Source organism: Carex rostrata, chromosome 3 (genome assembly GCF_964058835.1).
Source record: "Carex rostrata chromosome 3, lpCarRost1.2, whole genome shotgun sequence".
NCBI lineage: Eukaryota > Viridiplantae > Streptophyta > Magnoliopsida > Poales > Cyperaceae > Carex > Carex rostrata.
The window spans coordinates 12798261-12870349 of record NC_135920.1 but is presented as its reverse complement, the minus strand read 5'-3'; the positions used below and the strand labels follow the sequence as shown (position 1 = coordinate 12870349).

At 33.3% G+C, this 72089-nt stretch overlaps 3 protein-coding genes and 2 pseudogenes across 5 annotated transcripts; all 5 read left to right on the top strand.

Annotated features, from left to right (window-relative positions):
• The first annotated feature begins 16676 nt into the window (after positions 1-16676).
• LOC144551586 (14 kDa proline-rich protein DC2.15-like) lies at positions 16677-17420 on the top strand. The gene has a single exon (XM_078299612.1). It carries the CDS (start codon positions 16718-16720, stop codon positions 17141-17143), a length of 426 nt encoding a protein of 141 aa, XP_078155738.1. The 5' UTR covers positions 16677-16717; the 3' UTR covers positions 17144-17420.
• A 14616-nt stretch (positions 17421-32036) lies between these two features.
• Positions 32037-32771, top strand: LOC144551585 (14 kDa proline-rich protein DC2.15-like). Its single transcript, XM_078299611.1, has one exon. It carries the CDS (start codon positions 32126-32128, stop codon positions 32546-32548), a length of 423 nt encoding a protein of 140 aa, XP_078155737.1. The 5' UTR covers positions 32037-32125; the 3' UTR covers positions 32549-32771.
• A 1571-nt stretch (positions 32772-34342) lies between these two features.
• On the top strand, positions 34343-35121 carry LOC144551584 (14 kDa proline-rich protein DC2.15 pseudogene; annotated as a pseudogene). Its single transcript, XR_013510835.1, has one exon. The product of XR_013510835.1 is annotated as a 14 kDa proline-rich protein DC2.15 pseudogene (transcript).
• Positions 35122-51801: 16680 nt separating this feature from the next.
• On the top strand, positions 51802-52564 carry LOC144551583 (lipid transfer protein EARLI 1 pseudogene; annotated as a pseudogene). The gene has a single exon (XR_013510834.1). The product of XR_013510834.1 is annotated as a lipid transfer protein EARLI 1 pseudogene (transcript).
• A 15216-nt stretch (positions 52565-67780) lies between these two features.
• Positions 67781-68574, top strand: LOC144551582 (14 kDa proline-rich protein DC2.15-like). Its single transcript, XM_078299610.1, has one exon. The coding sequence runs from the start codon at positions 67807-67809 to the stop codon at positions 68326-68328; it is 522 nt and encodes a 173-aa protein (XP_078155736.1). The 5' UTR covers positions 67781-67806; the 3' UTR covers positions 68329-68574.
• Positions 68575-72089: the final 3515 nt, after the last annotated feature.

Here is a 72089-nt window from a genome sequence, read left to right as displayed (position 1 = left end):
TACTTCTACCGCCAAATTCTTATATTTGTAGGTTTTTGATAGATTCGGATAAACCAATGCAAACAAATTTGAATTGTCGATTTCATAACCACCGATAGTTTTGTCATGACCCATGCCTTCGATCAAAGACCAATCTTATCATGACATGCATCAAGCAGTGGCACAACGAAGGGGTGCCTGATCAGGAATCCATATCCTCTCAGATATATGAAGAGGTAGAATATTCTCAGTCGATTCACAATTAATTCAGTGTCTAAAATATAAGAGAGAGGGTCAACAATTTAAAATTCATATTCTTTAGGCCGTGCTTCAAACGGGTAGAAATCTCTTCATTAAAGGAAAGGAACGGGAACAAAGGAGAAGAGGAGAAGATAGGGGGCTGCCCACGTTGCGACCCCGCTCCAGAGGAAGGTAATTGGAGAGGGAAGGAGAGGAACGTGCTACTGTAGCAAGGGTAAGTCGCTATACAAAGTTCTGAAATTTGTAACCCCGAATCAGGGTGTAGGATTTACTGTAGCGAGAGAAACGACGCTCGAGCTCTTCCTTCCTCTTCATTCCCCTTCCTCTGAGCGTTGCGTTTGTGGAGCATAGTCTTAGATAACAAAATATCTCTGTTTGGATCAAGGCCGTCCAATCAGAATCTAGATTAATTTAACTCGACATGGAACACATAGAAACACTTTAATAATCATATGAATTCTGATTGGACGGTCCAAATCCAATCGATCTTTATATTTTAAAATTACACACATGAACCCCATGTATGCAGGGGTGGACTCAAGTAGAGTCAAGAGGAGGCAACTGTTTTTTCTGGATTTTGAAATTTTATGGAGATCTATAGGTTCAGATCAACTTTGCTCTTCTTTGGAAATTTATTTGCTCCCTCTAAAATTTTGATATATAATTTAAGTTAAATTTAGAGTTTAAATTAGTTTAAATTCTTTGAATTCAGATTGATAATTATAATTAGAAGTCAAAAACATTAAAAATTAGAAATCAAAGTATTGAAAATATAAGTTAGAGCATTGTTTTTTAGCTAGTTATTGATTAACTAATGAATTTGAACCAATTAACAGTTTAAATTCGATTCACTAATTTTTTATTCTTCCGATGAAAATTCTGAATCTGTCTCTGCCAACCATCACTGTGCGTTTTAGTTGATAGAAGAATGACAACTGATAGCACATCGCAATCAACAAAGGTGAGACATTTTTACGAAATATTTCATGAGACAACAGCTACTTCCAAAATAGCAAAAAGGTAATATATATGTGCTTGGTGGTGAAAATTTCCCTAATTTTGTTCTTTCATGCATGGAAGTATCACTAATTCTTCGAAAACAACTAAATGAATTAAGCGAATATATTTCTTGTCTCTTGTGCACAAAGGTATGCGGCCACCTAAGTTTGTGAAAAGATCATATTTTTTTTTTTTGTTCTCCCTTTTTTTCTTTTCTTTTTCTGTTTCATTAAATCTGGTGGTTTCAAGCCTTGTTATTTTTCTTTGTGAATTTTCTTAATTATGACGTTGCCAACTATTATAGATGTTGATTTATATTTGAAATATGAAAATTGATTTCATAAAAAGTACTCATTTATGTACTATAGCATTATTGTGAATCTATTTTGCTTTTTATCCATTTTTTCTCGGAACCGAACAAATCAAAGTAAACATATTGTTGCCATTATTAATGAAAATTAAACATGTTCATACATAAGTTGTTCAATTCTATACAAAATATGTAGATATTCTAAAACATTTAAACTAAAATGAAAGAAAAGAAGCAATGATTGAACCAAACAAAATATAAACCATACTTGAACCAATATAATTTGGTCGGTTTGGTTTAGTCGGTTTTGAAAAATCTAAACCAAACCAAACCTTTTAAACCGAAATAATTCAAAAATTCAACAGAATTAATCCATTTAAACCGAAAAACCGAACCATTTAAACTGAAATTTTTCAATTTGGTTGAAAACCGAACAAACCGAACCGTTTGAACACCCCTAGCTAGTATCGAGAACTTGGTACTAATTTTGTAACTTAACAAGTTATTTGGTGAGCTTAATTCTAAAATCTATCTAATTAACTTCAAATGACGAATTCAAACCGTTGAAACTGATCTATTTAATGAGTGATAACATGTAACATTTACAAATTCTCGAATTTATTTAGTATAAAGTCAAGCAGTCATAAAAAGACGAAAAATGAATGCATTAAAATTAATTTATAAATTTTTTTTGTTGACAGATTAATTTTACACGAAATTAATTCCAAAATTTATAAATTTTGCATGTAAACACATCACTCGTAAAATAGATCAGTTTCAACAGTTGAATTTATTATTTGAAATTAATATGATACGTTTTAGGTTAAGCTTACAAAAATTTTGTAGAGCTTAAGAACACCTAGTTCTACCCATAGTTACAAGATTCGTAAATTATTCATTTTTTTGGTGATGATGAACCGAACGCCGAATTATTTGGTTGACCGAAGTTTGACTGAATTAAACCCGAATATGCGAATTTTACAAATTTTTCCTGAATTTTACAAATTATTCACGAATTTTTCCCAAATTTTTCTCGGAACATTTTTTCTGCTCTCTTGCAGAACTGAGATATCTGATTCGGATAATTCCGAATCATTCCCGAATTATACCCAAATTATTCCCTAATCACAAAATTTTTGACTTCGCCGAACCGAAACCGAATAATTTATTTGTCATGAACCTATACAAAATCTGTACGTCCGGTTTTAATAAATCCAGTGAGTAGACCCCACTTTTATGAAAAAATAAATAAATTTACTAAGAGCAATAAGCCAATAAGTCAATAAGTTCGTCGAAAAGAGGTTACCTCTCTTGCTGAAAAGTTAAAGAGTACGACCGCTGTTTAGATTAAAAAGTAAAGCTTTTTTAGATGAATTTATTCTCAAGCGAAAGAGATTTTGTGGATTCAAAAATATTCAACGAAGCAGTTGTTGTCGCAAGATGCATGTATGCATTAGTTGTATCGTGAGGATTCTGCATATTCCTATCTAATTCTGCTGTAGAAAGCAAACAATGAATAGATCCAGGAATTTCGATCTCAGCATATTTAGTCTTACATTTAACTGTGCTTTGAAAGTGAAGCATGCCTCATTTTTCTTTGGTTCGGTCAAATTAGAGAAATCAAGTAAAGCACTGCCTCACTGTCAGAGAAAAAACCTCCTTTATAGTCTGTTCATAGTAAAGAAAAGACATAATGTGATGCGACGAAATGTGATTGTTAATTACATTGTGATTTGATCATGTTACGTTATTAATAAAATAGATATTTTCACAAAGCAAAATAAAAACTAATTTATGTGTACTTTTTGACTTATCCTGTGAGCTTTATGGAAACCTACTAGTCTAGCTATTAGCTTTTTATTATCTCTCATTTAATGCATGGGAAGATCATGGAAAACTGAATCAATTCAAATTTCAAAAGCTGCTTATTTTCTCAAACCAGTTACTGGTTTTTTTTTTACTAAAATCGGTGCATTAACACGGGTTTTTTTTCGGTTCAATAGCATACACGGTGTACTAAATGAACCAAACTGGAGATTTAGTTGGTTCCGGTCGGACCGCCCGGTCCAATCCGATTTTAATAACAGTGGTACTAGATAAATGGGTTCTGCTCAGCTCCAATTGCCTGTACTCTACCTCTGCCTCTTCCCCATTCTCCTCTACCTCCATAGTCACTAGATCCTGACAAGACAGATTCACAATATCCAAAGGCATTAATAAAGATAATTTAACAAATTGACTATCTCCCAGGATCTTACACCAAAACGAGGCTAATGAGATAATCCGAGCACCTACTGACTAAACAGAGAGGACATGACTATTTTGAAAACAAAATTTGTTTCTCTCCAATCAAATAGTCCAAAGAATAGTGCCTCTAACTAATTCTACCATTTCCCTATCTTTTAGAGGATTAATGTATCAATCCATCAAAGATCATCAATATTGTCACAATCAAAAACAAAATTATTATGAGTATCTATTCAACTCCACAACTTACTAGCAAAAGAACACTGAACAAACAAATGTGTGGCTGTTTCAAAATTTCCACATAAAGGACAACTAGTGTCTCCCTACCACCCTTTTGTACTAAGTATCTCTTTAGTTAATAATTTATTCTTTTTCAGCAGCCCTAATTTTTTTTTTAACCTTTAAAGGTAGTTTGGAACCACAAATGGAGTCACATGATGAACTATGCCATCAAACTCTAACCAATTGTAATAGGAGTGAATAGTAAATGATCATGTATTGGACCATCACCATTGGATAGAATCAGGGGAAGTAGGATTAGGGGAAATGTCTCTAAGTTTAGCATGTAAAAAGCTAAGCTAAGGAGTAAAATTGCGCTAATCGAGCTATTTTTGGACTTAAAAAGCTAAATTACAGAGTAAAACTGCGCTAATTGAGTTACGGCCGCTATAGCGGCAATAGTAGTCCGCTATGCTACATGGACTTATTATTATTACTTTGCAATTTAAATGGGCTTTAAAGTCCAATTTGAAATTAAATTACATGAGCTTTTTTTTTTAAATTAAGAAGCTATATCAATAAATTTGAAAATTGTGAGGTGGACTATATCAATTAAATTATTTGTATCATGCATTATGCGTTGGGCTCTTCAGAAATTAAAACAAAACCTAGTCAAAAGAATGACTGATTTGAATATTTAGTAAAATGATACTTAATATATGATAGTAGGATATTTTGAATATAAAATATATCGATAGTTTTTGAATTAGGGATATTTTGAATGACAATTTGAATTTTGTATTGGTTCAAAATGAATATTAGAACTTCTTAATAAATTTGGTATTTTTTGAATGACAATTTGAATTTTGTATTGGTTCAAAATGAATATTAGAACTTCTTAATAAATTTGGTATTTTTTTCTCTATGAGACTTTAGATAGTATTTATTATTAATAGAAATATAAAATATAATTATTTAAAAGAAAAAAACGTTATGTATGATAGCTTTTGCTATTACTGTGCTATTTATAGAGAGGAGAGAAAATGAAAAAAAGAGATGAAAAGAGGAGTAGAGCGGAGAGAGCAGTTTTCACAGCTTTTCCAATTTTTTGGTAAAGAAATCTATTGTTATTAATTAAAAAACAGAAACTTTTTTTTTCCTCATCCAACCAACCATTGATCTACATCAAAATTTGTGCATGAAAAAAATGAACGGTTGGATGAGGAAAAACAGAAATCTACTTTTACAAAAAAAAAAAAATAACAGCTAATTCATACTCAATTTTTCTTTTGTCATGACACGGTACAATTTCGTGTATATCTGTTTTTAACCAAATTATTGATTCGGTTTCAAAATAATTTCCGATGGTCCCATCTATGAGATAAAAAAGAAATAAATCATTTTTATTTCCGATACTTAGATTTTTTTCTTTTTAATAAAAAATTGTAATTCTCACCTCATTGATTAAACGTTCTCTATTTTAGTCACAATAATTGGTGATTCGGTGAAAACTACATATTCCATCTTCCCAATAAGACAGGGATCCATCAACTGGAAGTAGTAGATTAGACAAGATGTCAAAGAAGATAGACAAAATTGAACTAAAAAAATATAATAATTAAGAAAATACATTGTAAAACAGTCCTCCAATGCTATTAATTTTGTATTTCCTAGTTTAAAATAAAGAACATATTACACAAGAGGAGGGATCCAATTACATCTATTTTGGTGACACCGAATTAGACTTTCCATTTATAAAGTTTTCAAAGTTCAAATAGTCGATCCAAACCGGTCAACATAATAGATATATTAAAATGTGCTTGCAGATCAAATTTTACATTTTTTTTGATTTTTTTTACTATTTATTAATTATTTAACAAAATCACTATATTCAGACCATTGAATTTTTGTACTCATTTTAATAAATAGTAAAAAAAAAGATAAAAAATGTAAAATTTGATCTACAATCACATTTTAATATATTTATCATGTTAAACGGTTTGAATTGACTATTTAAATTTTAAAAATATAGAATGTAATCCGATGTCACCAAAAAAGAGTATAATTAGATCTCTTCATTAAACAAATAGTCTTAAAGTGTCATGTTCCACATTAATGTTTCGAAAGTACCATTTTTGTTCTGAAAGTTTTTAATTCATTATAAATTAGTCCTACTTATTTTACCGATAACAAATAGATGATTATCACGTTAGTTTCTAGATTATTATTTTTAATAATATAATGCTAAAATAAACTAATGTACAGTTTCTACATTATTTTTATGTTTGTGTGGCTACATTCACATTCGTTGCAAATGCTAAAAGATGATGCCACCGTAGACGAAAGCATTATTTTTCAATGGACTTTAAAGATAGGAACAATTTAGTACATATTAAACTTTTTTAAGGAACAAATATTAAATGAGTGGTAGTTTAACAAAATAAATTAATTATAATAATTTACCACATAATTTACTTCTCACGCTTATAACTTCTGAAATTTTTAACTGTAATATTATCGTCGAGATAAAAAGAAGTCACGAGATAACATGTTAGGCTGTGCTCCACAACAACGAGGAGAACTGTCATTAATGAAAGGAAAGGGAAGAGAACGACGCCATTTCACCTCGTCTCCACCCTGATTTGGGAGTGAAGAATTTCGTCAAAACTCCACAGAATGTTCCCCTCCGCAGTGTAGCATTTTCCTCCGCTCCTTCTCAATTTCATCTTTCTGGAGCAAGATGAATCCATGGATCCAACGAAATCTCCCCTCTGCCTGTGTATGTCCCTTCCCCTCCCCTTGGTTCCACTCTTTTGGAGCACATCCTTAGGCCCTGTTTGGCTGTGTTACTGTTCTCATGGGAATAAAAAAAAATAGTTGAACTAAATTTTTTTTTCCTCCGAAAACAACACTTTTCAGTTCAATTTTTGTGCCCATGCCTATTCTCAATTGAATGCCGAACAGGCTCTTAGTAAATAAAACTACCTAGTTAGCAATAAAGATGGAAATAACTTTATTTCTAGGACGATTTTGAATGATTCACTCAAATAATTAGTGTGATGGTACCTTAGCAGCTATCCTATATATCCTAATATCCTATAGACATTGACTGAAGAACTCCATGGCCTTAATTTTCTTATTTCAGCCTTTGAAAGGCCCAGGAGCCAGGGACCTTAATTTCCAAATAAAGTATTTGGACTACAGAGAGAGAAATCCTTTGACTTGCCAATTCTTTCTGACATTTCGACAACCTGTACAATAACTGTACAACAATACAAGCGCACGTGAAATGATGAGTCATCTCCCCTCCAGTTTAAACGTAAAGGGATGCTGACAGTTTTTTTTTTTTTTTTTTTTTGTATAAAGTTGGAGGTCAAGCTACGCAATTATTTAATAATCTTGTTTTTACAATAAATCATTTCTTTCATATAAGTTTCAAATCCATGACCTCTCACATAGAGACTATGTGCCTTTGCTACTAACCAAATGCTAGTTCTTAACCCGTAGACATATTATAGTTAAAAAAAAAAAGTATGATCAGACGGACTGTAAAGATAGTTTAAAATAAAATTTATCAAAGAACGAAAGAATATGTTATATGATAATAATGTTTATTTCTTAACATGAATATATAAGTTATATAGGTCAGATATTGATAGCTAAAATAAATGACCAAATTGACTCTAAAAATACCTTAAAAATAAAATTTAACAAAGAATTAAGTAATATGTTATATGTCATTATATAGTGCAATAATATTATTTACTTCTTAACATGAATATAATAAGTTTATATATGATGGGATACAATCTTTATCTAAAAAATGATCATACAAACTCTAAAGATGGTTTAAAATAAATTTATCAAAAAACTACATGATATGTTATTTTATGGTGCTGATAAAATTATTTATTGCATAACATTTAATATGAATATAGTAAGTTAAGGAGATGGGCTAGGGTACATTGTAATGTATATGCATATTTGTACATTAGACTATAAATCACTGGATTCAAAGTTTAAATAGCCGATCTAAACCGTTCAACTTGTTCTCCATATCCATATGTGTTTGGAGACCAAATTTTACATTTTTTTGGAATTTTTTTACTATTTTTTTAGATTTATTGAAAATCACTATTTTTCAGACAAATCTGGACCATAAAAAAACAGCGATTTTCAATCAATCTAAAAAAATAGTAAAGAGTTTTCAAAAATTGTAAAATTTGGTCTCCAAACACATATTAATATGGAGAACAAGTTGAACAGTTTGTATAGACTATTTGAACTTTGAATCCGATAATTTATAGTCCAATGTACAAAGATGCATATACATTGTAATATACTTAGCTCATCTCGTAAGTTATATATGTGGCATATGATCCAGACTAATGCATCTCATGAAAATAGTTCTTTCTTGATACCAAAAATATATGGATTTTATATTAGCCCCTGCATCTATATACTGATAATTCCATATCATAGAGATAATTGTGTTCTATATATACTGATAATTCCATATCATAGAGATAATTGTGTTCTATATATACTGATAATTCCATATCATAGAGATAATTGTGTCTCCTGTCTGTGTAATCTGAGTGTAGACTGGAGGGGATTAGCAGGTACAGTAGGCCAGATGTTGTCTGCCCAGATATAGCTGACTTCATCTTATTAATAAATGCAATATAATTGGGGGGAGAGAGAGTTAACTACAATATATATATACACTGTAATCAAACCCAAAATCAATTGCCGTCTATCATTCCATAAAGATGTTGTACACGAATCTACTTGCTAATTGCGGTGATGCATACATTTCCGTTGATTAGTTGTTCCATAATTATTTAGACATAGCCATGTATGAACTTATCCAGTTCCATTATTGGCTGGGTTATGTATTTACTATGATGTTATGATAACAATCTCCAGAATTTTAATTTACCCCAACAGCTTATCAAGCTATAATGTAATAATTATATATCCATCTTTACAAAACTAATTATAACTTAACATACATCCTTTTTTCTTATAATATTATATAAAATAAAAGGGTGAATATACATTCCTCTATTTAGATCAGTGTTTTAATAATCGGTTCTTATTCGGTATTCGGAAAGTCACCGCATACTGCACATACGGTATGTGGCCGCATATTCGGATTTATATATTCGAATTTTCAAATGAAAAATCATAGGCATTAACTCTAATAAACATAGATAAACATTACAAATAAACATAAATAAAACATAATATAAGTTAGAATAAGTTAACAACCCACATTACAAATTACAAACCTATAAATAAGCATAAATAAAATATAAGTTCAAACTTAAATAAATTAAATTATAACTTATTCGGTTCTTATTCAGATTCTTATTCTCTATTTGGAAAAATTCGGCCGAATAGATAATATGCGGAAAAAAAATATGCTGCCGAATATTCGAAACTGAATATTGGGCTGAATATTCATTTTCTATTCGGATTCCAACGAATACGAATATTCAGCCGACTAAACCAACTTTTAAAACACTGATTTAGATAGAGCATTTGTCAAATTTGAATATCCATCAAAGATTTGCAAATTTCAACGATTTTGTTTCAGCAACTTTATATATTTGTACAAATAAAATTTTAACAATAAAAATGGATGTATGCAAGAGTTACATTTTTCTGTGATTATATATCAATTTATAGTTTATATATAAACCGAAATATAAATATTTGTACAATAACATAAATTTTATTTGTCATATAATTGAATGAGGCTATGGTGCTTTGCAATGCAAGTATGTTTGCCATATATTTGTCATATGTATTCTTTTTAAAGGTTTGGATCGATTAACTAATAAAATAGTAAAAATAATTTTTAAAATATATAAAATCTAGTCTATAAATATGTTTTCATATGCAGATTATGTTGAACAGTTTGAATTAATTATTTGAACTTTAAAAATCAAAATATAAATTCATAGCGCCCACAAACTTATTTGTGCAGATCTTTATTTTCAATTGATGTACTATTTTTTTGAAAATCTTCGCAGAAGCTGCGAAGTTGTAAGAGGGAATCGAATTCTCGACCTTTGGATACAACAACTTTAAAACTTATTCTTAGCCAATTGTGCTACCTTGCCTTTCTCTCAATTGATGTACTGTGTGTACTGTGTAGCATTATGCTCTAGATTATAGTTTCTGTAGTTGAATGACGAGCGAAATTGGGTTAAAATTTGATTGGCCGGTCGAAGAAAAACATCCCCAAATAATTGAAAAAGGCATTGGACTGAATCAATTTCTTGCGTGGTGGGATTGATAAGCAAAGAGCAATTAATCTCTAATTATACAGTGATAACTAAACATATCAAATTTGGTATACATTGATTGATTCGTCAGATCATTCAAATAATTGAGGCCGTCAAAGCACCGGTGGCCGCATATGGAATTTCCACTGTATAGTGACAGATATGATTTTTTTTTTTTTTTTTTTATGGTTTTCAAAATTTTGGCCACTTGGACGAGCACTTTTTATATTTGACAATTTGAAATTTCAAAATAAGAGGAGAGGACTACGAAAGTGGAAGTTCTTTTACAATAAAAAAAAAAGGTTCATAAATATTATGTGTGAATCATAATTTTTGTTTGTGAATTAATCAGTGAAGTTAGGTTTTCAGAAATTGTGTGAAAGTTTCATGAAAGTTACACGATGGTGAGAACTTTTATTTAAAAAAAAGTTGCATTTTTTCTGATTGTTTTGTTCTCGCTTCGTGATGTTTCCATCACCAAAAAACAAAATTGTTGGACAAGTTCATATTTTTTTTCATATGCAACGATATGACGCTCGACAAAACTTGGCCATTAATTATTTGAAACTTTGAAACAAAATTCATGAGATGAATGAAAACAATATGATTTGCTTGGTAAATGATCAGAGCATGTGAATCCTTCTTTCAACAATACGACATGTCATCGAACATAAGTTCTTATCACCTCAATGTTGGAACACACATGTAACAAGTGTTTTCAAAACAATTGTGATACGGTATGCGGAATGTCACTACATATCGCATATATATTGCATATATGGATTTTAATGTGGTTTTATATATGCAATTTTTAATGATTAAATATTAAATATGACACCTTTAATTAAAATTTAGAATGCAATATCATTAGGTGTATTGTTAATTGATAGTCCAAGTATTGATCAAATTCAATGAGTTTCGATTATGTACGATACATACAAGTTATAACCCAAGTAGGAATGAAAAAGTATGAAAATACACAGTGTAAGTAGGATTGAAAATGGGGATCAGAAATCATTGGTCCAATGGTTGAATTGCATTGAAGAAGGAAAAGAAACAGCGAAGAAGCCGCGTAATGTGTCCGGTACAAGCAATGTATTTTAGTCCCACATTGTCAAATTAGAAAAGAAAAAAAAAAATTTCTCATGAGTAAAAGCAACGTTGGGGGTCTCTCCAGGGTTCCTCAGGTGAAAAGCAAAAATCACTTAACTGGACTAAGATAATGGATTCGAATATTTTCGAATCTGGACTCAGATAATGGGTTGTGACTCAGATGAGTTTTAATTTAAAATTGTTTAGATCTGAATCCAGATATTTTTTTTGTTAATAAATAAAATATTTTAAGCGAGTTCTATTTGATTTTGGTTAATACTAAGATCAAATCTGCATGTTAAATCTGAATAGTTAGATTTTATGCGATTGAGGACCACAAACGTATATACGGTCATATAGACCGTATTTTAAAACACTGTATGCAACACAATTCACAACCGCTGATGATTATTAAATTAAAGAGTGGTAGATTCATATCATATATCTAATTATTTATGTCCAAAATTAACTAAATACATAACATATTTTTATTAAAATTATATTATCTTCCAAATTCAATTTTTTATGATATCTTTTAAATTCCACTTTTTTTCTGGATCGGATTTGGTACGCGGATCATAGATCCATGTATCTCTGATTCTGTTGGATTTCTCGAATACAGTCATGAGTCATGTCGTGAGTTCCCGGGCCGTAACTAGGCCGAAAACGTAAGATTTTATAATTTGGGCCGTAACTAGGCTTCAATAATTTGGGCTTTCAATCGGACATGGGCTGATTGTTGACCAATGAAATTGATCTACTGAAACATCTTATATTAATTTTTATTTCGTAATCTTTTATTTTCTCTTTGTGAGATACCTGAACCGTAAATTATTTACATAACAAGATTAAATTAGTTGAAAATTTAAAGTATGTCATAATTATTATGATGGTATAACTTTAAATGAGGCTCAAATTTTGCACAAGTACCAACAAAATCATATACAGCGTCCTGTAAATGTATTTTAAATATATTCATAGAACTTGATACATATATGTAGAGAATATAATATTTGGAGAAAGGAGAGAATAGATACTGGTCGGGAGAGGGGGGCGTCCGACGCCCATCGCATCACTTTTGTGTTCGATGGATTCTCTTCACCGTCGGATCTACTTTAGGATTCTCATCCGCAATTTCGTGTCTGTTTTAAAATCCGTACACACAAATCCTAAAGCAGATCTGACGGTGAGAGTACCCATCGAACACAAAAGTGATTCGATGGCCATCGGACAGCCCCCTCTTCCGATACTAGTCTTGTTGCAGAAAATAGTACCCGTTGGTTAAGCCCAAAAGCTCTGTGTATGAGCTTCCTCTTATTCGGATTCCCCAGTTTCTTAGTGGGTAAAAAGCCCAGTACATATAAAAGGCCTATTTGATCGATGCATCTCTGTAGTTGTGTTGATATATCATAATAAAGGGAAATCACCTTGTTGGGAGTCGGAAGCGTATCCTCTGCGAAGCCAATCCCTGCGGAGCTTTTAATCTGGTCCGTTTATTTCAGATCGGACGGACCAGATCAGATCTTGAAAATTTTGAGAATATTTTCTTTCTTTTTTTCAATTCGGGCAAGATCTAATCTGATCTGTCCGATCTGAAACGAACAGACCAAATTAATTAAAAACTCCGCAGGAATTGGCTCCGCAGAGGATACACTTCCATTGGGAGTCTGGGGCCATTCAGTAAAGTAACCTAATTTTTTAGTTTTAGGTTGGGACCGTCCATTTTTGTTTTCGAGATATTTATTCTGAAGTGGAGCACATACATTCAGAGCGACAGATTCAAATTCCGAGGTGATTCCGAACGACGGATTCGAATCGGATGGTTCTGATCCAACTGCTTGTGCCAAACTAAAAAGGACGATGCAAATCTTATTTTACAATGTAAGTTACGGCACTGAATCTAAACTCTGGCCTACTCAGTTCCTATGGAGCAAATATCGTCAACTAGTTGTAGCACATGCATTATGAGCTATTGGAAAAATAAAACAGTAGATTCTTACATTTTTCTTTAGAAAATTAAGTTTAAAGATGTAATTTATGTTTCTGAGATAAATATATATTTTTTTTTTGAAAAAGAAATGTAGAAGTCTAACCTCTAGATTCCATATATGGGACACCAGAGGTGTCAAGAAGAATTACAAGCCGTAGGAAATAAGAAAGTCCAGAAATAAACATGAAATAAAACAAAAGAAAGTTAAGAAAATGGGTAAAGAAAGAAAGGAATGAAACAAAAGAAATGCTAAAAGGACCCATGCCCAAATTATTGCTAGGGTTTAGTACAAGAGAAAATGGGCATTGGGTCCCATTTTTTCTAAAATAAAAATTGTGGGTAACTTTTCAACATTAAATATTCAAAAAATTATTTATTCGGATTTAAATCTACAACTTCTCATGTAAAGTATATTATTTTTAGCCACTGATTATTTAAATAAATACACTAGGAATACGCAAACCAAGGCAAACCAAGGGGCCATGTGAAGTACTAGTCACGGGTCATATATGGACTTATGGGATGCTTGTCTTGGATATATATTTTATTGCTTTCTTATTATTTTTCTGGCCAATTGACAATGATCGATCATCATCAATTCATCATCCCATTAAAAAAGAAAAGAAAAAGAGAAACACATTGTTAAACCCTGATCCAGATAGACAGCTAGCTTTCGTCCATTCGTACACCAAAGCATTAAGAGAGAGAGAGAGAGCAATGACCAGTATACAATTATAGAAAGAAATTAGAAAAAGGTGTATTGGGGACAAATTTGTTATTTCATGTTTATCTAGTTTTTCTCTCTCTTTTTTTTAAAGAAGAAGAAGAAGAAGAAATCTGTTTAAGTAATAATCGTTGTAGAAGTTCACAATAAGATCTACATATATTATATTTAGTTGTATTCGGTCTTGTTATGAATTTATGATAAATTTTTCAGAGGCAAATTAAGCTCACATGCCAAAAGAAAATTCCAAACAAATTAAGGGCTTGATCGGTTGTCACTGTGTCGGTGGAAAAAAACAAAAGTCACTCAGGCAACTGTCTCATCATTCAAAAATAAAATTGTTTTTCTCACACGCACAGTGTTTCAACCATTCAAATTGGATCCGAACCCAAGCTCATTCCCGTTCCCGCCTAGCAGCCAAATATATCCGGATAAAACTATATATATCATCAACAGTAGCAATTTAACGACGAAACAAAAGCGACATCCTTATTCAAAAATTTTCCTTCTGAAATTACCGTTTGTTGATTATTTAGTTCAGTAATGAATGACGTAAGTCTTTAATACATCAGCAAAGCCTAATTTTCAGGCAACTGTCTCGATCATCATTTTTTTTTTTTTTTGGCAAAAGGGCTTTTCATGATATTTTTGCCTAATTATAGTCGCAAAATTCTCTAGTATATACTAGACCAAACTAAATTCAGTATACACTGTACGCAGACAGTCTTAATTGCATGATTAATTGAACCTAAATCTCTCTATTTGGACAACTTCTACAGTCAGGCAAAGTTTCATTTCATACTCCATTGCTTACACAAACAAACTTAATTTGGAGTTGTGCCTAACACCTACTGCCTACATCGAAATTTTATTGTAAAATAATAGAATTGGTTATTTAGGAGAGCACTGACTTTGCTCTTGTTTTCAGCATGTTTACCAGAAACTATTTTGTAAAATAGCTGCTGATCGATGTACAGAAGTAGAGAACATTACAACTTCAACATCAGATATTATGATAATCTGTACGGATACATGACTAGTGACCCCAGTAAGTAATATTCCTCAATTGGTGGTACCGTTCGCAAAACTTGCTTTTCTCGGTATACATATTCGAAACTCAGTGCTCGCACTGAGGATATATAAGTTGATACACTTTGACTCTTCATCCCATTTTGAACAATACTTCAATTTTTAGTAACTGTATTAATTAAATTTTGCTAATTTACTAATTTGCTTTTGTAATTGTGATGTGTTTTCTTGTATTTTAAAAAAAAAAATACAGTAGGAACAAAAGAAAACTGCACGTCACTGTTGGTTCAAAAATCCGCATAGGTTTTTAGTTGAAACATTGCAATTATATTGTTTATCAGCATTAATCTGGAGTAAAAGATAATAGAAGCTGATTTGATTACTCTCTGACCTTTAAAATTAACATGTTTCAGATAAATACAACAAGCAGGTGTTACGTACGTATCTCATACCTGGAAATTCTTTTGTAAAATTATGTTATAATCTAATTTTCTGATTTCCACCCAGAGGACCACTTACGAAAATCTTTGCTCGTGAATAACCTTCTTTTAGAATTGGTAGGCCAGATGTGTACCAATGGTCAATATATGTTTTTTCCGAAGATAAATTCTTTTTTTTTAAACCTTGACAGATCCGCAGAGAAATTCATTTTGTAATATATGTACAGTGCATTAAGACCCTTCACCATTATTTTTTCTAAATTTCTGGAAATTAAAATAAATATGAAAAGGCTCAAGTTCAAGCAATTAAGAAGCAGCTTCATTTCATTCACTTACAGTGACACATTTAGAAAGAAAGAAAGAAAGAAAAAGAGAAGTTCATATATATGAAAACAATCTGATCCAAACTTTGGTACAGTGTCACAGTAACATGCAAACGCCCAGAGATTCTCCTGCCTCATCAGAAAATAATGTCTATTAACTCATTACAATGGTCATGATTTAAATCATTTTAAACTAAGATATGGTTAAAATGGTACCTCAAATTAGGGATTATCATTTGGCAAACCTCCAAAACCGCCCCATCTATCTCCAGATGGGCAGTCCCTGATTTGCCAGCTAGGTTGGAGCATGCCCCTTGTAATATGAGCTGCTTCACAGTCACAGATACACCTAGCCAGTCACACTTTTTTGTCTTCATCACAAAATAATTTATCTTAAAATAATATTCTATATTTACACTGTGCAGTCCACCATTTAAACCGTACAACGTTTGTATATATATGATTGTTAATAAGTTAATTTGAAATTATATATAATGATTGTTAATAAGTTAATTGACTCTACATATAGCTAGTTTTCGTAATGTTATATATATAATTTTGTTATAATATATATACTTAATTTCTCACAAAAAGTATTTGAAATGAAATAAATGCGAGAATTAACGGAACTATATATATAGTCCTGGTTAAGTACGTAATAGGTCCATGATTTTTTTCTAGACCGGATCCACTTAACATCACCTGTACTTTTGGTTATAAATACTCATTAACTTTACAGTTTCACTTAACCTCACCAATATATAGTACAACAATTACTGCAGTAAAAACTTGCCTTCCTTAGAGAACCATGGCAATGAAAACTACTGCAGCAACCTCTCTTTTCCTTGCCTTGAACATTCTCTTCTTCTCCCTCTCCAGTGCATGCAGCTACTGCCCTGGTCCGGTTACCCCCAGCCCAAAACCGTACGTACCGACCCCAGTTACACCAGTAACCCCACCTTCCAGTTCTTCCAGTAAATGCCCAGTTGATGCACTAAAATTGGGTGTTTGTGCAAATGTGCTAAACCTGATTAAAGGTGTGAAGGTTGGATTACCTCCCAAAGAACCCTGCTGTCCGCTGCTCGATGGACTGATCGACTTAGAGGCGGCTGTCTGCCTCTGCACTGCGATTAAAGCGAACATTCTCGGGATTAACCTTAATATACCTATTAACCTCAGCCTTGTGCTTAATTTTTGTGGCAAGGGTACCCCTGAGGGGTTCAAGTGTGCTTGATTAAACACAAAACTGTTATTTTTTTTACTTGGCGCAATCAAGTTCTTACAAGCGCAAATGCATCTGTCTGTCCCTTTTGTTTTCCTTTTTATTTAGCTTTTAAGTTGTTATTTTATGTTTTCTATTAGAGGGTCTAGCAAGAGGAAAAATTAAGGTATTATATGTAAGAAATCTTCATGAGGTCATTGAATTGGATAATGACTTATTGTCCCGTATATTGTACCTTCATCTATGCATGAAGCATTTTTCATATAATGACGCTCTTGTGTTATAATAATTGTCTATATATGTATTTGTACTTTGCCTTTGTAATACTACAGGGCCAACAAATAGAATTCAATTAAGGCACAAGCATTTATAATAAACATTTGTAGGCCATGCACTGGTACTATATTGTACCTTCATCTATGCATGAAACATTTTTCATATAATGATGCTCATGTTATATTGTCTATGTTTTTGTACTTTCCCTTTGTAATACTACAGTGCCAACAAATTCAATTAGGTGGTGTTTGGTTGTGGACTAAAGCTAAAGAGATCTAAATTGATTATTTCAACTTAAGCCAGTCTAAAATATTATTTATATTTGGTTGAGGTCTAAAGTTAAATTGATTATTCCAACTTAGGCTGACCATTGGTACTATATTAATTAAGGATTAATTATAACAACATGTTTATTTAACAATCATGGTACGTAGCTGATGTAATACTAAATAAATAAAAAATAAATTTTAAAAATGAGTTCACGGTAATTAAAAATATATCACCTACGTATCATAATTAGGGACAGTTAATTAATTATGAGACAAATTGAAAATATGGGATGTTGAAAACTTATAATTACTCAATGTATCAGGCTAAATTGGAATTTTAACGTCTTATTAGTATCATATCACTTGATATATATGTGACCCAAACCTTAAATCTACATTAATAATTTAATGCACATTCTATTTATTAATAAACACAACATATTTGGTTTTATTTTTGGGCCCGAACAAATTTTAATGTCCATTATGAGGGTTAATTAAAATAATTAATTGTTTATGTATCCATTCTCTTTATTAATTAATTACCAATTACAACTTTACAAGTTCAAATTAATCATATATTATGAAATTCTTTACTCCTATCCTGAGATTATTCTCAGTATTGCTAGTAAATTTTAATTATCTGTGAAATAATATATCTTGTCCAATTCAAACTGACTATTTTTCTTAATGGTAATATATAAGTTATGCATATGTACTGTGTACATATATTTCTTTGCTGATGCATGTTTGGCTTTTTGAAAGTCCGAATTTCTGAAATTTTATTTTAAATTTATCTATATATTAATATGAGTGAAGCTAAGTATGTACTTAATCGTATCAAGGCAATTGGTGAATATTTAACTCAAAAATTAAACTACTAGTTTGGCTTCAATTGATGAATTCAAACTGTTGAAACTGGTCCATTTAATGAGGGAAACAAATCTTCTGCAATTCTCATTCGTGAACAGTGTTCCTGAAATTTCTGCTTTTCCAAATCCAGTCGCTGAGGTGCTTCGAGATGCGTGCACAAAAATATAGATGTTTCGAGATGCGTATATAAAAAGTTGAATAGCTAATTAAATTCAAGATCTGAGAGATTTTAAAAATATTGTTCACGAATAATGAGGGATTGCAGCTGAGTTCAATTCATTTGATGAGTGTTGTGTTTGTATATTACATTTAATGTTAATTTTAAATTTATTTAGTGTAAAATCAAACTGTAAAAAATAGTAAAAGATGAATACATAAATAAACTTATAAACCTTCATTTCTATGATTTTATTTTATAAATAAATTCAAAATTTATAACTTTAAAATGTAAATATATTTCTCATAAAATAAATCGATTCCAACAATTCAAACTAATCGTTTAAAGCCTATCTAAAATTTTAGATTAAATTCACCAACTATTTGACAAAGGAATAATATGAATAATAACTATTTCCAAGTTGGTGAATTTTCGATTAAATTCACCAACTATAAATCTGTACCAAATTTCTCGAATTCACCAACTATTTGAATTATATGAATAATATGAATAATATGAATTCACCAACTATTTGACAACTATCAATCTGAAATACGTGTGGTGAATAATAACTTTGTCAACTTTTTCCAAATATATTTCATATTGATGGTGAATTTTAGATTAAATTCACCAGCTATTTGACAAACTTTAACATTTAATTGGTGTCAATAATTTGACCATTGACAAGTTATGTCAGTAGAACTGGTAGCAACTACCAGCATTTTTCAAAAAAAATGACAAGTTATGTCAGTATTGACAATTTGATACATAGTGATAAATCGGAGAACTGGAATTTTTAAACTATATTACATTTTTCAAAAAAAAAAGACAAGTTATGTCAGTATTGACAGATTGCGTGGATAATAACTTTTTCTAAGATCAAATGAGAGCTTCACTCTCGTTAAAAAAAAAAAAAAAAATTCCAAGAGCAATTGTATTTGCATGCAATCAGAGTGCATCACAATTAGTGGATTAACAATACCCGGGTCGGGTATACCCGACCATACCCGCCCGTGCCCGAGCCAGGGTATGGGTCGGGTACTCGGGTACGCGGGTACGGGCATAAACCGGACCGGACCCGTTTTTTTGGACCAATACCCGATCATACCCTACCCGAATTTACCCGTACCCGACTATACCCGTACCCTAGTACCCGATACCCGAGTACTGTTCATCCGAATTCAAAATTCAAAAATTCTATTTTTCCCTCCCAGAAAAAAAACAGAAAAAACCAACAAAAAACCAGAAAAAAACCAACAAAAAACCAGAAAAAAAAACCAGAAAAAAAAACAGCAAAAAAAAAAAAAAAACCCGTACCCGCCCTACCCGTCAAGGGTACACGGGTACGGGTATAGAACGGGTAGGGTATGATTTTTGAGAAATATACCCGACCATACCCGTACCCGTATACCCTTGTACCCCTACCCATACCCGAGACGTACCCGTACCCGTCCCGGGTATACCCAGGGTACCCGTACCGGCCCGCCCATTAAACCTCTAATCACAATTCACAAGATCTTCCAGGTTATCATTATTTGTACGCACGCAACTACAAAGCTGGCGAAACATCCAAATCATGCAATTAATAAAGTTCGTCTCCTGTATCAGTTCTTTTGTTGCATGCATGGTGTTGTGTACCGATGCAGCGACGCCAACAATTTAGTCTTGAATGTAATGCGTGCTTGCGTTTCTCAGTAAAATGAAAAGAAAAGTGTGTTAATTTTTATAGACATTCAACCTAATATAAATATTTTTAGTAGCATTGTTATAATTTTGTTTTGCCTGTTGTGTTGATAATTAAGTGAATGTATTGTCCATTGTGTCAATTAAGGTTAATACAGTTCTACTTCGCTGCTTATCAATATAAACTATATTACATTTAAAGATGAAACTAGTTTTCAAAACTACCTTAAATTAATAAAAGTATACATACGTGAGTTTATATTATTGACTAAAAAAAGAAGTTTGATCATCTATCTCTAAAAAAAAAAAAAACACAGAAATGTAATAACATGACTAAGAATTTTAATAGTATTGTTATATATAATTAGAACAAATGTGGTCACTATCCTCCTTATGTTATACATATATTATTTTTGACAAAGTTCATATTATATATATCCTCTATATAGATATCCTCTTAACTTTGTGTATGTTAATTAAGATCCATTATGTGAATTTTCAGAGATTCAACTGAAGAATGCATTATAGTTTATATATGTTAAAGTTCATAAAACTTTGTCTTATTTTTGTTTTGAAATTGTAAGGACTTGTATGTTGCTTTTATGCTATTTGATGCAAAAAGAAATTGAACTTCTTTACTTTTTATTGACGAAATCATCGCTAAATTTCTTAATTTTTTTTCAACCAATGCAAGTCATATTTATCCTTAATTACTTGGAATATTTTCTGAGCAATTTTAAATTACACTATATTTTTTCCGTACTCCTTTTTAATTTATAACATTATTAAATTACATATATATTAAAAACAAAAATCAACTATCATTAGAGTTAAAATGTCCATACATTTACAAGAAATTTTTTTCACTTATATTTTATTCAAAGCTTTGCATCTTTTCTTTTTGCCATTATGTATACATTTAAAAAAATATATACCTACATATACGCAAAATCTAAAATTTTAGAATTCCCATTTTACAGGGGAGGAACAAATTAATATCTTTCCTTGTTTGCCACATAAAATCCTTTTGCAGAATATTGCATCCCGTGAGTCCGTGACTCCGTGACCTAATTACTGTGCTTACAGTGCTTCTCTATATCCACCATTCCTTTGGTACCTATAATTCCACGCTTATAAAGGAGTAGATATTTCCGTATAACATGTGGTGTGTACAACTTCCTGTAGCGGGTCGTTGCAACAGCAATGAGGCACTCAATCCACAGCTTTACACTGCAATTCTCAAATCGAAATTGCAACTGGACATCCGTATTCATTATTCAATTGACTTGCAGCCGTTGCAGGTGTTAAGAAGAACCAAAACATTACAGCTGGCATTTGCAAAAAGCTTTGGACATTCTGTGTAAATTAATTTTTACCTTGAATTTACCAACTGGAATCCACAGTATGATGAATTGATGATGTGTAGTTAATTGCATGCATAATAACTTCTTAAAAAATAATATGAATAATAAATAATTTAACGTGATGTTTAAATGTATGGATTAAAAGATCCATAGGAATGCATGAACAAAAAATGTATATAGTTTCATGTTCTTTCAATAGTAAAACAGCACTGTAATGTTTAAAAATATACATATATAATTATTTAATTTTTTTAATTCTACATTAGTTCAATTGGAGTTGTTTACAGATTTAATTGCCTAGCTTTTTCCCAAAAAGAGAATAAAGTAATAGTTAGAAAAGTGTAAATCTACGTTTTTTATATACATCTTAAATGTGTTTAGGTTGTTTTTTTGAAAATATATTTATACTTAATTCATTACAGCAGAACGGTTTTATTGCGATCGGTGCTGACGCCGGTTGCAGATAGTTGATTTTTCCAAAAAGAAATCAAAATAAGCGGCGACCATGACTTTCAGCGACTATATCTGCGGCCGGCGCTTTCGCCGGTCACTGAAAGTTTTTTTTTGCGCCGAATTAATTTTTTCGCGAAAGTTTTCGCCCCAAAACCCCACATTCGCGCATCAGAGACCCAAAAACCCGTCTCCGCCCTTTCTTTTTGACAAATTAATTTTTTCGCGAAAGTTTTTTTTGAAGGCTCTGATTAGGTAAATTGATTGCTCAAATTTTTTTTTTTTGGTTATCACGGCATGATTTTCGATCTGTACAAGGAAGGGGTGAAACTGAGACATCTAGCTGTGGATTGTGTACTGGTACAGTATAGGTGTTTTTAAGAGATTCTAACCAATTTTTTTTTTTTTTTTATAATGATGAACTGTTCTTTTTGAAAAAGATGGGTCAGAGATTTGTCAAGCTCCAATCTAGCTTAATGATGGAGGTACTAGGTTAGTTTGGTTAATAATGGAGGTACTAGGTTAGTTTGGTTAATGATGGAGGTACTAGGTTAATTTGGTTATGAAGGTGAAAACATAAGTGTAAACTACCAACCATATAGCTATGTTTTATTATGATGATAGTAAGAACTTTCATATACTTGATACGTACATGCATTTTTAATATTTTCATTATGCCATGAAACTTGAAACCATGTCTGCATTTGAAAGGCTAGTAGAAATAGTTATTTTCTAAAATTATTTATTTTATAGAAATTTGCTAAAGTAAATAATGAGGAGATTCATTTTATAATATTTATTATTCACTAAAAATAAGAGAGAATTGTATGTAATTATACTAGAAACAATCATTTTAGAGAGAAAATGAAACACAAGCCTTATTAAAATAAAATGTCTCAAACAAAGACAATCTGAATCGCTCATTTGAAATTAATTAGATGAGCGGTTCAGATTTTTAGAATTAGAGCATAAATTGTTGGAGCACTTGAGCCCTTCTCATGGCTTAATTAGCTTGATTTTGGGTTTCTCCAAAAACAAGTAATATTGTTCCTTTCTTTTACAAATGAGGTAAAGATTTGAACAGAGCAGCTTTAGTTGCATACAACGCATGAACCATATACAATTTGGTTTTAGTTCTATAGTATGTGCACTGCTAGTTTCTTTCTTTTGTTCCAGAATTTCTTTATTAATTATGCAATGATGAAATATTTTGTAATTATTTTAATTCTATTATATTCTTAGTTGTCAATGTGAACTAAACCAACCCATTAACTCAACAAAATAATGAACATCTTTTCTTTTGATAATAATTGATTGGCTTAAAACATGTCGCAAAAATAGACGTTTTTTTTAGTCTTTTGCGATTTTTAAAATCTTTAACAATAATTAATGTCGTTGCTTTAATAAGTTTGACAGTTGTATGTTTGTTTTTGAAATGTAGCATGTGTTTGATGAGTGCTAAACAAACATAATAATAATATAACAGGAGGGTTGAAATGCTTCCGTTGTTTTCATCATGTGTCTCTATTTATGATTCATTTTTAGTAGTTAGGATTAAAATTGCAGCAGCATAAGTACCAATACAAATTGAGCTATATTTTATTGGTTTATGCTTTACCTTCTAAGCTGATTTCGTTGTACTTAAGCAGATTTTTAGGTGAAATCAGGTCTGATTTTTAGGAGACATAGCCAGATTTTGGGGCAAATTATTTTGGGTCAGATTTTCATAGTACAAATTTTTTTACACATATTCCAATTTTTGTGGTCTATTTGCATTGTTTATCTTGTGACTAAATTCGGCATATTGCAGGCAATTTGACGCTGAAATTAGAGAAAAAAGGCCAACAATAAGTGCATCAGGTCTTGATAGAATTCGTTCGAAAGAGTTTGGTATGTGGATGCATAAATTGATACTTAGTTGTAAGATTGCAGATTCAAGGATTGCTGAAATTGTCCATGGGCCAATCACACGACGAGTTCAACGTTACAACATGTACGATGTGAATGGTTTCCGGTTTCACACTGAGTCATATGGGATAAACAGGAAAACAACAAATTACGGGAAGAATTAGGAAGGCACATCAAGAGACTATTTCGACATACTTGAAGAAATTATTCGGTTGGAATATAGTGGCGTGAACAACAAAGTGTTCTTGTTCAAGTGTCATTGGTTCGATACACATAGGGGGTTGCGGGTAGATAAGGAGTATGGATTAGTGGAGATAAATCATACAAGGCTTCTTCAAAAGGACAAGCATTTCGTGTTTCCTTGTCAAACAATGCAAGTGTATTACTTGCCTTATGCATCATCGAAGCGAGAGAGACAAGAATGGTGGGATACTATCAAGACAAAAGGGAAAATAAAATCAGTTATTTTGTTCGATGGAGATGCGTCTGTGGAAAACACTCCACATTTGACCAAGTTCTTTCAGGAAGATGGTCCGCCAACCGAATTTGTAGTACGTGTTGTAGATGAACTGAATGACCCAAGTCTCTTCGTTGATAGGGCTATTCCTGAGATTGTATCAGAACAATAATTACAAGGAAATAATAAAAAAATAATAGCAAAAATAGGAAAAAGAAAAAAAAAACAACGTAAATTGGAACATTAGGTTAATATCTTTCATTTTACTTGTTTTTTATCATCCTTCTTACAGCAATCTTCATATTTACTTGATTTTTTTCAATTCGCTTGAGTGAAACTAATTGATTTTTATAATCTCAACTCTAGATATGGTACCAAGTAGAAAGGGAAAGGCACCGGTGGAAGACGAATGAGAGTCTAGTGTAGGGCTGGGCAAAAAAGCTCGAACTCGTAACTCGCTCATTTACAGCTCAGCTCATTTACAACTCGAGTTGGCCAACTCGTTTAATAAATGAGCCGAGTTCGAGTTGGCCCCAACTCGCTCATTTATAACTCGAGTTGCAAATTATTGGTCACAATAAATTCCAAAATAATCAAATCCGAATCTCTAGACTGTTATTTGTGCTTCCAGATTCGTGCAAAATATGTTTGAACTTGTGTTGTAATACTATCACTGGTTAAACGAGTTGTGAGCCAACTCGAGTTGATAACGAGCTGAGTTTGAACTTGTGTTGTAATACTATCACTGGTTAAACGAGTTATAAACGAGTTGTGAGCCAACTCGAGTTGATAACGAGCCGAGTTCGAGTTGACTCTACAACTCGTTATTACCATCTTAACTCGAGTTGGCTCGCTCGTTTATTAAACGAGCCGAGTTCGAGTTGGGGGTAATTCGCTCAAACTCGGCTCATTTACAGCCCTAGTCTAGTGAGAGAAATGTTCGTGGTCCAAATGCATATAAAATGCCCCTTGCAGATCCGAGTTTGCGACTAGTGATTTGGTTGGGGGGTTTCAGGTAATATTCATTTTTTTATGTTGTAATTATGCTTCAATTGTAGTGATTGTAATAATTATTTCTATTTGCAGGACTTTTGATGCAGGGCACCCAGACAAGACGAAGCAGGTCGTCAGAATTATATCGCAGGTAGTACGTCAAAATTATCCTGGCCCGTACTCCAGATACATAGATTTCCCTGATCTAACCAAGGGAGTTATCCAGGCAGAGGTTTTGGTAAGTAAAATTTTCTGAAATAAAATTCGACATAATTACTTGTTTCCTTTTTTTTAAGCTAACCAACGATATTAATTTTTAACTATGCATTGTAGAAACACTACCAGTTTGCACCGAATGTAAATTTGACTGAGGAATAGAATGCAGTTAGAAGGGTAGCTGATGGACGGTTGCAGGATATGCTTAACAAATGCTTAAAGGCAGTAAGAAAGGTGTACGAAGATCCCATGCTTTAGTGGAAGGAGTGTGGGGCTGCTCCTCGCCCCTACCACTCCTGGATCATGCCAGCGTACTGGCCCAGACTCGTCGATCATTGGTGCAGCGATGCTTTTGCCAGTCGGAGCCAACATAATGTTTTAAATAGGACCAATGCTAAAGGTTTAAGGGCCACAACGGGTTCTTTGAATATGCTTGTTCACAAACAGCGCTTTGTAAGTTGTTTTTCATTAATTAATCTATTTTCATTCCAATTGAAACTAATCGAACTAACCTTGATAATCTTTTTTTAAATAAAATTGTCTTTCAAATTCTTAACAGGAGCTAGAATAAGGGCGCGAACCCCGATGGTCCGATGAGTTGTTCCAACCTACTCATATGAAAAAGAAGATAGAAGAATACATTAATGTTAAGGCTAAAAACTCACAGGTAATAATACTTTAGAATTTTTTTTATAAAATATCATCATTCCTGTTGTACCTAATTTACAAAATTTGCAGCTAAAATATGAGAGAGCTATGACGTAGAAGTATGGAGCAGATAGAGACACATGACCCACATACGACAACGATCTCTTGTACTCTACGGGCATTCATAATCAGAATGTCCATGGAGATAACTATGGTCTCGGTGCTCTAGGTAAAATAAATATTCTTTGAAATTTATTTTTAGTTTTGTCAGATAATATTAATTGTCTTACTTTTATTGTTTCAGGCAGCACGAGACGCATGGTTTGCTCCAGTGGGTTTAGCAGTGCTCAGTCACATTCTTCACAGTTATATTTTTCTAGGTCGCCAACTCCGCAACTCACAAAAGAAGATATTGACAAGATATCTTCTCAGGTTCTTGATCAGTTGGAGGCTTTGTGGGAGGCTCAGTTCAGAGTTTCTTCAGTATGAAACTTGATATTTTATTTATGTTTTAATTGTGAACCCTAAACACTAAATCATAATTATCTAAAATATTTTCTTACAACTTCACAGGGAGGTTCGGGCTCGCAGCCGGCCTCGATGCCTACTCCTTAGGATGACAAGGATGATGATGGTGATGATGACAAGGGGCAGTGGTCAGATGTTGGCGGTGATGGTACTGCTTAGGCCTTTTTTATACATTTATATCTTGTCAGATGGTATTGTTTATGTTACTATTTAGATGGTACTCGATTTTATGTTTATGGTGTTGATTAGATGGTACTGTTTGGCATTTAGATTTACTGTTTATGTTACTCTGATGTTTATGTTTGATGAGATGATATACTGTTTTTCAATTTTTATGTTTATATTTGTTTGTATGCTTATATTGTATATTGACTGTGTATCGATATTTATTTTTTGTTGTATGTTGTACGTGTGGTATCAATTATTAAATGGTGCAAATGTAAATAATAAAAAAAAATCCAAAAACCTGATAAATGGGTATCAACGACCGGTTTCAGTTATCAGCGACTAGAAATTTTGGTCTATGATAAAACAGTTTCAACGACCATCCATATTGATATCTGATAATTCGGTATTAGCGATCAAATTAGACTATCAGCGACCGTTATTTTTGGTCGCTGATAACTTTTCATGACATTAGCAAAAAACAATAGCGACAAAAAATTGGTCGTAGAAAATTGATCAGCGACCAGATAACGTCATTCAGCGACCGATGACGTCATCGGAAGAGTATTTGAAACGATGCTTTCAGCGACCGGGGTATCAACAACTGAAATTACTTTCAGCGACTAACGTAATTACTATCTGCGATCGATTTTTCGATCGCAGAAGGATGATTATGCTGTAGTGATTATAAAACTATTTACATATGATGTTATGAGAAACAAAAGCTTCTAAAATTTATATTTTTATTTATCTTCTAATGTTCTACTTTAATTTATAAATAAAAAATTAACAAGTATCGTGCTAGCAACATGGATATATTATTAGATAACAATAAAAAATTCTCATACAAAATGACATATTTTCATAAATAATAGACCAATGAAAAAAATAATTATCCAACAATAAAAAAAATAGATTAACATATTCTCATACAGATGTAAAGCTCATTTTTTAACAACATATCTATGAGCTTTATTTTTACAATTGATACACATCATTTTTTTAAGGTTAGAAAAGCTGACATTTTGATTGATATAAGAATATTTACAAAACTCGTCCGAAATAATTGCAATTATATTTACATAATAATTACGCTACTTATATTTTCCTCTTAGCATCCTACTCTAGTGATATTCCTGCTCAAACGACCCTCAATCTCTTCTGAGTAAAGAGACGTTTGTTTCTGTCTTTCCATAAAGCCCAGCACCATGCAGCCCAGTGGCTATCCCATTTGGCTCGCTCTACTGGTGACATTACCATCTGTTCACACACAAGCGTATACACAAAGTTTCAGGTACAGCGAGCTGTACCCTTTTAAACCTTGATTTAGCTTTCGAATTGGGTTGCAAGTGCACAACCCTTATCGAATAGTATAATCAAGTATCGATCCACAGGGACGGTTCTAGTTCAACTCTGGACTCTTACTTATCTCAGTTAGGTACTAGAAGTGAGAAAAAAATGATTTTGTTTGTTTAAGTTTTCTAAATTCAATAACAGTAAATGACAGCAATTAAAAGTTTGGTTTTACTCGATCCTCACGCAACCCTTGTGATGCGACCCGCGTGCTCTCCCACGCGACTCGCGTGGTCCTCGAGTAGATGCAGCATGTAGCCTGTTTCTGAGTTATTCATTTGTGTAAGGATCTATTGACCGTACCTAATGTTCCTAAATCTCAATTCTCGTTTATTGGCTTAATGGACCTAGTAAGAAAATGCAACTTCACCTTCTTAGATCTCCAACCTCAAACTCTCGTTTACTGGTATTCAACCTAAGTTATTTGTCTGGTTTGCTAAAGATATCCACTATCTCTCAATAAATAGACATTTCACCTCTCAGTTACTATTGATCTTACCTCTCAGATCTAAGATCTACCTCAAATATTTGATCTAATTGCAAGAAACATCAAGGCCAAAGTACTAGAAGAGATGCTATAGACATTCAACAGTAGACAACAAAAATCATTCAAACAATTTTAATCAGGCAATGAAAGAATAATACTCAGGCAAATAAACAAAAAGAAAAACTCAGATTCAAACTTCATGCATTACAAACAGAGTTTTAGACTAAACCTTACCCTAGAAACAAAAATGATCTACTCAATCATGATCAAGAAAGAGATAAGAGAAGAAATCATGATAAAACCGAAGAAGAAAATGGATCTGTGAAGAACTTCAAATCTTCCCTCCTCAGCTCTCTTTCTTGAGCGACACTTCAAAAAGCTAGGTAGTTGGAATCTCCAAAATCTGCTGAATGAATCGGCTAGTGGCAGATAATGGTCTTTTATAGCTTTCCCAAACGACCCTTCCAATTTGGGCCTTTACTGGGCTTTCATTGGGCCTCCGTCTTCTGCTCTGGGAAACTCCGATGCGAGTCGCGTCAATAGCGATGCGACCCGCATCAGAGTTTGTCTGATGCGCCTCGCGTCTGTGGTAGCGTCAGGGTGAGATGCGACTCGCGTTGGTGATGATGCGAGTCGCGTCAAAGTCTCAGAATGTCAGTAACTTCTCTGATTTCGCCAGTTTTCTGCGAAATAAAAATGAAAGCGTAGCAGTACCACATTCTATAGATATTCAATGTAATAGACGCTATTTGATGGTTTAAAATGCATGTTTTGGTACGGAAATTGGTCAGAACAATAGATTAAATATGGCGATATCACCATCCTTGGCTTCTACCAGAATAATATTAGATCCCCGCGCGCTAACCTATTCCCCATGATTAACCACAACCTTTTGGAGTACAAACAGTTGTATAACAAGTGCACCGATGTTTCCATAGCCTGGCTATGACACATATGACAACCTGATTGAACCTGGCATCCTCTACTTCTCAGCATGTGTTGTGTGAGTAGTCTGTTTTGCATTGCCTCCCACAGGAAGACCCTGATTTTAGTTGGAACCTTGATTTTCCATAGGGCGGTATTTATTTGGTTGAGAACTCCATAATCAAGCATTATAGCATAGGCCAATGAGGTTGAAAAAGATCCATTTGCCATCCATTTCCAAACTAGCCGTATTGTTGCCTCTTGTGCACCTCCCTCTACAACCGAGATTGACACCCTATAGAATGGTGTTAAGTCACAAAGTGATCTAAGAAAAAATGAGTACCTTGGGTTGGCTAGAAGTTGATGAGATCTTTGTATGCCATAGAGGTTGGCCATCGTCTGAGCCCACATACCTGCCTGCTCCATATCCAATTTCTAGAGCCATTTGGTTAGCAGTGCTCGGTTATGTGTTTTAAGGTTCAAAATGCCCATCCCTCTATTTTGCCTTAATCCACATACCTTATTCCAACCAACCAAGCAGTTGATCCCTTTACAGGGCTGGCTTCCTTTCCATAGGAATTGTCGCCTTGCTCTATCTATATGCTTTAGGACTTCCTTCGGTATGCTGATTACCTGAATGTAGTATAGTGGCAGTGCCGTAAGTACTGCTTTGACTAGTGTCATTCTACCTCCATAAGACAGGAACTTTGATTTCCATATTGCTAGCCTCTGTTGCACCACCTCAATTAGCGGTTGGAAGTCCGCTTTCGTCAATTTCCTGACCGCCAATGGTAATATTTTTTTTGTTATGTTGCTTAAGGGATAAACAAGAGGAAAAAAATAATCAAAATAAGTTGTATTATTTGTTGTTGTCATATTATGACACCTTTTGTTAGTATATGATGACACCTTATGTTGTTATATTACGACTCTTGTTACTATTGTTAAATGAGATTCTATGATATAAAAATAGATAAAAAGAAATGAAAACATGATCAATCAATTCGAAAGTTTTTTAAATGACATTTAATAAAATGAAAAAAAAATTATAATAAAAAGAAAACATACTAAATAAACTTGTGACGAGTACGTGCGGCAAGCACGTATCTATGAAATTGAGACTTCTACATTGTAAAAAAAATATATCAAAAAAATACATAAAAAAACAAACTATTTAATCTAAAGGACTGATATTCAGTCTTTAACAGATCAGAACATCTGCTTTCTTAATATAAGAAAGAGAGAGATATCCGAAATCACTAAACCTAAACTAATTATATGGCGGTACAAAATAGAGAATATTATCTTTCTAGAAATATCATCTACCCTTCTTCAGTTGAAAACCGTTTTCTTTTATTTGACTGTCCATGCATGTGAGCATTGCGTGCCCACATGTCATGTCCATGTGTCAAATGGGCTTATATCTATTTAATTTCATTCCGCTTGTTTTGGCGATTACGTTATCTTTTACTAGCTATCTATTAGCCTAAAAAATCATTGACCGGCTAGACATGCTCATTCTCAATTTTACCTTTCTTTTATTTTCATTTTGCTCTTTCATCCTTTTGCTGTATATTTATTTAATTATGATGACCAACTGTATGGTTTCAATCACCTTTTTTCCTCTTTTTTGTTTTGGTTGTTACAATCAGAGTAGTGATGTTCCCAAAATCTGTATAACCGTTAATTTTCCTAGATAAATAAAATAGTTATTGCAAATAGTTCAGGTAAGAATCGTATAATTTGAACCGTGTGATTAAGTATAAAATACCAAGCAAAAAAAAGATTTAAGTATAAAATAGATGGTCACTTCATCTTTACGTGTAAATTAATTTTCAAATAACGCACGCACGAAAAGTTGATAAGTAATTGGCCAGAACGCATGGAATACATGGAAAACGTTAATTTCAATCTCAATAGTGGTTTCTACATAACCTATACGTACTAGAAGGAAATCAAATATATATAGTAACACCTGATTAGTTCCCACAAAAATTACAAATTAATCATTTACCTTTTCCAGAAAGAAATAGTACACCATGAAGATTGGGGACATCACACCTTGTCATCTATTAACCACCCAAGTAATTAAGCCAATCTGGCACATGACATGTATTCGTCTTGACCTAACCCTGAGCTTCTATAAAACCCATACATTGCACACCTTCATACCATAGCACCCAAGTAAGCAAGTCTTACTCAAGCAAACACAACACCTTTCCTTGTTGTAACGAATTCTAGAAACCATGGCATCGAAATCTGCTCTCTTCCTTATTGTCAACCTCATTTGCTTTGCCATTGCTCATGGGGCATGCCCAACACCGCCACCACCGCCACCACCGCGTTCACCACCTCCACCAAAGAGCAGCTGTCCATCACCACCACCGCCACCGCCACCGAGTTCTACTACCAAATGCCCAAAGGATGCACTGAAGTTCGGCGTGTGCGCTGACGTGCTAGGTTTGATCAAGGGGGTCAAGCTTGGCAGCCCACCTACCAGTTCTTGCTGTTCTCTGCTCGGTGGATTGGTTGATCTTGAGGCGGCCGTGTGCCTCTGCACAGCTCTTAAAGCAAACATTTTGGGCATCAGCCTTAACCTTCCAATCGACCTTAGCCTTGTTCTCAACTACTGTGGCAAGGGTACCCCTCCTGGTTACACATGCTCTTAATCCATGCCTTCGTTAGGCTTATCTTGTGTGCGTGTTAATTTGATGCATGTTTAGTTTTTTTAATTTTGTTAATTTGTATTCTTTGTTTGGTATTTGCTTCAAGTGTTCCTATTGAATTTGTTGTTGTTTAATCGTATCACCATGCATAACTTCTGCTGGCGTACGTGCATGGCTTCATGTCCAAGTTGTAAACATGAATATGTCTGCTTATAATAAATTTGTTGTCTCAATTTCCCTCATAGTTCGTGTATGTCATTGCTCTGGTTTTCATAAACTTTAGTGAACTGCATTAGTATAGACCAGTAACAAATTTTGAATCACAAAATGACACTCGAAGGAACTGGCCTAGTATGAAGGTCCCAATACATATGCACTCGTTACTGACATCCAGCTGTTCCTTTCGGATCTATTATCAATATAATAGATAGTGAAACTACATATTTTTTTACGATCAGTTATTTAATAAAAAAAACTACTTATTTTCATATAAATATATATTAGGTTTGATAACATCTTTATCGTTAATATTTATATACTATTACTTAACAATATACTTAATAGTAAGAATAAGATAGTGAACAATTACATAGCTATAGACAGTAGCCGTTGGCCAAACCCTGCACAGTGTTTGTTACCACGCTTTATATATGTAAGTAGCTATGATATATATAGTTATATGTCTCGTTAGTATTCTGTAAAGGGTTTTTTAATATATATTATATATATGCAGCGCGTGCATGTGCATCGTTAATAAATGCTGCCTCATACGTAATTAATTACGATAGTAACTTAATTGCTATTTGCAGAATGAATGATGCAATCAAGCCAGGAATTGTATAATTATATAGTTCTGTACCAGCTTGTAATAAGTTGCAAAACTTGAGTTAATTTTACTATTCTGGATTCCTCTTTTTGGCATCTACTTAATTTGTCTCTGTGAACGTATAGTTCTTATTTCCTTATTTTTTACCTACAATATATATAAAGTCATAATCTTTTTCAATTGTTCCTTTTATGTATGTAGGCAATGCTGTTTGATTGCATTAATATTTTTAATATATATTAATAAATTTTATGTAACATAATTTCCATCTAATCGAAGTATGAAAAAAAAGAAGAGGAAAAGCAGATCCGTAAATTGCACAAAGAATTGTATGGTATATATATGTTACACACCACATGCCACACAAAACCTGGACAGATGCAATAATGCATCCCGTGATCACTAAGTGGTTCATCCAATTATTAGTTGCTAATTATAGTTTTTTTCTTTTATTCTATAATATTATTTGTAATTCATATTGCAGAGCCTTTATTTGTGTTGTTTTGTCAATTGTCTATATCAGCAATGTGTGATTTTTTTTTAAAGAAAGATGAAGTTCTTTGTTTTCTAAATTTCAACTTTATAATTAAATAACTTTTTTCATCCAGCTTTAAATTTCACACGGAGAGAATTATCTTTTACTACTAAAAAATCAAAAACTGATTCTTCCCATGTGGAATCTTATATAGCGAGTTTTTCAAACAAGAAGAACAAACCAAAGTACTAGTATACAGATGAAGTATTTATACATAAATGAAACTAATTAAACACCCTGAGTACACAATAACAATAAAACCTCTCAGCCTGAATGATCAAATACAAATGAATAATTCACCGTTTCAGTAGGAAGTGATTAAAATGAAATCATATCACTACTGGGGACGCTATAGCCTATAGACTAAAATCCCTAGGTACATGCTTTGCCAGCTGTTGACCTTTCATTTAAACCCTCTCTGGCTCTCTCACATGCCAAGTTATTGTCATGACTCATTCCCAATTCTCTATAAAGCAGCACAAATATCATACCTTCATCCTCACCCAATACCAAACCCTAATCACCCAAACAACATTCTTGTTTTAATATTAACAATGGCATCCAAAGCCACACTCTTCCTTGCAGTTAACCTTCTTTTCTTTGTCCTTGCCAATGCAAAATGTGCTCCACCGCCACCCCCACCGCCACCAAAGGGCAGTTGCCCGACACCACCATCTAGCAGCACGCCACCATCTTCTGGAAAGTGCCCAGTTGATGCACTAAAGCTAGGTGTTTGTGCCAATGTGCTAAATTTGATCAAGGGCGTCAAAATCGGTAGCGTGCCGACAAGCTCTTGTTGCTCCCTGCTTGGGGGCTTGGTTGATCTCGAAGCAGCTGTCTGCCTTTGCACTGCTCTTAAAGCAAATATTTTGGGCATCAATCTAAACCTGCCTATAAACCTTAGCCTTGTGCTCAACTACTGTGGTAAGGGTGTTCCCAAAGGCTACCAATGCTCTTAAATTTTAGCGGGTTTTCATTCTGTTTGCATGGATATATAACGTTTGTTATTTTTTGTGCTTGTTTGGGTGCATTTACGTAAGGTTTGTTACTGTGTGCTTTTCTGTTATAGCTTGTAAGTCATTTGAAGTGATTGTGCATGCACTACTTGTGCTAGCTTGGTTTGGGTGAAAATTTATATGATTGTTTGGTTGGTAGCTATGTACCGTGAGATTTTTATTTGATTTTATTCAATCAAAAAGAATAAATTGGTTTTTTGTTTTTTCTTTCTATACGTTATTGGATGCTGTGTCGGTGTTACCTCAGCGACATTCTAGAATCTTCTTTGTCTGGTTATTGGACGGTCCGATCCAGCTATAATCGCAATTTATATATTTACATTTTTTTTTGTAAATTTGTATAAATTTTATTATGTGCGGCTCAGCGGCTGCATATATTCGAGGATTAATTGCGGCTCAAGGTTTATATATAGCTCAGTGAGTGTTTGTAGTAACCGAAACCATATAACTCTTCAAGACATAATTCTAAAAAGGAATTTATTTCCTTTAAATTAACTAAATTTATCATTGTTTGTGTTATATTTAGCAAGAACCAATATGCACAACTAAAATGTTTGAAATTCGAGTGTGTTAATATGACATTTTATATCTTGCGGCTGGTGAAAGAAAAACACAGAAATTGACAATTTATTCAATTGTAAAGAGGATCAAACTTCAAGCTAATATATTTCATTTTTCTAAAAATATATATCATGTATAATAAGTCCCACTGACGCAAAGCGGTCCCGTTACAATCTTGTCCGTTAAGCTTACGTACTTGTTTAGTAATAATAGAGAAGAGTATAATAAGCTCACGTACCTCAAGCTTGCATCTTCTTCGTAGTACTTGTGGGGATGACTAACATTGATCTTATTGGAGATATGCAAGTCATCGAGTAATTTCACGCGGTAGTATTTACTCTAAACGTCTCCAAAATCTCATGTGGTCCAAACTTGTATTTTATCGTATTCTTCTTTTTTTTGAAAAATTCTTTAAAAAACAATACAATGTCAGATCAAGTACTATTAAATCTTTGTAGATCTCTTTCAAATTGGATTTTCTACTCATGTGTTTCCGCTGCACCGCTCTCGAAATCAACGAACTAGAGCCGGCTTCAATAGTTAATGTTTTGGAACTTGATTGTAGGAATGAATCATTGTAGGTGGACCTCTAGGGTTCATTGTTGGTCAAACACAAATGTTTGGTTTGCAACAAAAAATTATATCTAACCTCTATGGACAAAGCATTTGCTACTACCGACATGAGTATCCGCGAGGATATCGATAATGTTAAGCACTTGTACCCTTACAAATACTCACATATTCTTGTAGAATTAATTAATTTGTAGTACCTAAAGCTCCAATGAAATACTTATAAGGTACAACATGGCCATAAAGATATTGCATGTTTCAATACAGATATTGCATATTAAAGTTAGTTCTTGGAATTCACTCTGCAATAAAGAATATATATATATATATATATATATATATATATATATATATATATATATATATATATATGAGTTAGGCTGGGTGCTATGGATAGCATAGTGGCCTCTATGCTACGGCTCAATATTCAAGTTTTCAAAATCCAAACGGTCGATCCGAACCGTTCATCTTATTCTCCATATTAATATCTGCTTGGAGACCAAATTTTATAATTTTGTGAATTTTTTTACTATTTATTAAGGCACTTTGAAAATCGCTAATCCAACGGTTTTACTGTTTTGTGCAGCCACCGTTGGATCAACAATTTTGTAAAATACTTAATAAATAGTAAAAAAATTCAGAAAAATGTAAAATTTGGTCTCCAAGCATATATTAATATGGAGAATAAGATGAACGGTTCGGATCGACCATTTGGATTTTGAAAACTCGAATATTGAGCCGTAGCATAGAGGCCACTATGCTATCCATAGCACCCCAGCCTAACTCTATATATATATATATATATATCTATATATATATCTATATATATCTATTGATGAAAAAACTGAACTTTTATAATGATAATAAAATTATATAAAAATCATGCATAAAATAAATTATGGACACAAATAAGTGTGATATCTTTTTAGCATGTAAGACATGTAAAAAAAAAAAAAAAAATAGAACAAACTGTGTGGAAAACTTTGCATGTAATTAATGGAACAGAAGAGATGGATTAAATTAAGAATTTAATAGCAGCTAATCTATATCAAACATATATTCTCTCCTAAATAAGGAGATCATAGTATGACAAAACATGAATATTTTAATCAGAATACATAAAATGAAAGAAGCATATGTTCAAATGAATGAGAAATTTGAGACCTAAATCTTTATATCTTGACTAAAACAAATAAAGATATTAATGATTATTGTTTTCAGTACTAAATAATTGAACTTAAAACTAATTATACAAGTATAATAATTAGAACTTAAAATCCAATACTTAATTAAAAGTAATATTTTGCATGAGTATTGTAGATAAATCGTCCGAGTAAAACCACAAAAAAAAACTAATAAAAGTCGTAAACACAATTACAATCATATTTACATTACAAAATAATTAAACAAATTACAAACCAGTCTTCTCGTTAAGATATCAAAAGTAGGAAGCAAATCTGCTGCGATCCTACAGGATCGCAGGTCCTGCGATTCAAATTTCAACCCTTCATTTATTACAATGTACGAATCTTAAAAAGAAAGAATTTTTGTGCACGGATCTCAAAATATATGAACGGTTGAGATTAAAATCGCAGAAACCCTGCGATCATGTAGGATCGCAGTTCGCAGCAGATTTATTTCCTCAAAAGTATAGGTAAGTGTTCATGTACATATGGTCCACATACAGTCCTCTATTCTAATGTGACAAGAGTCACATGTCAAGAAAGACAATAATAAACAGACGATAAGCAAAAAAGTTAGTAGAAGAATCAAAGAAGTGCAACTTTGTGCAAGTGGATATGTAGCCTGCCTTCGCCAGTTTGGTGTCCTCCCGCTTTTTTCTATATGCTTCCCAGCACATTGTTTTTGAAACGATCTGAATTTAATTCTGACATGCAGTTCTTAATTTTTTTTTTTTTCTGTTACATATATAGTTCTATCACAGTATGACATTGCACGTGTGTCAGTTACGTGATGTGATTCATGTGTCCTGTGCAGTGAGAATTCACGCAACCTGGTCATCTTTTGAAAATTTGACATGACACGGCATGTCACGTGAAAGATTTGGTCACATCACATGGTCACGCGAGGCATGTGTAATTAGAACCGTTAAATTTTGATTGAATGATGAATCTTGAATAAACTAACCTAAATTATAAAAAAAAAAAAAAAAAAGTTAAACATGACCAAACATGACCGGTCACACTTAGATATGTCACGTGTGGTCACGGCATGTCTTGGTCATGGCGTGACTAACGTGTTGTGATCATTCACGTGCCATGACCATCCTTCCAAATTTAGTTACAGCACGTTATGTGATTCAAGTCACAGCATGACTAGTTACGATATAATATATATTTAGATCTTTAGTATCTCTTTTTTCTTCTGGTAAATCAGCAATTCTTCTGAGTAAAGTAGAGAATCAGACTGTGTTTTTTTTCTTTAATTCTTTTACATGAATCAGTTTGGACTGACTTTTTTTCTGCAAATTTTTTTCTATTTGACTGTAAATTAAATTCAGGAGTAGACATTATTTCCGTTCAGAAATAGACACAATAAAATATCATTGAATCTAAAAAATAATTCGAATCCAAGCAAGTGCCTACCCTAATACAGCTTAGGTCCGCCAATGGTTCTATGAGTTTCGGATACACACGTCCACCGAATTCATATCACCTAAGATAACTCCAATTTTGATTTTATAGATCCGGACCGTCTGATATGCTTTGAATTGGCACGAATACGGACAACACTTGCTTTGTTCTCTCTTTGATTTTTTTCCTGTTAAGAAAATTTAAAATAAGTAATTATCCAGTATACACTATATATGAAAACATTGAACAGCCTGCAATAATTTGATTGGATGTATTTATATTTATGATGGTATTGTGAAATTCTGTATCTTTCATTTTTGTCCCTTTCAGTAAACTAGAATTACTCATATGTTTATCACGTGACATATCTAAGTGTATACTGCTACTAGTTAATTAGTTAATAAGTGAAAAGTAAGAAGAAGTCCGAATAAATAATAATCTCAGTTCTTTTGATTTGCCGAAGGCATTACAAGAATTAACCATCTGTTTATTTTTTTAATCTTTGGTGCAATTATGGATGAATTGTGTGGCCAATAATATACATGAATGATCTGGTAAATAGAATGTATTGAAAAAAAAGGATCAACAGAATGTTTAATTTGAACTATTTGTTTACCAAAAATAACACAACTGGCAAAATATTATTTTTCCCATAATACCCTTCCTTAATTAATCAGATGGTCAAGACAGTTTCAGTATTTTTCTCAACTAAAAAATAGTGTATTGGAGCGATCGATCCTCTTTAAAAATTGGTTTCACAGAAGTCAAAAACTCAAATTTTATCAATGTAAAGCCTTCAATAATTTGCTATAATATCGAGAAAGTCAAAATACCTTTTAACTTGATTACATTGGCCGTATCTTTTTGTTTTTTTTGTATACACTCGAAATTATAAGGGGGCAAATATCCTCAACCAAGTGCCTCGTGCGGTAGTCATGCCAGGCGCACAAAAAGCTAGTAGGTGGTCTCCCCTAAGACCTAAGCAGTTGCACAATAAGAAAATCATTCATGATAAAAAAAAAAATCAGCAGTTAATTAACTTATATATATTTACATTCAGCAATGCATGTAATTTCTCTGGTAGGATTCTTTGATTTAGTCAATCAGAGTTAAATTTTAAAATTGGTCACTAAGATATCTGATTCTTCAATTTATCTGATTTTTCTGTTACTGTTTCAGATTCGACCGAACTAATTTACATTGTACTTGCTCGTGTTAATCATCATGAATTATTGGTATCAAGTGCATACCTAAATGCCATTGGATCATGATATAATCCTGAAACACACGTAGTTAACCAAATTAATATGAAAAATTAAAACTAAACTTAATTGGGCCTTCTAGCTCTTAATCAATATAGTAATATTCAACTATAGTACGGAGTAAATGATAAATAAAAATTTTAGGAGTTCAACGAGAAGTTGCATATTTGAAACTCAAATAAAAAAAAGAAAAGAACCTCTATCATGAACATTTTGAAATTGGATTACTATCTTATTTTTTATGTAAACATTTCTTATGAGTTCAATTTCTACGTTAGAATAAGTCGCATATTTTAAATCGAAATGAAAAATCTGTTGCGAATATTACAAAGTTAACAAATTAACTCCCATTTTATTTAAGAAAAAAAATATTAAGACTTAATTCAATTATTAAAACCTTTCGCGGTCTCCTTCCACATGTCAAGAGGCTAGCTAGTGCAATTTTTTTTTTCTTATAATTCAAAGGTATGGGTCCCAGTTCCAATTTGATCGATCTGCATTGCATTTTGGCCGAAATTTTTTTAAATACCATAATAAAAAATAAATTAATCAAATCACCTCCATTTTGGAAGAATTAAAAAAATACCCGAGGACTCAATTATTAGAGTCCGCACAGACAATCTACGGCCCCAGACTGAGGTCCGCAGATTGAATCTGCGGCCCCAATAAATTTTTTTAAAAAAAAATTATTACTAATAAAACAAAAAACATCAATTTTTGTGCCATAAAGTACAAATTAATATCTTAAATTACATTCTCTGTCAAATATCTTACTAAAGACAATTATGCAAGTTGTATTATTATAAAATTCAATAATCTATATCTTTCAAAATAAGTTGCATAAATCAAGATGTTGCTGATATTGAAAGAACTGGAGAAGTACTCTATCGATTTTCTGCAACATAATTATTACAACATTGTATGTCACAAGCTACAATTACCGTTGAAAAAAGAGGCCAGCTCAGAGGTTTGGCAAATTCGCCTATTAGCGAATTAAAGAGTATGAATTCTAGAGGATCAAGATTTGTTGAATGAAAGGATGCTAGGCGCCTGAAATGCTCTAACATCGATATCTGTTTCTGGTATCAAGATTTCTCTTTTGTATTTTATGGCACAAAAATCGAACTTTCTGTTTTAGGCATCAAGATTCAATTTGTGGACTCAAATCTTGGGCCGCAGATTGTCTTTACGGCCCTCATTAATTAGAGCCTCAGACTCAGTCTGCGGCCTGGGGATTTATGGAATTCTTCAAAACGGAGGTGTTTTGTTTTTTTTTTATTATTATGGTATTTAATAAAATTTCGGCCATTTTGAATTATTCCATTATCTCATACATATATGTACACCATACATGTGGTTCAATTATCAGCCAATTCTTGCTGGATTAGTTTATTCAGGCTGGTTGTTCTGAAATTTACTGCTCCAGAAGCCCATTTTGCAATTTAATTTTAATTATATATACGTATATTTTCAAGAATTAGAGTTTGTATTCAATTCTTTTATTGGCCTACGTACATATATATCCTGTAAGAAAACATACAATTATATCTATACGTACGTCGGAATATACACCATGCATGACACGTTTAAGTGAGTCACAAAAAATGAGAGCAATAGTGACGAACAAGATAGAAGATTGTAGAAAATTTGTTACCTTAAATTTAATATTTAGGTAATCTTAGAGTTAACCCCTACTCCTATCGACAAAGTCAAAATACCTTTTTTTAACTTGATTCAATTGGCGGTATCTTCTACTCTCTCTTATATATATATATATACACACACACACTCCAAATTATAAGGGGCAAATATCCTCAACCTTGTGCCTCATGCCATGCATGCGCACAAAATTAAAGCTAGTAGGTGGCCTCCCCTAATTAAGCAGCCAGACACAATAAGACAATTATTCGTGATCGACAATTAGCAGTTAACTTATATTTAATTTCAGCAATTAATGCATGTAATTTCTCTGGCTGGATTATTTGATTCAGTCATCAAGAGTTCAATAATTGGTCAATATTTGAGTGTCACATACTAAAATATCTGATTCTTCTGTTACTGTTTCAGATTCGACCGAACTAATTTACATTGTACTTGCTCGCGTTAATTATTCTGAATTTTCTGTTTCAAGTACATACCTAAATGTCATTGGATCATAATATAATCCTGACACACATGAAGTTTTTTTTTTGAAAAAAAGGCTTGCGCCCAGCTTCATTAAGAAACTAAGTTAAATTACATCTAGCAAAGTTCAGTCCCACAGAAACCGAACTAACATCCACAAAACAAAGTTATGCTACTAACCAAAAAGCCAAAATGTGCGGAATAAGAACTAGGATAATATCCCCCAAAATGGATCTGCTTGCAACTATTTTGCAAGGGAACTACTCTTATGCATCCATGGTTTGGGGTAGTCAGAACACAAAATAGCAGAAACTTGTAAATCAGAATGCTCTCTATGGAACAGAGGACTCCTCTAACTAGCTAGTCTGTAGGTTGGTACACAATCAGCTGGTCATCTCCCGGCAACCACACTCTAAGGGGAATCGCCGCCAGTGCCTCCTCATCCGGCATCCATTTGTGTGTTTGTTCCTTAGTCTGCTCCTTGATTTTTTTGTTACCTAGCCAATAACACACAAGAGAAATTGTGACAAAGAAAATATTCCTACTAGATTTAGGTTGGGCATTTTGGAAACACAATTCATTTCTATGTTTCCAAATTGTCCAACAAATAGCGCTAAAAATCATAAGAAAGGCTTGTTGATCCGAATGTGAAAGAGTAAATGAAAATTCGATAATATCTTCCATTCTGGTCCATTGTGTAAAAAAGGATTGACTCTGCCCCATCCAGAACCACAATTGTTTAGCGACAGGGCATGTGATGAATAAGTGGTCAGTCGATTCCAGGTGGTGGCAGAACATGCACAAAGGGGAACCTTGCCAACCTTTGGTTTGAAGAACATTTTTTGTGAGGATTCGGTGTTGGCTAGTGATAGGCCTAAATTATATACATATTCGGTCTGATTTTTATCACAAAATAATACCAAATATCTTGTATTTTGAATATAAAGTGAATATAATACACCTTGGATCAAGTTACTGCGTTTGTTTAGTTTTAATTTGTAGGAAATGAAGAAAAATGAAGAAAACCGAAGGAAACTGCTCATTGCGGACACACGATTTGTGATATAGCCAAAATAAGTACTTAGATGGATTTCTGGACGCGCGCCAATTTTAAAAAGATATAATAAGCTATACATCAAAATCCGTACGGATGCACGGATATCGATGCGGACGCACGGATCTCGATGCAGCCGCACTCTGGTCGCACAGGAAAAGTCCGAGCCTAGTACGGATCTCGATGCATCCGCAGTGCGGGTGGTCAAGACCCAGTGCAGATGGTACTATAGCAGTGCGGGTGGCCTGGTCCGCACTGTAGCAGAACGCATAACTGGAGCCTGAACTTAAAACGGCCATAACTTTTGACTCGTAACTCCGATTTAGGCTTGCGACCACTTTTTGGAAAGCTAGGAAGAAGATCTACAACATGAGAAACTAAAAAAAAAAAATGAAATTTGGAGTCAGTTGGACGCACAAAACTCGCAGACAGCCAAAATTACACGTTTTCAACACGGTTTCTATTTTTGGCGCACCAAGGACACGTTTTTACAGCCAAATGTGGTCAATACAATCCTGGAAAACAATCCAAATATAACACCCACTAACTCCACTTCCTAGCCTCTTAATTGGGCATGATCCTTGGCTATAAAAGAGGGGGTTTATTCTCCATTCAAGGGATCTCACACAGTATCTCTCACGACATCTCTTCCCTTTTCATTCTCTCTCTATACACAATACTTAGCGATAAATTCTGGAGAAAATGAAAGCTTTCAAGCAAGGAGAATAAGGGTTTCCTGAGCAAGAAGTCGGCAAGATAGAGGTTTTTGATTTGTTAAAGGGTGTAACTACTTCTTTTATTTCATTTCTTCTTACTCTGCCAATTTTTGTAATGGATCTCTCCATGAGGGAGTAGATCTCTCTAGGGGTTTAGGTCAATGCATGAACTTGTTTAATTGTATCTTATTCGGTTATTTGTTTCTATTATGATTGTTTTATGGGATTTGATTGTTAATTTCTGTGATTTATTCTTTATGAATTTCATTAGTACTTGAATTATAGTTCACCTGGTTAGGTTTATTGAATCAAAGTAGCTTGAAATCATGTTATATCATGTCTTTCCGCTTTAGTTTATTAAAATTCTAGCATTGGTCTAGGTAAGGAAAGTACAAATTGAAACCATAAACATACATCTTAGGATTTGGATTAGAAGCGACCGTACTTTGATATCCATAACCGGAACTATAGAAATTAAGGGTTAGGGTTTGGTGAAGAACGACCGTGAAGTCAAACCCCTACTTGGGACACCTTAGAACAAATATTGTGAATTACTTTGAATTATGTGTATTAAAAATCCCTCTAGGTAGTGACAGCCCTAGAAATCGAGGACCATTAATCCGTTCACCCAAAGTATTTGTATCAATATTTGTTCCAAAGGCTAACACAACCTAGGTTAGAAACCCCATCAAATCATACATGAATTCAAACAAATACCGAATATATATGGTTAGCAAGGGAATGTAGACCAAAGACCCCTAGATTTCTAAATCTTGAAAACAAATCAATTCCTTTCTTTTTCATTCATTTACTTTTATTGTTTTAAACTCTCTATTCGGGTATTGAACCCAAATTTAGGAATTGTTAGAACAAACCCCCCCCCCCCCCCAATTTACTTTTATTGCACTTTACTTTCCTTTTATTTTCTGAAATTTATTACTAAAGTTTAAACTAAGTTTTTTTCGTACTCCCTGTGGTTCGATACCTCAGATACTACTTTGATAGAATTGTGCACTTGCAATTTAACTCAAACGTGTGTTGAAGGTTTAAAAGGTACATCTTATTGTACTGAAACTTTGTGCATACGCTTTTGCGCGCATCAGCTAGCTTACCACATAAAAATCTGTATTTTGTGTGGTATAGGAATGGACCACCATAGCATGGGATGAATGCCTAATTTTCCCCTGAAATTTAAAATTTTATAATGGGATCTAATTGAAAATTCCCCGGTTGTTTCCCATCTCCAAGCTATTCTATCCTGCAAATGTGTGAAAGACATTATACTAATATCATGTAATATAGATGTCCAATCTTGTAAGTCGATTCCTAAAATGGTCCTTCAGAATTTAACACACCCCCCCCCCCCCCCCTGTGAATGAATGACATCTGTCAGCAATACATTTTTATTCCAACAAATATCATAAAGCTGGGGATAGACCTGTGCTAAAGTACAATTACCATGCCAGATATCATTCCAAAATTGCACTGTGGAATTACTTCCAGGTGTGTAAGAGATGCTCATATGACCTAGTGAATTTAATATCATCAGAGTTTGCCAAAATGGGGAAGGTGCAGTGCAATGTTCAGTAAGATAGACATAAGTAATAAGAGTTTTCCATTTACTTTGAAAATTGGGATCCTTAAGCTTCCACCACCATTTGGTTAATAGGGATATATTCATATGTCTTAAATTAAGTATACCTAATCCGCCATATTCTTTGGCTACGCATAAAGATTGCCAATGCACTAAGGAATATTTTTTCCTATTCCGATCCGTCCCTTGCCATAGGAAGCGGCATCTAATTTTATCAATTTCGTTAATGATGGTGACAGGAACTTTGAATAATGAAAATGCATATAGAGGGACAGCAGAAAGTACTGCATTAATAAGAGTGGTTCGGCCTCCCAAGGGCAATAGCTGGCCTTTCCAATTATGCAATTTGTTCTCAATTTTATCTATTAAAAATCGCCAATCTTGCACACTAAGTTTTTTGTCATGAAGTGGTAGCCCAAGGTATTTAATAGGGAAGGAGGCAGTTTTGCATCTAAATAGGTGTGCTAAATCAGTTAAGTTATTGGTGTTGACACTGTACATTTCAGTTTTATCTAAATTGACCCTAATGCCTGAAAGGGCCTCAAAAGCTTGCATGGCCCACCAGGCGGCCTCAACTACAACTGGAGTGGCTGCTAAAAATAGGATCGTATCATCTGCGTAATGGCAGTTAGTAAGAGATTGATGATCAAAACACGGAGGTCCTAGCCCTTTAATCAAATCAGCTAGACGACCTTTTTGAAAATTTTTGCTAAGGGTGTCGGCAGCTATAATGAATAAAAACGGTGAGAGTGGGTCCCCCTGCCTCACTCCACGTTTACAATAAAGGTAAGGGGTGAGGTCCCCATTAATGTTAACACAAGATTGGGAACTATATAGCCATTTTTCAATCCAACAAATCCATTTGTGACTAAACCCCCGACTAATAAGTATCTCTATCAAATAATCCCAATTTATTTTATCATAAGCTTTCTCGAAATCGATTTTAACAATAACCCCTTGCTGGTGATGTTTTTTACAATAGTGTATCACCTCTTGTCCTAACAGAATATTGTCAAGGATATACCTATTAGGAAGAAAAGCCGATTGGCTCTCATCTATGATTCGAGACATAATAGAGGACAATCGATGTGTAAGGATTTTAGAAATGAGTTTAAAACTACAATTGATTAAACTGATAGGTCTATACTTATCTATATTGGAGGCATTCGAAACTTTGGGAATCAAGCATATAACTGATTTGTTAAGTTTGTCCAAGTTAAGGCTATTCAGATAGAATTGTTGACATAATTGAAAGAGATCATCCTTAACTACTTCCCAAAAGTATTGATAAAATTTAAACGAAAAACCATCAGGGCCTAGGGCCCCATTAGGTTCACAATCGAATAATGTTTTTTTGATCTCTTTCAATGTAAAAGGTTGGTGCAACAAGAGATTTTCCTGTGGGGTTACCTTATCGGTATCACCCCAAAAAGCTTTATCAAGGGTAGCATATTTAATACCTGGAGATCCTAAAATATCTTGATAGTATGCACTAACATGATTCTTGATATCAGGTATAGAATGAGAAGTACTCCCATTAATATCTAGACTATGAATATGGTTTTTTTTATTCCTATGATTTGCTATCGTATGAAAATATTTAGAATTGTGGTCTCCTTCCTCTGGCCATTTTTGTTTGGCTCTATTCTTCCAATAAATTTCCTCCTCTAAGTATATGTGTTCTAATCTACTTTTCAAATGACACCATTCTTGATATTCTACCTCAGTAAAGGGATTGTGTTCCTGTATGATTTCTAACTTGTGTAATCTGTCAAGTATATGTTGTTTTTCCTCTTTTTTTTTTTTTGCCCATAATGATTCTTAGCCCATCCTTTAATTTTCTGTCTAACATTTCCTAATTTTTTATTCCATCTATTAGCAATATCTGGAAGAGATAATTGGTGTTCCCCCCACCATTGTGGCAATAATTGCACAAAATCAGCTTGATCTAACCAAAGGGGGTCAAATCTAAATTGATGGGAAGAGTGATTAGGGATGCGAGAAACTTGCATAATAAGAGGACAGTGATCTGATCCGTTTTTGCCTATATCTGTAACTACGCTAAATGGATAAATTTGATCCCAATCTAAAGAGGAAAAAAATCTATCTAAAAGTGCAAATTGGTGTCCATTGAACCATGTGAATTTCCTATTGACAAGACGATGTTCCACTAAGTTATGTCTATTTATAAAAGAATTAAATGATCTACTAATGGAAATATCCAGATGATTACCTGATTTATCCTTAATGGATCTAAGTGCATTGAAGTCCCCGCATAATAGCCACGGTATAATTTGACCCTGTCTGACAAGATCCAATTCTGCCCAGAATAGTGTTTTAAGTTTTCGTTGGACAGGACCATAAACAATGGTAAATTGCCACATAACTGAATCTAGTTTATTTTCTAAGCGGACATCCATACAGAACTGATGCAAACTAATAGAAACAATACGAACTTTATTACTATCTCCCCCAAGTAAAATACCTCCTGAACTTCCTTGGGAAGGGAGGAAGTGCCATATATCTAATTTGTTAGAAATAGATTGAAGTATTCTTCTAGAAAAATCACTTTTTTTGGTTTCTTGGATAGCTATAATATCAATTTGACACACATGAAGTTGACCAATTAAATAAGGAAAAAAAACTAAACTTGGGACTTCTCTTAATCAATTAATATTATGATATTCAACTATATTACGGAGTAAATGATTATTAATTTTTTTTTAAAGAGTTCAATGAGATGTTGCAGATTTAAAACTCAAATAAAAAAAATATAATCTATTGTGAATATTAAAAGTTAAAAAACTTAACTTCAATTTTATTTAAAAAATCTTAACATTAACGTACTTCATTTTTTTCTCATAATTCGAAGATATGGGTCCCAGTTCCAATTTGATCGATCTGCAATTATTCTATTATCTTTTGAAAATATTGACAGTAGCTGCCAATAGTTGGAATATATTAAAAATATGGAGATGTCCATACCACATTACATCAGTGGCCTGAATCCACTATGACTACAGAGCAACAAATCTCCCAAATAAAAAAAAGAAAAACAGTAAACGAAAACAACAGCAACAGCTCTACTACCAGTAACACTTGTATTTTATATACATGTGCACGATACATGTGGCTAGGGCTGGCAAAAAAATTCGAGGTTCGTGATTCGATTCGGGTTTGATTCGAGTTTAATTCGATTCGAAATGGGTTCGAATTGAAACGAACCAAACCAGGTTCGGTTCGGAATTAATTCAAACCAAACCCAAACCTAGCCTAGTTCGATCATTTTTATGGTTCGAATCTCATAATAACATCGGCCGTCCATTTACCTGATGAAATTAAAATCCAAGATAGAGAGTCATAATTTAACTTAGCTGACACTCCCTCGCTCTCAAATCTCAATAACCTAGTTCTCTCTCCACCTCTCCCTAACTCACTCTCCCTCTAGCTCTAAAATCTTGCTGACGCTCTCGGCAACTGGCTGTCTCTCCGACTGTCACTCCTCTCTCCGGCCTAGATGACTGTCTCTCCTCTCTCTTCGGTCGTCTCTCATAGTTTATACCAGGAAAGCTGTCTCTGATGTATTTTTTCATAAACAATTTTTCAACTTAAAAACGCTCATTTCATAGTTCATACCGGTAAAAGGAAGCCATGTGAATTGTCCCGCGAGAAAAAATTAATGTATAAACTACCGGTATAACTAGGACTGCTAAAAAATAATTTAGTTCGTGATTCGATTCGGGTTCGATTCGAAAAATGTGTAGTTCGCAATTAATTTGATTCGAAATGGGTTCGGTTCGAAACGAATCAAACCAGGTTCGGTCGTTCGAAATTAATTCAAACCAAACCCAAACCTAAGGTAAGTTCGGTTCGGTTCGTTGCCACCCCTACATGTGGCTCAATTATCAGCCAATTCTTGCTGGATTAGTTTAATTATTTAGGCTAGTTGTTCTGAAATTTACTGCTCCAGAAGCCTTAATTTTTTGAAATTTAATTTTATATATATGTACACTTAATTTCGAGAATTAGAGTTTCCAATTTAATTGGCCTCCATATCCTGTAAGAAAGCATGCACTTTTTCTATATGCTCAAAATTTTATTTAATCATAATGCTTTTAACTATATATATATAAAAGAATATGTGCAATTCTTCTCTTCAAAAGAAAATAATATATATATATACTAAGCTAATTTTAGTGTTTCTTTCATTTTTTTTTTTGTTTTGAAAGTTTGGTAGAAGCTACCAAATTACAGAAAGTAGATGTATTTGTGTTTCTTTCTTGATCAACTATTATATATTATGCATGACAGATAGTACACTATATATACCACTATTATAATGTATGACTCTAGTACATTATTAATACGTATTCTATACGTCCTGTTCTCATATCAGGAAGAAAAGTATCTTTGTATACTTCGTTTCATATAATCACTTATTGATATCAATTAAATTGCTATCTTAATTGCATTTGGAGGTTTAATTTTGCTAATATTTTTCAGAATATTAAAAAATTTCACATGTAAACACGTACATCACATGAAGAAAAGTATATTTTATACTTCGTTCCAACGGTTCAAATTTGTCGTTTGAAGCCAATTTGATAGGTTTTAGACTTGAGCTCACCTAGAGACTTGATGAACTTAAGAACACCCTAGTTCTACTCTATAAACGGATTACACTATGCATGAGAAAGTAAACAGATACTTTGACAGGGGCAGCACGCACAACAAGAATGAGACACTTTTCGCGATGATAAAAAAGTGACTTTTTGCGACGGATTACTCTCATTGTTCAACTTTTTCTTTTTGCGACGGTACTTTTTGTGATAGATGGCCGTCGTAAATGCGCTTTTTTTCTCGCAAAAAGTGTCTACTTTATTGTAGTGACGGGGCAAAGGATCGATTGAAATGACATATTTGATCAAAAGAGTATAATAATGTTGTTGTGACCAACTGACCTAACGCAATTATATGGTGTTAAACAAGACTAAAAGAAAGCTAAATTAAAAATCAATATGATTAACTCAATAAGTATACTCGCTTAATTATAATGTTCCATTTTATGGAAATTTCTGCAATTAATTATGTTCAATTTCCCGACAAGTAACATGTATATGAAGTATGGCTCTACCTTCGTTTCACATGCCTCAGATCCATCCAATCTTCATCTCTCTACAAAATTTAATTGTATTTCTATTTTTCTAAAGGAGCTCTAATAATAGCTCAGTAATATATAGGTTGTTTAATACATTATAAATTTATAACCAATATTTGCTCGAGTGATAAATGCAATGTTTTCAACATAGAAAATCGTAGATTTGAAATTTTTTGTAGCTATTAAATATTGTAAGTCACTTGATCTCTAACCTTTACTATAGAAAAAGTAATTTTTTTAATATTTTTTCCTAACTATGCTATCATTTATAGTACTAAACTGTGAGGCCTTTACATTTTTTTAAGAAAAAAAAAAATCAGTCCTCAACTCCTCATGCTCCATGAATGCATGCTCACTTTCTTGCCAACGTCTGATATCGTACAATTAGATAATTGTATATGAATGCTTAATAATCGTTAATGTCTCATATTATTTATACTAGTAGGAAATTATATATAATATTATCTTACTTAAATATTTGTTGGTATAATGCTGTACCTAGTTATGCATATTAAGTATTCAACAGTACAATTTTAAACACGTATAAGATATTTGATATAAACACCATACACTAATTATGACCACATGTACGTACAAAATATAATGTTTATGTATGATATTATGTAAAATAAATAAATAGTATTCAATATTTGCATACAATATTATATAAGCATTTTTACTATATAACTTTCAGTATTTAACCATGTAATTATTATAAATTGAAATATTTCACCATATATAGTTGAGGTGTACTGCTACTGCGCGCTAATTAATTATGTGCATGGACTAGACGTTAGGCCCAAAAAGCTAAAAAATATGAAGAGGGTAGATCAAAATTTGCCAAAAGGAAAATGGTAATTAAAGGGAGTGAATGCGCAGAGAAAATTTATAAGAAACATGAAGCGCTTGAACATGCAATAAAAAAAAGGATATTGTTGACTGTTGAGTAACAAACAACTGAAATGATAAGATTTTTTTTCTGAAGATATACTTTTTATTTCTCGGGATCACCTCTGTCCATTCTTACTACACTACCAACTCTCCAAATACAAAATGTTAATAGATGTTGGCTTTAGCCTCCAGTTATGCTAAAACCGGAGAACACCATTTATACACAAGACTACAGGCCAAACACAATCATCCAATTAATCAATCAAAAAACTTCTAGAGGTACTTGTTCAGATTGTTTTGATCTGAGATAGCTCAGCTTGAACCATTGATCAGGTCGAGTAAGTCAAACACACTGACAAAGTTACCTTCATTGCTCTGCTACTGGACAGATTACAGTGCCATGCAACACCCCTCATCCAGTCATAGTGCTATAAATACCTCCTACTCACCCCCAACTGAGACCACAGCAAACACAATCAAGTCTCAACAACACAAACTAGAATCAAAACCCTAGTTATTAAGCAATGGCATCAAAGTTCAATGCTACCATTGCACTCTTTCTAATTCTAGCCCAGGTCCTGTGCCTCACATTTGCAAATGCCTGTAGCTACTGTCCTAGCCCTAAACCAACAACGCCACCACCGGCCCCAAAACCTAAGCCACCAAGCCCTTATACACCATCTGGTGCCACCTGCCCAGTTGACGCGCTCAAGCTCGGAGTGTGCGCCAACGTGCTTGATTTGATCAAGGCCAAAGTAGGAAAACCACCTGTCGTCCCGTGCTGCTCTCTGCTCGAAGGATTGGTTGACCTTGAAGCAGCGGTCTGTCTCTGCACTGCGATCAAGGCTAACATCCTGGGGATTAACCTCAATTTGCCTGTTGATCTTAGCCTTGTGCTTAATTACTGTAACAAGTCTTGCCCCTCTGGTTTCACCTGCCCCTGAGCATCTGCAGGATCTATTCTTATTTGATTGTTTGTTAGTTTGGTGTTTCTTTGGTCTGTTGTTTGCTGTTACTGCTGCTTTCTCATTTCTTTAATTTCCCATTTCTTATTGAAAACTTGTGTGTTTGGAATGTATGATTTGGACTAATATCAGAAATAAAAAAACTTAATTTTTGTTATGTTGGAACTATATAAAGAGAGTGTTTGTTTAAAGGTCTGTCTCATTTAAGATCTAAATAATGTTTTCTCCCTTTTTCCTGCTATGATCACATGCTTTTCTAAGGATATAAGCATGTACTACAAAGGAGAAATAAAGATTATTATGTAGATTATAACTAAGATGCATCGTAACAGAAAAGTAAACGAAGAAGTCCACTAAAATTGCTGTTTAATCTAAAAACAGAACAAACAATTAATATTATTTTTTGAGAAACTGGTAATGGTAAAAAAAATTCTACACACACATATATATAGGTGCAGTTCATGTTTCAGTACTGCATGCACCTTATTCCGATTTTTTTATTTATAACCAAAAAAATAATTAAATTTCAAAAAATAACCAAAGCTGAACAGGATTTCGAAATCTACCAAAACCGGAAAAAAAATTTCCGATAATTCAGTCCAAAACTGGAAAAAATTTCTCCGGTTTTAGAATTCCAAAACAGCTGCTAAAAAAATAAAAAGAGAAACCGTAAAAAAAATTTCCGGTTTCAATTTTTTTCTTTTTTCAGATTTCTTTTTTATTTAAATAGAAATATTTATAATTTATTTATTTTTTATATTGAAATATTAGAAATATTTAATATATCTCTTTGAAAATAGATGGAATACTATATAATTTGATTTATTAGAAAGACTGCTACAAATAATCCAGATCAACATTTTTTATGCCGGATTTTTTGCTGTTGTAAGAAAAATTAATATATTAATTTATGTGTTATTGAAAAAAAAATAAAAATGTTTGGATTCTCAGTTATTGATTCTGGTTCAAAAGTCACTTCTAAGTAAATACATAAAATATTGTCATCTTTCTAGTATATTTAATTTCTAAAAAGTGTCTATTTTTGAAAAAAAAAATTTAAGTTATTTAATGATTGTTATTAAAAAGAATTCTCAAAATAGATATAATTTTTTATAAATTAAATGTACTAGAAGGATCACAATATTTTATGTATTACTTGGAAGTGACTTTTAAACCGGGATCAATAACTTAGAATCCAAGTATTTTTAATTTTTTCCAATAACTCATAAAGAAATATATTAATTTTTCTTACAGCCGCAAAAAATCCAGCATGAAAAATGTTAATCCGGGTTATTTGTAGCAGTCTTTCTAATAAATCAAATTATATAGTATTTCATCTATTTTTAAAGATATATATTAAATATTTTTAATATTTCAATACAAAAAATAAATAAATTATAAATATTTTTATTTAAATAAAAAAGAAATCTGAAAAAAAAAGTTGAAATCGGAAAAAAAATTTACGGTTTCTCCTTTTTTTTAGCCTCTATTTTGGAATTCTAAAACCGGAGAAATTTTTTCTGGTTTTGGACTGAATTACCAGAAAAAAAATTTCCGTTTTGGGTAGATTTCGAAATCCTGTTCAGCTTTGGTTATTTTTTGAAATTTAATTATTTTTTTGGATATAAATAAAAAAAATCGGACCTTATTAGAACAATCTACTAGCTTTCAAATATCTTTCAGTATAACATGTGTTGCTGATGTTAATGTTATTGACATATCCAAATTTCTATTAGCATTCCATATATGCCATTGAACAATTCTAGTTAGTGACTGGATTAAAATAAAATTACTCTCTCTATTGTTGACAAGTACAATGTTGCACTTATATATGTGCCTTGTATCTAAATAAAGAAATTAGCGAGTATGTTCCTAGCTAGCTAGTAGATGACAATTATATTTTTTGAATAACAAAAGCCTGCTTTTAGCATAATTTCATTGCTTTCTCAGTTAAGCAGCAATTATTGCTTCAAATATATACTTCGTTTCAGTATAACTAAAGGATTTTTTCTTAAGTGAAGAATTTTTTTTATGCCAGAAGTAAGTTCATCCGATTTTTTTATTTATATCCAAAAATTAAATTAAATTTCAAAAACTAACCGAACCGGCTGTCAAATTTTAAATCTACCCAAACCGGTTAACCGTTAACTGGACCAAATTTCCGGTTAACGGTTAACCGGACCCTTTGAAATGGTTCGGTTAACCGTTAACCGGACTCAAACCATGGGTCCGGTTAACGGTTAACCGGATTCGTTGGTTCGCTGAACCGTTAACCGAACCCTTTTTTTTTATTTACTTTTTTTTAAAACAGAAAATTTTAAATTTTTTTTATTTTTCTATTGAAAATATACATGAAAATTCGTATTTAGATTTATCAAATTTACACCAAAAATTTTTGTAAATCAAATATGAAATTTAAAATTATAGAAAAATACACATACACATACACATATACATATCCATAAATAATATACGGTTACCAATTTTTTTTTTTTTTTTTACTTTTTTAAAAAAAAATTTTAAAAGAGAAAATTTTAATAAATCTAAATATGAATTTTCATGTATATTTTCAATAGAAAAATAAAAAATATTAAAATTTTCTGTTTTAAAAAAAAAGTAAAAAAAAAAAAAAATTGGTAACCTTATATTATTTATGTATATGTGTATGTATATGTGTATGTGTATGTGTATTTTTCTATAATTTTAAATTTCATATTTGATTTACAAAAATTTTTGGTGTAAATTTGATAAATCTAAATACGAATTTTCATGTATATTTTCAATAGAAAAATAAAAAATTTAAAATTTTCTGTTTTAAAAAAAAGTAAAAAAAAAAAAAAATTTGGTAACTGTATATTATTTATGTATATGTATATGTGTATTTTTCTATAATTTTAAATTTCATATTTGATTTACAAAAATTTTTGGTGTAAATTTGATAAATCTAAATACGAATTTTCATGTATATTTTCAATAGAAAAAAAAATTTTAATTTTCTGTTTTAAAAAAAAGTAAAAAAAAAAAAAAAAAAAATTGGTAACCGTATATTATTTATGTATATGTGTATGTGTATGTGTATGTGTATGTGTATGTGTATGTGTATGTGTATGTGTATGTGTATGTGTATGTGTATTTTTCTATAATTTTAAATTTCATATTTGATTTACAAAATTTTTTGGTGTAAATTTGATAAATCTAAATATGAATTTTCATGTATATTTTCAATAGAAAAATAAAAAAAATTTAAAATTTTCTGTTTTAAAAAAAAAAAAAAAAAAAAAAATTGGGTTCGGTTAACGGTTCAGCGAACCAACGAATCCGGTTAACCGTTAACCGGACCCATGGTTTGGGTCCGGTTAACGGTTAACCGAACCATTTCAAAGGGTCCGGTTAACCGTTAACCGGAAATTTGGTCCGGTTAACGGTTAACCGGTTTGGGTAGATTTAAAATTTGACAGCCGGTTCGGTTAGTTTTTGAAATTTAATTTAATTTTTGGATATAAATAAAAAAATCGGAAGTTCATTAATTGTATTTGCAAAGAGAAATCAGTAATGAATCTAGGGGTGCAAACGGATTGGATGTTATATGTCCGGATCCATATCCCAAAATTTGCGGATTCAAATATTCGGATAAGGATAATTTGCGAATCCAGATGCGGATACGGATATAAATTATGCGGATACAGGATACAGATATAGTTTTAATTTTTAAAGTGGATACAGATACGGATACGGATAATTATCCGTATCCGTTATATTTCAAAATTCGGATATTAGTAATTTGAGTAAAGCTAGCGTGTGACATGCTCACGAAGAAAGTTTGGTGAGCATAACTCCAAAAGTATATCGGATCGACGTCAAATGTCAAATCCAAACCGTTGAAATCCATGTACTTCATGAGTGATGCATATACATGCAAAATTTTGAAAGTTTCGAGTTTATTTGCTACACGGTCAAGTGGTCAAAGAAATGAACATTTTATTATAAGTTATTTTATATATTCAATTTTTATTATTTCTTTGACCACTTGACCGTGTAGCAAATAAACTCGAAACTTTCAAAATTTTGCATGTATATGCATCACTCATGAAGTACATGGATTTCAACGGTTTGGATTTGGCATTTGACGTCGATCCGATATACTTTTGGAGTTATGCTCACCAAACTTTCTTGATGAGCATGTCACACGCTAGCTTTACTCTAGTAATTTAGTATAGACCTCCGCAACCAACTATCAATTTGTTTATTTTATTCTTTTTCTTACCTTCTCTCACCACGCGCGGAAGGTATTAAATGTGGACAGCTGGGTATTCACTTTATCCTCCTTACACTGGGACCCAGTCACTAGACTCACTACTTTATGCTCCTTACACTGGGATCCATCATCCATTCACCAAAATCTCAAATATCTAAAGGCTGACACTCGGACGTAATTGTTTGACTATGTTGTTACATTGTGCTTGTATGATTTCTTCTATTTTATATATTTGGTCGAAGAATCGTTTAGGCAAGATGAAATTCAAAATTTAGATATAACAATATGCTAGTGTGCTACAATATTATGGGCAATGCTCGATGTCACTTAGCAACGTGTATCATTGTGCCTCTGATCGCATGCAGTACTTGAATTATATCGTATTGGATCTATCGATCCTATTGGCACGGCACGGAGTGATTTAATATCCGAATTATTATTATATTCGTACACATAGTACTTTCGTACTAGATTTTGTTTTGACTATGAATATAATACACTCTTGTATTTTATTTTGGGAATATTTCGCATGTTGGCATAATAGATTAGCTGCATCATGCATTGATTAAAAGTATTTTCTTTTCATTAGATATTGAGATAGGTTAACACATGTGCATAATAGGTACCATTATAAATTGTACGTAAGTTACAATTAAAAGTACTTTGATCATAGAGGATTCCTGAAAGGATAATTCTATGTCACATACTAGGCAATTAGTCGCTCACCCACAAGTTGTTTTGTGGGTTTTAGGTACAAAGATTGGTGATTCGCAGCAGGAGTTGCCAGGAGCTGTCCCCGATGGCCACGCCAGTTGATTATCTTTATTTAGGGCTTTTGGTTCAGTTTACGAGTTTCTGTCACTAGTGGAAAAACTAGAATCAGGATCGGCCTATCTAGATCGGCTATATGAAATAACTGATCCTAATAGTGTCTTCATCAGGGAAATGAATACTTCTTTAACGGTTCATAACGATTGCAAGGTAAAGTTCTATTGGGATATGATTATAGGGACCTAGATGCAAAAATTTGTGAATATCTAGACATATAAGCCATTTGTATGCTCATTAACATACATTTCAATTTTTTCAAACTTGTTATATAGTGCCCACAACAACCAACAGGCTGGGAATGTGCATATTATGTCATGTTACTCATGCAAGACATAATAAAGGAATTCTTCGAGAATTTTTCGAAGTTAAAGGTATATATGCATTTATATATTTTTCAAAAGTAAGCATTGTTGCTTCAAATATAATAATACACAATTAATTGTGCATGCTCTTCTATCTTTTAAAAAATGCAGGATATTCCCGCTAAACATACTGTACAACACTTGAGCAACCTTCGCCTAATGTGGGTTCAAATTTTACTAAATGAGGTAAAGTCAAGAAGAAGTACAACAATTTAGGATGTGTAAACTTAATTTGCATGACCATGAATTTTTTATAATAATTTAGGATTTGTGTATGATATTTAATTTAGGATGTGTTTGATATTTAATTACTGCTTCTTACTGTGCAAAATATATACTGGCCAGCAAAATATATATGGGAAGCTGGCCAAATAAATGAAAATATTTTTTTTAGATTAAATAAAAAATCAGGATCGGTTATTTGCAAAAATCGATCTAGATACACATATATAGGATTGGTTTAATCAATTAACCGATCTAGAATTTTTATTTTTATAAAAAAATGTTCAAATAACCATTAGGATCGGTTGTTTAAAAAGAACCGATCCTAATAATATTAATCTGTATCGGTTATTTAAACAACTGATCCTAATGGACATATAAAAAAAATGAAAAATAACTATTTGGATCGTTTCTTCTAAACAACCAATCCTAATAGTGGTTGATCTGGATCGGTTGTATAAAAGAACTGATCCAAATAGTTTGTTTTAGGATCGGTTATTTTATACAGCCGATCCAGATAAACACATAGTAGGATCGGTTGTTTAAAAGAACCGATCCTAATAGTTCTAATCGAGATCGGTTGTAGAGAAGAACCGATCCTAATGCAAACTATTTGGATTGGTTATTTAACCGATCCAGATTATTGTAGTATCAGTATCGCCTTGATCAGGATCGATTGTATTCTGATACTAATATGCGTATATAATCGATCCTGATTCCATATTTTCCACTGGTGTGTGTTCTCGTATTATACATGGAACTCATTTGATCATGTATCCTCCTTCTTTAGATTATGTTCTATTTTGATATGTTGTTGATTGTATGAATATTATGTGTATGTTTATTTATTGTACGCGTTGTATGACTGATGTTTCTATGATTATCTTTACACTTCCGCTTCATTTGATATTATTGTGTTTATTTAGCCTTGCGTGTTTATTGATTAATAAACATGAGGCGAGACATGATCACACCTTATAAATCTAGAACTCCTAATTTGAGGTGTGACGTGACTAATCAGTAGTAAGTACTACTCAAATAAGAAAACTCACAATCTTCGGGCCACTCTTGCAAAGGGGGTGGTTCTCTTTGATCAACATAATAGAGGTGCCCAATTCATCCAGTTGCATCTGAAGGCTCGTTTTGGCAAGACTTGGCATTGGACTCCTCGCAAATTGGCACCTAGGTTCTTCTTAATCGATCCCCCAGATGACTCTTCGCGCTCTCGAGCGCTCCGTGACAGATGCATCTCTCTAGGTGATGTCAATTTCCCCCTTGAGGCTTACTCTTTTGATCGTCTCTCTAAAGGCTACAAGCCTCATCTATTTTGGATTAATATTTTGGGTCTTCCACATGATCTGTGGTGTCATTCTGAGATAAAGCGACTCGCTGAAAATCTTGGGGGTTATTGGATTGCAACTGATCCTCAATCTTTTGATTGCTTTGATTTGGAAATTCTCCGAATCAAAATTGGAGTCTGATATCTCCATATTATATCTAAATTACAGTCCTGATTTACACTGAAACCTGTGCTTCAAAGCCTATAAATGTGGACTTTTTACTTATATTTCGATGAAATGTGGTACTGCTATGCTTTGTTTGGTATTTTGCAGGAAAAAGGGCGAAAAACTGGATCTGACTACTTTTCATACGGCCCGTATGACATTTTGTACGACATGTACAGGATCTGCCCAATTACACATAAGGTTCCACAACAGAGGCACAAAGTCTCCAAGACAAAGCACAGGCATACGGCCCGTACGGGGTCCCCTACGGCCTGTATGGGGTCCCATACGCCCCGTAGGGCGCTAATTCAGAAAATCCAGCTGGAATCTGAAATGAGCATAATTTAAGGAGGCCGAAAAGGAAGCCTTTTGGGGCGCGATCTGGAGCATTAATTGAGATTTTTCCTCACCAAAAAAAGGGGATTCACCACTGGAACTTGGACAACTTTTCTGGGAGCAAAAGACAAGAGGAGGAGAGGAGGAAGAGAAGTGAAAAACGCGAGTTTGCAACGGATCTTCGGATTTTCCACTGTTTTGTCATGAACTCTTTCATCTCTTGTTATTTGTGTTATCTTATGAACATGAGTAGCTAATTTACTTTGTTTCTAGGGTTAAGATGTAGTTTCTAGTTTGGTTTTGTTTGCATGCTACTTGGATTTTGTGTTGAATGCTTTGTTTTTACCTTGTTGAGTAGTATTTTGATTGCTTTATTTGTGCTTGCTTGAATTGATTAGTCATCCCGTTAGATGAATGCGCACATCTAAGTGTTAGGAGCCAAGTCTATGACATTTAATCCAACCGAATAAAGTATATGAAGTAGGGTGAAACCAAGGAGTACCCGAAAGGTGAAACTTTCCTTGAGGCAAAAGTCCTTGGATACTTTTAGTAAACCAACAAGTAACTTGGATAAATTAGGCCAAAATGCGAAAGTTGAGGTTTAACGCATCTAAGAGGGAAGTATTTGAGTCCGGTAATCGGATAAACTAGGCCAAAATGCGAAAGTTAAGGTTAGGTATCTAGATCTGATCGATAGAAACCCTAAACATTAGCATCAACGCAGAAAACAGTAGCTGCAGCATTAACTCGGGGTCCCCTACGGGCCGTATGGGAATCCGTACGGGCCGTATGCCTCGGGGCTGAACAGAAATAAAATCTGAACCCTGGAAACGCCTTTCTATCAATTGAAAACAACTTTAATTCTCTTTTATTGCTTTTTAAACTTGTCATAAATCAGTAGAATTATTAGAATTAAATCAAACCAATTTCTCTCACTTCTAGAATCTCAAGTAATTTTAAGACGAGTCCGGTTATTTTCTTCCGTCCCTGTGGATCGATACCTGAGCATACTCATCGATAGGATAGTGCACTTGCTATCTGATTTGACAGAGTATAACAAAGGTTTAAAAGGTATAGCTTGCTATACTGAAACTTTGTAGCATATATTCTGTGCGAACAGAGTCCCCGACAGATCGGTTATTCCCTTGTGCAGCCGATTGCAATTTACTGATGAGGATAAGTCTGTAACCTACCATGATTGCTATATTTTCATTGAAGAGGATTCCACACCAGCTACAGGCACTTCTGGTGGGAATCCGTTCAATCCAGTGGTACCCCCACCTCCACCTCCACCTCCTCATTCTACTTTGTTGCCACCTCCACCTCCTCTACTGCCTCCCCCACCTCCCATGCCGCCACCTCAACCTCCTATGCCACCACCTCAACCTCCTCTGCTGCCATCTCAACCTCCTACTTTCCATCCCACCAACCCTCCAAGGCCTTCCCACCCACACCTTTCCAGACCTTCCTCTCCTATTCTCACCACTGATTCCGACACTGACCTGCTCGATTCTGATCCGGTTGCTAGTGGCCGGCTTGACTATGATCCTTGGGATCAGCCCAACTCTGGTCCTGAGATCGCACCAGTCCCAGTTCAGCCATTACAGATTTCTGCCTCATTACCACCTCAGCCATTACCAGTTCAGTCATCACTAGCTCAGCCATCACCAGCTCAACCATTATCAGTTCAGCATCCTGGGGCCCTTTCATCCTTGTCCAAAGCAAGGAGCAGCTTACGTATCAAGTTGCTCGATGCAACTGACAACAAGGGGAAGGACACCTCACCAGTAAAACGTAGTACAGGATCAGGTATGACTAAACTTTTAGCTCAATTTCCTTATGCTCATTTGACTGATTCTGAAATTATTGCTATGTATGAGATTGGGGGATTTTGCTTAGGTGATTCTGACAAGATTAAGTCAGCCGTAGTTTATAAGTTTCGTATAATTTCTAAATTAGCTTTATCTTCTGTTTTGGATGACATTTCTTACCATGCTTTGGCTGTTCATGAGCCATCTACCTTTTTTGATATTAGTGAATTTGTGCTTAAGGCACCGAATTTAGGGAAACACAAAGTTTTAAATGGTTAAACTCTTAACATGGAATGCTAGAGGTATGGGAAGGCCTCTTAAATGTAGGTTATTACGTGATTACCTCATTTCTAATTCTATTGACATAGTATGCATTTTGGAAACTAAAAAGGAGTCTTTCACCGAGAGGGCCCTTAATTCTCTTAGTTCTTCTATTACAAAATGGTTCCAATTACCATCCTCTGGTTTGTCAGGGGGTATTTTAGTTGGTTTGGATGAGTCCAAATTTGTTATTCTAAACAATTGGATTGGGGATTTCTTAATCTCTATCCATTTTCAAAATAAGGTTGATCATTTTGAATGGGTCTACTCCTGTGTTTATGGACATGTTCTCTCTTCTAAAAGGACTGTTTTTTTTCTAAATTGAATCTGATTTATTCTTATGGTATTGATGCTTGGTTATTGTTGGTGATTTTAAATTAATTAGAAAGAGAGATGAACGAGTTGGGCCTTCTTTTAATATTGCATTGAGTAACAGGTTTAATTCTCTACTATCTAGACTACAACTTATTGAACTCTCTTTGATTGACCGTCAATTCACTTGGGCAAAATCTGTCCATTCTACTTCTCAAGCCCTCTTGGATAAAGTTTTTGTTCTATTTCTTGGGAATCCCACTACCCTTCTCATAGGCTTTCCTCTTTGCCTAGATTTTTATCTAATCATAACCCCCTTATTTTACAAACCTCTACTCATTTGTTTCAATCTACGGTTCCTATTCGATTTGAAAAAATATGGTTAGCTCAAGAGGGCTTCGTGGAGTTGGTAATTTCTTGGTGGAACTCTTTTCTTTTAGGTGTAGAGCTTGGCAGATCATGGCAATTAAAATTGTAATTTTTAAGAAAAAAGTTAAGGGGATGGCATGCGAATTTTATGGGGGAACATAAACGGAAGAAACAAGATTTTTTATCAAAAATTTCTGAATTTGAGATCCTTGAAGAATCACATTCTCCTCCAAAAAGAGGCGAAATTTCATTTTTTTTTTTTTCTTTAGAAATTGATGGACAGATATGCTTTGATCCGGTTGTTTTACAAGGCCATGTCACCTCTTTTTATAAAGAGTTATTGGGAACGACAACTGTTAGGGACGTTACGTTAAATCAAGACTTGTGGTCTAGTTCCGAGAGGTTGACTGTTTCTCAATGCACTAGTTTAGAGGCTCATTTCTCTCTTGAGGAGATCCGACATACTTTATTCTCTTGCAATCCTAATAAAGCACCTGGCCCTGATGGCCTTTCATTTTTATTTTATCAAACTTTTTGGGATACTGTCAAGATGGATTTATTTCATTTATTTCAATCATTTTATTTCAATAATCTTGAACTCTCTATACTAAATCTTGCATCTGTTTGCCTTCTCCCCAAAAAAATGATCCAAAATTAGTCACTAATTACAGACCTATCAGCCTAATTAATTGCAGTTTTAAGTTGATTACCAAGGTACTTACTAATAGAATTGGTAGGGTTCTTTCTTCTCTTATTGATGATTCTCAAACTGTCTTTATCAAAGGTAGATTGGTTACTGACCATATAGCTTGTACACATGAGGTTTTGCATCATATCCACCAAAAAAACTAAAGGGCATTATTTTTAAGCTTGATTACGAAAAAGCTTTTGATCGAGTGAATTGGGATTTCTTACTTGAAGTCCTTCAAGCTAGAGGTTTTGGGACTTTATTCATTGCATGGATAAAATCTATCCTTTGCAGTGGACAAACTTGTATTAATTTTAATGGCACACTAGGTCCTTATTTTAAATGCAAACGAGGTTTAAGACAGGGTGATCCTCTGTCTCCCTTGCTTTTTAATTTAGTGGCCGATATTTTAAATAAATCGTTACAACAAATCCAATCAGCAGGGTTTATATCTGGTATTGGAAATTTTGCCAATGTTGGTCCAGTTTTGAACCTACAATTTGCAAATGATACCTTATTATTTCTTCAAGCTGATTCTTGAATGGTGGAGGCCCTTAAATTACATTTGATTGCCTTTGAGAATATTTCTGGTATGCGAATTAATTATGCAAAATCAGAAATGGTACCATTTAATTTAACTGATCAAGAAGGAATACATTTGGCAGATTTGTTTGGTTGTAAAATTGCATCTTTACCTATTACTTACCTTGGATTGCCTTTCCATTTTAAAAAACCTAGTATGTTAGATTGGCAAGCTATAATTGATAAAATCGAATCTCGCATTCAAGGTTGGAAAGGGAAGCTTCTGTCATATGGGGGGTGAGTAACACTTTTAAATTCTGTCATGTCTGCCATACCTATTTATTGGTTGTCCGTCTTTCTTATGCCAGCAAAAATTCGGTTGCGAATTGATAAATTAAGACGGAAATTTCTTTGGTTTGGGGGTAATTCAGTGCAAAAGAAATACTATTTAGTTTCATGGTTAACTGTTTGTAAAAGTACATGACAGGGAGGTTTGGGTTTAATTGATCTAAAACGTCTTAACCAGTCTTTGCTTGCTAAATGGTGGGTGAGGTTTAAAGATCCTAATATTAATTGTAAATGGAAATCAATAGTTCTGACTAAGTATGGCCACACAGGTTTTTCTTCCACTTGCTCTCCTTTTTAGAGGGGTATCTTAAAGGGTGCCCATGTAGTCAATACTGGGCTAGCCAGATCTTTGGGTAATGGTCTTACCATTTTATTTTGGAAAGATAGATGGTGTTCCGAACATACTTTAGCTTGTTTATATCCAACTCTCTTTCTTATAGCTCAAGATCCTGATTTGTTGGTTAGTGAGGCTTTAGAACATGATTTTTTAGATATCTCTTTCACACGCCAACTAACAGGTGTTACTTTTCATGAGTGGCATAATCTGCTTTCTCATTTAAATAATTGTATACTTAACCCCCTTTTAAATGACACTTTATTATAGAGGTGGTCTTCTATAGGTAAGTTCACAGTTCATTCTTATTATATGTGGTTTGAATATGGAGGTATTCCTAATTTTGAATTTACATCTATTTGGTCATCTAAAATTCCTCTGAAGATCAAAATTTTCCTCTATCTTCTCAAAAGAAATAAACTGCTGACCAAAGAAAATCTTACTCATAGAGGTTGGATAGGTTTAGCATCATGTCATTTTTGTGGTTCGTTCGAATCTACTAATCATTTATTTGTGCATTGCTCTTTCTCTTTTCAAATATGGAATTGGATTGCTCAACATAATAACTTTCTGTTTGAGGGTTTGACTATGGATGATATATGGTTTCTGAATGCCTCTATTCCCCTTAAGGATAAACCTTTGGTAGAGCTTGTTCGAGGAGCTGTGCTTTGGTGTTTATGGCTTGTAAGAAATAAGCTTTGTTTTCGACAATCTCGTATGCCTACTTTAAAGGCCATGGGCTCCAAAATTATTGTTTTAGCTACATTCTGGTGTAAGACTTTAAATAATGGTTCTTTGCTTAACCTATCTTTAATTATTCCTTTCGACACTAATGACTTGCCTTCTAAGGATTTGATTATAGTAGGCCCAATGGCAACGGTTCAAGAAGGGGATCCAGTGCTAGAGGTAGAGCACCCTCTGCTGGCACAGGAAGATTTAATCCATATGCTTGGGTTAGAGTTCCTCAATTATTAGTTTGTGGTTTTTTTTCCGGTCTCTTGCTATTAGATGCTTACATTAGCATGGCTTTGTTGTGTTGAATATTTGGCTAGGCATGATACTGTGTATTGCCTATGTGGTTTTTTCATACTGTATGCGTTTCTCTCTCCAGTTTAGTTGGAGATTGAAGTCAAAACAATTTTGTGATTTCTAATGAAATCGGTGGCTCACCACTTTTTCAAAAAAAAAAAAAAAAAAAAAAACTATTAGTGTGGGGCTCGCTCTTAGATGATGGTTTTGTCGAGTATAACATTAGTCTCTAGAGCATACAGCTACGTCATACCTACCAGTAGAAACATTTATATATAATTTACTATTTATTTATTTATAAAGAGTTCACTTTTGAAATATATAAGATTTATCTTTAATTTCTTCGTACGTCAAAATCATACTAATATATTAGTCGAGACCTAAATAATTTATTCCGGACGATCTAGAGCTAAATCAATTTAAATATAGTAAAACTATTATGTAATTAGTTTCAATATTACGCAATGGAGTCTGGCTAATATAATGTCATTTTAGTTTAAATAACATCAACTTTAAAACCTATGAAATTTTCAAACGGTGAATCCAAACTGATCAACCCGATCTAATTTATTAGTTGTGCATTTACATGTAAAATTTATAACTTTATTTATAACTTTTTGAATTTATTTGGTATCAAGTCAAGCGGTCAAATGTGTGAGTTTTTAAGCTAATTTTAATACATTCATTTTTCAACATTTTTACCGCTTGATTTGATACTAAAATAACTCGAAAATATAAAAAAAAAAAAAATTACATGTAAACGCATCACTCATAAAGTAAATTGGTTTTGAACGGTTTGGATTAATCGTTTGAAGTCTATTCAATTAATTTTGAAGTTAGTACGTGTCATGTGACACCGATATCATACTAGCCGGACTCTACGCAATATTAGGGTTATGAAGAAGAGGTCAGAAACAAGAGACAAAATTGTATGAGAAGTTTAATTGTATTTCCTGACTTCACAATTACATAGAGTACAAAATGACATAATTTATAGCAACATAATTTTTTTTAAAAAGCACCCTATAAATGACACATTCTAAAATACCATATACTAAAATACTAATTTTTTTATTCTAAATATAAGATACTATTTCTGACACCCTACTAAATCAAGCCTCATAAAAATTTATGATAATACGAGAGATATACATAGCACGTAATGAATCCAATTAAGTTGTGTCTGCATTTTATGCACCTCCACAATGCTCGATGCTGATGAATTGGAGGTTTGGAGGGAGGGGGGATTGAGTCAAAATATTAGCAAAAATAAAACAGAATAAAATATAAGATAAGTCAAAAATAATTTTATCGATCCTTTAATGATATAAATAATATAACAAAATATTGATACTGTAAAGAAAACGAGAAATTTACGATTTTTTTCATAATCTGAATATAAAACAGGTATTATTCATAAAGTCCCGAAATAATTGTGGTATAATTGACACAGATAATATTATTTATAAAATTCACCAACACCTTCTCAACGCGCGCATCAATATTAATTTTGTAAGGTACTACTTAAAAAAAATATATGAATATTTATTCGAAACTTTGTTATATATATATTTTGATCGATAGTTCATAGTATGTGAACTTTGTTTTATTTATTCAATCATATAGTATAAGTAAAATGAGTATGTAATCTAATCATGATACCGTAGCGGAAAATTATCCTTAATTGTGTCTACTTTCGCAGTTCTTAAGCGCACCACATCCTCTAATAGACAGCGCCACACCTCATCTACATCTAAAATTCATTGGTGAACTTTAATTACTATAATCAAAATATCGTATTTTACAAAATCCAAGATTCCTGTTTTCCTACCTTAAATTATGGGTTTTAGTCAATGACAATCTCTTGACTTTGATGTCAATTAATACACTTTAATCAATTAATTAGTTTTCCGTGCCGATTTGACATGCACAATCATTTCAATTTTAATCAAAGTCCCTTCAAGAAGAATAATTCAGATAACTCTAAAATTATCTGACCACATAATATCTCCAGCACCAGAATTCAACATTTACTATAAATGTGAACATGATTTGTTTGTCATGTTGTCTGGGTCGACAGTATTAAGTGGACCAAGTCAAGTATCGCCACCTCCCTGCCCAATTATAAATAGTTCGCCCTTTAACATGTAATGCACAAATCCATCTCATATTCTCAACAAAAACACTACTGCATAGTGCATACATCAAAACCAAACAGAAACATGGCACCAAAAGTTTCTTCTACCATTGCTCTCTTCCTAGCTCTTAACCTCCTTTTCTTCACATTAGCAACATGCTGCAATACCTGCTCTACACCACCTCCAGTTCCCAAGTCACCACCGCCACCAGCGCCGTGCCCACCACCACCAGCACCTAAGACACCAACACCAAGCCCTCCCTCTTCTGGCGGTGGCACAACCTGCCCAATTAACGCACTCAAACTAGGAGTATGTGCTGATGTACTCAGCTTGATTAAGGCTAAGGTTGGAAAGCCACCTGTGGTGCCATGCTGCTCTCTGATCGAAGGGTTAGTAGACCTCGAGGCAGCGCTCTGTCTCTGCACTGCAATTAAGGCTAATGTTTTGGGCATTAAGCTAAATGTGCCAGTTGATATTAGCCTCATCCTTAACTACTGTAACAAGAGTTGCCCATCTGGTTTCACCTGCCCTTGAGCTTCGCAAGAGTTAGGGTTTGTGTCTACTTAATTGTATCTGCATGTGTTATTTACTATAAGTCTATAATATTGTGCTTCTTTGGATTTGAATTGTCAGTAATGTTGGGTAAGTACGTAGTACTCCAAAGGAATAAAAATTATAAATTGTGATGCAAATGTATCAAGTTTGCGTGTATCTAGAATTGTCAGTATGATTTGCGTGTATCAAGTTTCATGGATATATATACATGACAGGTTTATAATATTTGTTCTATCAATTAAACGCAGCCTCCACATAAACAACTACATTTATAAACAGTTATGTATAATGTATATACTTTGTGTTTGGAGGATGAAATGTGGGCTCGTGATGTTGAGATCGATGCTTCTCTTTTGTTGCCTATGTATCTATTTCTGCCCTACCATTTTTTTTTTTTTAATGTTTTGAGCAGTGGCCAAAAAAAAATATATAGGGACGCTAAGCACCACGAAAATACAGTAACTAATATCCATTAAAATATATTAGCATTAAATTAAATATATTTTTTATGCGTACCCGTACAAAAAATTAACCACATATAGCTTGAATGTGACATGTGTGATGTCAAATATATCTCACATATATATGTGTTGCTTTATCAGTCACTAGTTCATACATGCACGTACGTGGTTTTTCTACCCGTTTATTGTGCTTATCTCAAATCATTTATTAAAGATTTAGATAAAGAAATGAATAATTAACATTTCCATCCATTGCTGAGAAGTCAACAATCGATTGCATAATATATTTCCTGAAAGAATAGAATAGGGATGCAGGGGAGGCATGGTATTACAATTACGTTCTTACTATTTTTTTTGGCCATACAAACATACACCACAAAAAATTTGCGCTCTCCCCCATCTAAAATTTCAAAATTTGCCATTAGGCCTTGGGATTTGAGACATGATTTTGACGTCCAAATGCTTTGTCTACCACCCAATCATTGTGATGCTTCCAGGATAACAAACTCCATATGGCTCTTTCTTTTTTCTGGTGCTATTTGGAATTAAAGACAGCAGTCCCAGACTGTAGCAAGGGGAGAGGGTACATGGGGGGCAAATTATTTCTAACTTCCTTCTAATTCCACATGCGATTAAAAACTACGGATATCACTATTGGTTAAACAATAACCTTATATAAATTCGAAATTCAACATTTGTTTAGACTTACAAAAAAATTATAAGAAAAGGATCACAATTTTTCTTCTACTCATAAAAATTATTGGGTGACTCTCATATGCCCTTCAAGTAATACTACAAGAATTTGTTGCATCATGTAAAAGTGTTTTATAAGGTTAAACAATAACCTTATATAAATTCGAAATTCAACATTTGCTTAGACTTTTAGATAGAAGGATCACAACTTTCCTCCTGCTCGTACAAATTAGGGTGACTTTCATTTTGTCTTTTAAGTACAACGAGTTGGATTATAATCAAATGTTGAGCATATATGTAATATAATTATAAATTGAATACTACCATATGTGATTGTCCTAAATTAAGTGATCTAATATATATGGAATTAAGATATTTAACAATATATATATTCAATAGGGTGTGGTCCATAAATGTATAGAAAATTTTAGACAAAGATCAAATCATTAATGGACTGATTCTTAAAATTTGCATGTAAGAAATACCATTGTCGAGAGGTTTGTGCCGGACACACAAAACACTGTTAGTTTAGGAAATGCGATTCTGTAGACGCGTCTGGTTGTTTGTGCAACCGCACACTTGGTGTCAGATGTGTTAAAATATATAAGGATGGGTCCCCAAGATACAAGATACAACACACAACTCAGTTTTCTGAATAGTAGTTATTTTAGACATAATCTGAGTGTATTTTCTTTCTCTTCCACCATAAAGGAATAGAGAAGAGGAAAGGAATAGCGCTAATCCAAAAATAGCTGTTATTCCTGACAAACTATTCTCAACACAACACGTTTGGATGAAAAAAAAATACTATTTTTAACAAAGGAATAACTCGGGTTAGCTGCTATTTCGCTATTCCTATGAAATGTTGGGTTAGCGGTTATTCCGAAACCAGTAATAGCTGCTATTCCAAGCTATTCCTTGATTCATCCAAACGCACCAAAGTAAATTGGAGAGGATTTCTCAATGGCTTATTTTGTTGTCTTGAAAGGCCTAATCCACAACATACGACGTACCGGCAAGAAGGGGTTTCTTGCCATTGAAGGCTTGTCTCGAGCACATGGAGACGGTTCTTCGCAATTGAGGAATTCATAGCCAACGTTGTGGAATCATGTATTGTATTATGCATTTAAAATTATATTTTAAGAGTCAGCTTTTGGCATAGGATGATCCATGGGTTAAGGTGGGAAACTGTTTGTCCTTTCTCAGAATGTAAGTGTTTGATTTCTTGATGAGATGTAATTGTTTGATCTTTAGATAAGATGTAATTATTTGATCTTTAAAATCTCCAACTACAAAAATTTTGTTTTATCTGCGAGGACAAAAGTGTTTAACAATATCGGTATCCTCACGAATACTTATGTCAATAATAGCGATATCGTTGAAAATATTTATTTTTGTTGACTTACTCCCAATAATAGTCATTTTGTATCCTCGCAGATAAAACAGATTCTCGTAGTAGAGACCTTATCATCTGGATGGGATTAATTGGGATGCTGTCATACGTGAGAGCGCCGTGCCAAATAAGATGATGGGTAATTTTAGAAGGGAGATGCTTGAGGAACTATATCAACATTTTTTTTTTAAATATAGAATTCTCTTGGACAAATTCTAACTGTAGAATTTATGAACAACAAATTAAAAAACTCGTGTATATAGAATTGAAGAGTGAAAGGGGAAACAAGATATATAGACTTTGAGTGGGCGTCGCAGTTGTTATCGAAGTTTAGCTAAACTTGAAAAATGGAAGCGGTTACACCAGTAAAAGTTAGCACGAATTCTTCTATAGATATCATATTTTGATAGCGACAATTAAAAATGTCATATTCCAGAGCTTGCACTAAATAATGGGGTGCAGATTTTAAAAGGGCAAGTTTTAATTCATGCAGGGCAACGAGGAGAGTTTTTTTTTTTTTTTTTTTTTTGTACTATACTGTCCTCGCTCGCAGAAAAGGAAACATTCTTCAGATTATTTCATGATTAAAGGAAGATACTAATTGGTAAAAATAAAGGAAATAATTGATGAATAAGTAGAAATGTTATTTATTCTTAATAACTCCTCTAGTTCACGACATGGCTTTTGGACTATCGAAAAGATAGTACATATATATAGAGTAGAACTAGGGTGTTCTTAAGCTCACCAAAGTGTTTGGTGAGCTTGACTCAAAAACCCGTTAAATCGGTTTCAAATGAAGAATCCGAACCGTTGGAACCCGTCTATTTTACGTGTGATGCGTCTACATATTAAATTTTTAAACTTTCGAATTAGTTTAGTATAAAGTCAATTGGTCAAAATTATAAGGTTAATAAATTAATTTTAGTGCATTCATTTTTTGAACATGTTTTGACCGCTTGACTTTATACTAAACTAATTCAAAATTTTAAAAATTTCATATGTAGACGCATCACACGTAAAATAGGCGGGTTCCAACGGTTCGGATTCGTCATTTGAAACCTATTTAAAGGGTTTTTGAGTCAAGCTCACCAAACACTTTGGTGAGCTTAAGAACACCCTAGTTCTACTCCATATATATATACTGTCATTTTCTTTACTTTCATCTTTTAAATTATTTTTGCTTTCCAACATTC

Excerpts from the sequence above, each read along its gene's own strand:
- LOC144551585 (XM_078299611.1), top strand. The coding sequence starts at position 32,126 with ATGGCATCGAAATCTGCTCTCTTCCTTATTGTCAACCTCATTTGCTTT.
- LOC144551586 (XM_078299612.1), top strand. The coding sequence starts at position 16,718 with ATGGCAATGAAAACTACTGCAGCAACCTCTCTTTTCCTTGCCTTGAAC.
- LOC144551582 (XM_078299610.1), top strand. The coding sequence starts at position 67,807 with ATGCACAAATCCATCTCATATTCTCAACAAAAACACTACTGCATAGTG.